Raw genomic sequence first — 72,089 nt, 5'->3', positions numbered from 1 at the left:
CTTTTTTTTTTACCCTTTATATACTTAAAATGCTTTCAGTATCTCCATTGATATTAGTCACCAGCTTCCTTTCATGATTCATCTTTTCCTTCCTAATCCCACAAAAAGAACGGAAAAGTAAGAAGAAATGGACAACCAAATATATAATACAATTGATGCAACAAAAACAGACAATCAAACCAAGATGCAGCAAAGAATACAAACAACTTGATAAGGCAATAAAAAGAAAATGCAGAGAAGCTAAAGACAGATGGCTAAATGAGAAATGCTCAGAGATAGAAATGCTATAAACCTATAACCCTAGAACAATGTTGATGCACAGTAAAATTAAAGAACAAATGGGGAAATTAACCTGCTCAGCAAGTGGATGCATCAAGACAAAAGACAGCAACTTAGTTATGAGCAAACAGGAAATCCCAAACAGATTAACAGAATATAAAAAAAGAACTTTTTGAAGACCAAAGAGGAGAAAAACTGAACATAAAGAAGAATTTTGAAGGACCTAGCATTCTAAAATCAGAAATTCGAGCAGCCATACATAAAACAAAACATAATAGTACAACTGGTCCAGACAACATCACTTTTGAAATGATACTGGCCTTAGAATATTTTGGAATAGAGAAAATAACAGAAATAGCAAATTAAATCTACAATCATGGGGAGATACCTGATGATTTAAGTAAATCAGTGCTCATCACATTTCCAAAGAAAGAGGGAGCAACAGAATGTGAGTTACATCGTACAATAAGCCTGATGTGCCACATAGCAAAAATTATTCTCAGAGTAATCATGATGAGAGCAAGACACTGTACAAAACCAGAAATCAGTAAAGAACAATGCGGCTTTGTGGAAGGCACTGGAACCAGAAATGCAATTTTCATGCTATGGATGATCTGTGAATGAGGCATCCAGGTACAAAACGACATCTACCTATGTTTCATCGACTATACAAAAGCTTTTGAAACTGGCAGAAACCAAGATCTTCTGGAAATGCTTCAAGATCTTGACATAGATGGGAAAGATATACGTTTCTTAAGAAACTTATACTGGGACCAGACAGCATCCATCAGAATAGAAGGAGAAGTGAGTGAGTATGTGAATTTCTTGAGAGGAATCAGGCAAGGTTGTGTCTTTTCACCCGACTTATTCAACCTGTACAGTGAAAATATCTTGAGAAGTATCAAAGACCTCAAATGACTCATAATTGGAGGCCATAATATAAATAACATCAGATATGCTGATGACATCATACTAATAACTGACTCAGAAATAAAACTTCAAGAAATACTCACTATAGTGGCAACAGAAAGTAATCGTAGAGGCCTCTCAATCAACACCAAGAAGACAGACATCACGGTCAGCTCCGAAAGACAAACATCCCACAATGTGTGATCAAGATCAGAAACACAAGCAAGTCAACAAAATCAGATATCTTGGCAGCCAAATAACAAGTGATGGCAGGTGCCACACATATCAAATACAGAATAGCAATGCCAAAATAAGCTTTCCAAAAGATGAAGACCATATTAGCAGATAGAAAGATAATCATGTACACTAAAAACAGAATACTGCAGTGCTACATTTATTCTATCCTGACTTATGGAAGTGAATGCTGGACCATTTCCCCAGCAATGGAAAAGAGACTAGAAGCAGCTGAATTATGTATCTACAGGAGAATGTTAAAAATATCATGGATCACACACACATCAAATGAAGAAGTTCTCAGAAGAGCCCAAGCAGTTAGATCACTCATACCAACAATAAGACAACTCAGATTCCTAGGACACATCATGCGAAAAGATGAATTAGAAAAACTCACGCTCTCTGGAAAGGTCGAGGAGAGCAAACCTAGAGGAAGACCTCGGCTTATGTACATCGAAAGCCTAGCCAGATGGCTACATATCGAGGAAATGGAAGTCATTCAAAGAACGAGGGATAGATCTATATGGAAAACCATGTTCACCACATCCGCATCGGATATGGTAGCTAGACAGACAGAATGGTTAGTGACTGGAGTACATCACAGAATCATTTTTGTTTTATACTCCTGCTCAGCTTCTCAGGTCTCCTTCTGCCAGTCTCTTAAATTTAAATTATCTCCCTAAAAGATAGAAGGCAGGTCAGCTTTTTTGAACTATGCACCTAAACTGTAAAATTCAATATCTAAAATTGTAAGGGATGCAGACCCAGCTGACACTCTTAAACACCAACTCAAAACCTGTTTATTTTACCTTCTTTTTAACTGACGTCTGTCTTTCATTTTCATGTTTATTTTTTAAATGTTTTAAATTTTATTTTCATATTTGTACTTTTGTCCCACTGTAAAGCATTTTGAACTACATAATCACTTTGAAAAGTGATCTATAAAGTTATATTATTATAATTGAGTGGTCCTACCCTGTCTCTAGCTGTCCTCCCACTAGTGATGAATACCCTGGGACGTCAAACCCCAAAACACAAGAGTTTGAGACTTCACTGCTCCATAATCCTGTGGCTCTGACATTAAACCCGGAGCAATTGGGGACAATATCACGGACACCAACCTCTGACTCAGCCCGGATTTCAGAAGGACGAGGTTCTCCACCAGATGTTTCTGCTCCTCCCCACGTCGTCAGAGACTCCAGACTGTAGAGGACATTTCCGTTGTGTCCCAGAGCTCTGACATGATTTGGGGACCGCGGTTGGAAGGAATATCGGATGGGGTGCCCAACCCAGCGACCCAGGTGTTAACGAATTCCAGAGCCATGTCGGCGGCTGTCGTCGACACTGGAGGGACAACCTTTGGCCGCCTGGTGGGTCGGTCCACCATGGTAAGGAGATGTGTGAAACCGCGGAGGTGGGGAGAGGACCAACCAGGTCCACGTTGACTTGGTCAAACCATCGCTCAGCGACCTCGAAAGGTCCCGGTGGTGCCCGAACGTGACACAACAGAGACAGGACTCCAGACTGGTACTAAGGCCATGCCACACAATTTGTAAAACAGCAATTTCTATGAAGCCCCCGACCTGCAGCAACACTCCCCGACCCACCAAACCAGCCCCAAGGCGCCGACTGACCGACAGCGCCCCGGAGCATGCGCACTGGCAATTTCCCGGCGGTGCCGGTTTCCTTCAGGAGCCATTTTGGCCCCATGTGGCGCTGAGCCGGGAGTATCTCTGCTGTGAGTCCGTGAACTGTGTCCGTGACTCCGCTCCCCGAGTCCGTGTGAACCGTGTCCGCGTCTCCGTTCCCGAGTCCGTGTGAACCGTGTCCGCGTCTCCGTTCCCGAGTCCGTGTGAACCGTGTCCGCGTCTCCGTTCCCGAGTCCGTGTGAACTGTGTCCGCGTCTCCGTTCCCGAGTCCGTGTGAACCGTGTCCGCGTCTCTGCTCCCCGAGTCCGTGTGAACTGTGTCCGCGTCTCCGTTCCCGAGTCTGTGTGAACTGTGTCCGCGTCTCCGTTCCCGAGTCTGTGTGAACCGTGTCCGCGTCTCCGTTCCCCGTATCCGTGTGAACCGTGTCCGTGACTCTGCTCCCCGAGTCCGTGTGAACCGTGTCCGCATCTCTACTCCCCGAGTCCGTGTGAACCGTGTCCGCGTCTCCGTTCCCGAGTCTGTGTGAACCGTGTTCGCGTCTCTGCTCCCCGAGTCCGTGTGAACCGTGTCCGCATCTCTACTCCCCGAGTCCGTGTGAACCGTGTCCGTGTCTCCGTTCCCGAGTCTGTGTGAACCGTGTCCGCGTCTCTGCTCCCCGAGTCCGTGTGAACCGTGTCCGCATCTCTACTCCCCGAGTCCGTGTGAACTGTGTCCGCGTCTCCGTTCCCGAGTCTGTGTGAACTGTGTCCGCGTCTCTGTTCCCGAGTCTGTGTGAACTGTGTCCGCGTCTCTGTTCCCGTGTCCGTGTGAACTGTGTCCGCGTCTCTGTTCCCGAGTCTGTGTGAACTGTGTCCGCGTCTCTGTTCCCGTGTCCGTGTGAACCGTGTCCGTGTCTCTGTTCCCGAGTCTGTGTGAACTGTGTCCGCGTCTCCGTTCCCGAGTCTGTGTGAACCCTGAACCGTATCCGCGTGAATCATACCCACACCCCAGACCCTTGCCTTTCAAGTTAAACACAACAAGCGCAAAACGGAAAAGGGAGTGACAATATGTCCGAGCGGGAGCCGAAAATCCCAGTCTATTGAGGGATCCTTCCAGAGTCTGAGGTGTCCGGGCATGGTGGAGGTACCTCTCTTCCAAAGGAGGTGTAAGGTGTTACTGCCCTCCACTAGCCTGCAGGACGCAGGTCACCCCTTGGGCAAGGAGGTGCACATACTTAGTGTCCCTCACCCCCCAACCCAACCAGGCTCACTGCTCACCGAAGCAGGTGGTGGATGGTCCTATGAGCAGATGGTACATATCACAAGTCCTGGTTATGCGACCACAAACACCAGACAGACAATCTCTGAAGTGTATTCATAATGGCTGGGGTCACCCATCTTGTAAAGACACTGCCCAGAATTCTGTAGAAGAATTTGCCAAGCGTAATCATCATGGTCAGGTAGATTATGATTTCCCACATCACACAACATAATGATGATGATGATAATCCAAAATTATGACGGGTATAGATGAGGTTAATGTAAGCTAGCTTTTTCCAGAAAGGTTGGGTGAGACAAGATCTTAGATTGGGTGTTGTGTAATTACCCAGGTTTTATTTGGGAGCTTAATGTAAAGGAACCCTTAGGAGACAGCGGTAGCTCACATGTATCAGTATTGCAATGGAATAAAAGGAATTACAGAGGCATGAGAGAGGAGCTTGCCCAGTTTGATTGGGCGACGATACAGGCGGGGATGACGGCAGAGCAGAGATGGCTGAAGTCTCTGGGAATATCCCACAGAGGGAAGAGTTCTCAAATAGCAGTGGTAGAGCAACAATGGCTGACAGGGGACGTTCAGGACTGCACAAAAACCAAACAAAGGGCATATAAGGTAGCAAAAATGAGCGGAAAGTTGGATGATTGGGAAACTTTTAAAATCCAACAAGAGGCAACTAAAAAGCTATAAGATGGGAAAAGATGAAATATAAAGGCAGACTAGCCAATAATATAAAGCAGGATACCAATTTTTTTCCAGTTATATAAAAAATAAAAAGGAGGAGAGAGTTGATATTGGACCACTGGAAAATCATGCTGGAGAGGTAGTATGGTTGACAAAGAAATGGCAGATGAACTTAATGGGTAATTAAGTGACTTCACTGTGGAAGACACTAGCAGTGTCCCAGAGATCCGTGAGTGTCACTGCTATTACAAAGGAAAAAAAAATTGAATTGAATTTACTTTATTTCTTACATCCTTCACATACATGAGGAGTAAAAATTTTTATGTTACGTCTTCATCTAAATGTGCAATGTGCAATCATAGTAATTTATAATAAATAGAACAGTCAGTGTAACATAGAATAAACTCAGATCAGTGTGAGTTCATCGGTCTGATGCCTGGTGGGAGAAGTTGTCCTGGATCCTGTTGGTCCCAGTTTATATGTTGTTGTACTGATTCCCAGATGGTAGCAGCTGGAATAGATTGTGGTTGGGATGGCTTCGGTCCCAGTAATCCTACAGGCCCATTTTACACACTTGTCCTTGTAAATGTCCTGAATCATGGGAAGTTCACAACTACAGATGCTCTGGGCTGTCCGCACTACTCTCTGCAGAGTCCTACGATTAAGGGAGGTACAGTTCCCATAGAAGGCAGTGATGCAGCCAGTCAGGATGCTCTCAGTTGTGCCCCTATAGAAAGTTTTTAGGATTTGGGGGCCATACCAAACTTCCTCAACCATCTGAGGTGAAAGAGGCGCTGTTGTGCCATTTTCACCACACAGCTGATGTGCTAAGAGGACTTAATATGGATAAGTCACCTTGACCAGATGGACTACATCCCAGAGCCCTGAGAGTGCTTGCTGAAGAGATAACAGATGCATCAGTCATGATCTTTCAAGAATCAGATGATCTGGCATGGTCCTGGAGGGCTAGGAGATTGCAAATGTCACTCCACTCTTTTACAAGGGAGGAAGGCAAAAGAAAGGAAATTATAGGTCCGTTAGCCTAACCTCAGTGGTTTGGAAAGTGTTGTTATTAAGGAGGAAGTTTCACATTGTTAATGATTTAAATAATGAAATTGATGGCTTTATGGCAAAGTTTGTGGATGATACAAAGATAGGTGGAGGGGTAGGTAGTGCTGAGGAAACAATGCAATTGCAACAGGCTTAGACAAACTGGAAGAAAAGTGGCAGATGAAGTACAGTGTTGGGAAATGTATGATAATACATTTTGGTAAAAGGAATAATTGTGTGGACTATTATCTAAATGGGGAGAATGTTCAAACATCAGAGGTGCAGAGGGAGTCCTTGTGCAAGTCTCCTCGAAGGTTAAATTACAGGTTAAGACTGTGGTAAAGAAGGCAAATGCAATGTTTGCATTTATTTTGAGGGGAATAGAAAAGAAAGCAAGGAGATAAAACACTAGTCTGGCCACAATTGGAGTATTCTCATCAGTTTTGGGCCACATGTCTCAGAAAAGGATATGTTGTCATTGGAGATAGTCCAGAGAGAGTACACAAAGATAACTCTGGGAATGAAGGTGTTAACAAGTGAAGAGCATTTGGCAGCTTTGGGCCTGAACTCACTGGAATTTAGAAGAATGTGATGGGATCTCATTGAAACCTATCAAATGTTGAAAGGACTAGATAGGGTGGACGTGGAGAGGATGTTTCCTATGGTGGGGGTATCTAGAATTAGAGCCCACAGCCTCAAAATTGAGGTGAAACCTTTTAGAACAGAGGTAAGGAGGAATTTTTTTAGCCCGCGAGTAGTAAATCTGTGGATACTCTGCCACAGTCTGCAATGCAGGCTGTCCATGGGTATATTTAAGGTGGCAGTTGATAGTTTCCTGATTGGTCAGGGCATCAAAGGATATGGCGAGAAGGCAGGTGTATGGAGTTGAGTGGGATCTGGGATCAGCCATGATGAATAGCAGATGAAAATTGATGGGCTGAATGGTCTAATTCTGCTCCTATATCTTAGTGTTTTATCAGGTTCATATGTTAAGACTGAAAGGTGAACTATTTAAGGGGAACTTTTCTACTCAGAGGGTAGTGTGAGTGAATGAGCTGTCAATGGGAGTGGTAGATGTGGGTTTGATGCAATATTCACTGGAAGTTTGGATAAGCACATGGTCAATGGAGTATGAAAGGCTAAGGTTCATGCAAGAGTGAGTAAAACTAGGCAGAATAACAATACAGCACAGACTAGATGGGTTGAAGGACCTGTTTCTGTGCTATAGTACTCTATCACTCTGAACTATCACCCAATTAAACTGATAAAGTCCTATGAATCAGCCAATGATCCATGAGTTTAAACAAAGGATAATGAAGACAGTGGGGCAACAGTTAGTGCTGTACCTCATTTGAGGGACCTGAGATTGATGCTGTCCGTGTGGAGTCTGCACATTCTTTCTGTGATCGTGTAGGTTTCCCTGGGTGTTTTGATTTCCTCCCATATTGTAGATGATTGACTCTGTAAATAGACCCTAGTGTAGGTAATTAGCAAAAGGTTCAAATGGGAGTTGATGGAGTATGTGAGAGGATTTAAGTTACAGGGAAAATGTGTCGTAGTATGGAAATGATGGAATTTCTTTATCATGAACCTGATGGACTGAATGGCCTCCTTCATAGTTGAAATGTTCGGCAGAAGAGGGAGCTTAAACCTTTATGGGATTCCTGGGTGACGGGGTTGGTGTTCACTCACTGATAATCTGCAACCCCCTCATAGGCACCAGTTTTATACCAATGATCCAGACCAGATGGGATTCCGGTAACCTGTGGCTAAGTAGGCAACACATTCAGCTCTTGGTCAGAGTGTTGTGGGTTCGAGTCCCACTCCAGAGATTTGAGCAGGAAGCCCAGGGCGAGTGGCTCTGTCCAACCTTTCAAGTGGCTGATTAACAAGAAAATGGGAGGAGTAGGTCACTCGGCCCTGAAACCTGACCCTGGTGTCAAATATGATTACAGATGATGTGTCTCGGATCTCTTCTTTGACAGTTTTGCAGAGTGCTAAATTCTCTCATTTTTCAAAAATTATTTACTGCGTTTTTGAATGCCCCAGTGATCCAGTCTCCACTCATCTCTTTATTAATCACAGTGGGAAATTTCATCATCATGAACATTCACAAACCCTGCTGATGAAGTACTTAGACAAGAAGATAGGAGTAGGATCCAACCACCAGGCCACACAAGCCTGCATCAATATTCAATATTGTCATAGCTGGTCTATGCTGGCCCTCATTCCCCTCAATTCCTCACACTTTCAAATATTTACCTATCTCCATTCTCTATTCTCTCAGTTTGTTAATCAACTTTTTCCTCCCAAATCTCACATATTCTACCATTTGTTCAAACAAATAGGAACCACCGACCCACTTGCATTGGCAATTTTAACAGCCAACATCATGTATTGTACAGGCAAAAAGAGTGATAAACACTTGAAGGACTGAGAATTGGCTTTTGTTTTCAATCCCTAATAGTCACGCTCATCCCTGCTTGGTTATAGGAGCACTACTACTACCCTTTATCAGGATTGGCATCAGTAGAGGATGACTTCACACTATGCTTGAAAATTCTGCAAGCATTTCCCTATTCACAGTCCCTCCGCCAGCAATTAACTAATGGAGTAACTAACTGCCTATAATCACCTCTGGCCTGAAAACAATTGGGTCTTCATGTAATATTGCTTGACCCATGAAGACAGCAGCTACTGAAACTATCCTGTTCCTCATCTTCTGCCCCACTGGTCTCCACATCCTTCACAATTCCCACCAGCTCCAGCAAAATCCCATCAGGCACATCCTCCCTTCCTCCTTTCAGCAGTTCAGAAATATTGGTCCCTTTCTGACTCCTTGGCCTACCTCTATCCACACTAAACATTTCAAGAATAAAATACTGCAGATTCTGGAAATCTTAACAAAATGCTTGAAATAGTCAATCTTCAAACTGAAACTTTCTCATCCTGGGGATGTTGCCTGACTTGCTGAGCATTTCAAGCATTTTCTGCTTTTATATCTCACCAACCACTTGCCATCTTGTGGCATTTTCTTCTGCACCCTCAGGGTATGCAGTGTATATTTTCCCCACTTCCATCCCCATCATTCAGAGGCACAAGCAGTCTTTCAGGTGAATCAGTGATTCACTTGCACCTCCCCCAATCGAGTGACTGCATTCAGTGCTCCACACTGGGAAAATTGTGTGATCCCTTTAGGATCCCTGGTGTTCAGTCCACAGAGAGCAGCCATTCTCTATTGCCTGCCACTTCAGTACTTCATCCACTTTGACCTCAATGTCTACAGCCTCCTGCCCTGTTACAATGAGTGCACAGTGTTAAACTTCCGGACTCAATATTGAATACCCCAACGTTTGGTAACTTGTTCCTGACTGAATCAGAACCGGCCATTTCTACCAGTCATCCATCTATGATTTGGCCCTGTTTTTCCTCTCTCCACTGGAACAGTCTAGTTGGGTGGTCATGATATGCCTTAGCCCTGTGATTCTCTGTTTTTATACTTTTCCAAATGGTTCACATCCTTTGTCACAAATTCCAACATTTTCCTTCTACTGTTGTCAACACCTCTATCATTTCCTGCTTTCTGTCTCCCTCCTTTCTTAGTGTGTTCACATTTGCCACCCTCCAATCCACAGGAGCCATCCAGAATTCATGGAAGTCTGGAAAACCAGAAACACAATCCACCTTTTTTATAGTTACCTTTTTCAAACTATTGAATTTAGGTCATCAAGTCTTAGGAATGATCACATTTCAATCCCATTAGTTCTGTCAGTACCAGTTCTTTACAGTGACTGCTATTTCTACATTTCCAGTCTGTTTTTATTTATTAATACTAATTCCATTCAGTTATTCGCTCCCTTAGCTCTTGTAATCTCTGTGAGGTTTGACAGAAATGCTTTAAGCTCATAAGCAATCTTGTCTATATTACAAAAATTCATCCTCCAAACTGGCCCATCTCCAGACTTTGCCGATCTAAAGCTAATACAATTTGCCTGTGTTTGGCCCATTAACCTTAAACTTCTAACATTCTGAACCAAAAAGGTGATCCAGGTTTCCTCAGAGATGGAGTACAAAACTCCCAAGGCTTCTGGCCTACAGCGTTCGTTATAATTGATACGTGTTACCAATACCCAAAGGGTTTGTTTATTTGTTTATTTATTTACTTACTTATTAAGATACAGCGTGGAATTGGCACTTCGAGACTCGCCACCCAGCAATCCCCTAATTTAATCCTAGTCTAAACATGGGACAATTTACAACGACCAATTAAGCTACCAACCAGCACATCTTTGGACTGTGGGAGGAAACCGGTGGCCCCAGAAGAAACTCACATAGTCATGGGTAGAACATACAAACTCCCTACAGGCAGTGGCAGGAATTGAACCTGGGTTGCCTGTACTGTAAAACGTTGTGCTAACCACTACACTACCATGCCGCCCCAAGCTATATGCTATATGTCATTTCATCTTCAGCCTTTGGTAGAATTGATGCATATTATTATCACTAATTTTATTTGCCCATTCTGTATCAAAAGACCCAATTTCACTGTAACACTTTAACAGGTACTGTGCCTCTAATTTCAGAATAACAGGCATTAGGTTAACTCCTGATAGGAGATGCTTATCCTATCACCAATGGCTAAATACTGTATATTGCATCTAGATTCTAAACATGTGAGATTCTGCAGATGCTGGAAGTCCTGATCAATACACATAAAATGATAGAGGAACTCAACAAGTCAGGCAGCATCTCTGGAGAGGAATGAACTATCGACATTTTGGGCTGAGAACTCCAATCGGGGATGGAAAGGAAGGAGGAAAAATCCAGAAGAAGAAGGCGGGGGAAGGGAAAGCATACAAGCTAACAGGTGATATGTGAAGGCAGGTGAAGGCAGGTGATGGGGAAGCAAGGTGGGTGGAGGAGGCAGGATGAAATGAGAAGATGAGAGGTGACAGGTGGAAATGGTAAAGGGCTGAAGAAGAAGGAATCTGACAGGAGAGGATAGTGGATCAGGGGAGAAAGGGAAGGAGGAGGGGCACCAGAGGGAGGCTGTTGGTGAAGAGAAGGGGCCGGAATGATGAATGGAAAGAAAAAGAAGGTGGCAGGAGGAAAAATTAACAGATATTATAGGAATCGATACTTATGCCCCCATGTTGGATGCTGCCTAGACGGAATATGATGACCTAAGAGTGACTTCATAATGGCAGTAGAGGAGGCCTTGAACTGACATTTCAGAATGATAATGGGGAGTGAAATTAAATGCTTGACCACCCAGAATTCCTACAAGTTGTGGACAGAACATATATATTCCTTGCAGGTAGAAGTATTAGGCATTTCAAAGAAAATGTTAAGATGTTTCCTCTAGTGACAGAATATCAAATGGAGTGACACTGACTTAAAACTGAGGTACACAGGAATTTCTTCTCAGAGAAGGTAGACACTCTCTGGAATACTCGACCCCAGAGGGTAATGGAGACTCTGCCTTTTAAAGAGGAAACAGATCATTTTCTGAATGATCAGGGAATTGAAGAATCTACAAAATGTCAGATTAAGCCAGAGGCCTATCAGCCATGGTCAGGTTAAATGACAGAAAATTTCACGGGCTGGATGGCCAACTACAGTTCCTATTTTTTTTCCCTGTCCTTGACAGCTCCTGTTTTCTCATGTCCTTATCAATGCTTTCTGCCATTTGCTGTTTCATATCTTCACCCACACTCTGAGCTCCCACCCACTCGATCGTCGACTGTGCATGTATCTCTGTGTATGGCTGCAATAAAAAACTTACTTGCAATAGCACCACAGGTACTTAATATAAGCAGTATTCACAAGGAGAAAATATATTAAACATATACATCATTTTTACAAGAAAGAACACAATTAGAACAAACAAACATGAAAATTATTTAAAAAAAATAAAGTCAGCCCCAAAACCTTTTTGTTAATATTGAGGGTTTGTTGTTTTGCTCGGGGGGTGGGGTGTAGGGTTTGCAAGGTCACAAAGTACGCTGTACATTCATTAACTGATAGAGTAAGGAGGGTAATTACAGGTTAAAGATTAAATTTCAAAGTAAATTTATTATAAACATTTGTGCCTTACGGTTCAATTCCTTGCAAGCATTCACAGTAGAATAAAGAAATACAACAGAATTAACCAACACTGACAAGCAACCAACATGCAAAAGGAGACAAGTGGTGCAAATTCATTCAATCAATTAATTGATGAATTGACCAACAGATAAATAAATGATTCAAGCAATCAATTAATCTGAGCTGAATCCTTCAGGAAACTGCTATGGATGGTCCCAAGCTTGGCCTGGGAATGGAGGGACTTGGCATGGGGCCAGCAGCCCCATCCCATTAAAAAACTCAGAGCTACAGAAACTGCAACAAAAGCTCCAAAGACCTCATCCCTGGGAGAGAAAAAATCTTTGCCATGAGGACAAATGATAGGCTACATCTGGGGATTACTTGAAAGACCGGCCTAGGACGGAGGACTTTGGTAAGCTGCTGTTGGTGGTCTACGCCCCAGTAGGGGTGATGGGCTTAAGCCAAGCAGCTAAGACTCTTTCAGGAGATCACAAAATTGCTAGCATGTTTAAAAGGTTCAAAAGTACACTTTTTTAAAGAGAGATCATAGGCGGCACATTTCAGCAATAGCAGTTCAGAAGTAGAAATAGTAGTTTTGTGAGTTGCCAGCAAAACATCACCGTAAGGATAAAGGATGGAGCATGTACCAAGGAGAAGGATGAGGAGGACAGCAAGATCAGTGTGGAGTGAGCTAATATACCAGGGCATTTTCAGATAAAGTAAAAAGTGGTACTGGGTCTCTTGAAGAACATTAAGGTTGATAAGTCCCCATGGTTTGATGTGATGTACCCATAACCTGGAGTCAGGCAACATCTCTGGAGGGAAATAGACAGTAGACATTTCAGGTTGAGACCCTTGATTAGGAGTGGAAAGAAAGTGGGCAGAGTGCAGCTTTAAAATGTGGAATGGGAGGGGTGGAACAAAATCTGGTAGGTGAGAGGTAGATCCAGGTATGGAGGGAGTGATCAGCAGGTAAAGGAGGATGAAAAGTGGGAATGATATAAGAAGCAGGGAGGTGATAGGTTGAACTGAGCAAAGGATGAAGAATCCGATTGGACAGGACAGAATCAATGGAAGGAGGTGAGGAGGGAAACGAGATGGAGGAATGTGTGGGTGATAGACAGATGGAGAGGGTGGGAAGGAAAATGAGAGAGTGTGATGGGGCTGGTGGGTGAGGTAGTGGGGCAGTGGGGTAGTGGCCACGTGCTAGAAAAATCAGTATTTATGCTATCAGGCTGGAGAGTCATAATAACATTCAGGCAGCAAAATCAATACAGTTGGATCTAAACAAAATCCAGATGTGGGCAGATAAATGGCAGATGAAAATTAGTGTAAATAGATGTAAAATATTACACATGGGGAGGGGAAATGTTTGATATAAATGTGCAATGGGTAGGTGTTGAGTTAGAAAGTGCACTGTATGAGAGTATTTGGGCATCCTGGTAGATTCATCACTGTGAACATCTAGACAATGCACAGAAGTGATTATGAAGACTTATAGAACGTTGGCCTATATAATGCGCTCAGTGGAGTTCAAGTCTACAGACGTTCTCCTTTAGCTGTATAATGTGCTTATGAGGCCACACCTTGGGAACAGTGTACAATTTTAGTCTCCATATACTGTGAGGAACGTGAAGGCACAGGAGAGAGTTTATAGATGGGCAACAAGACTCGTTCCAGGTCTGCAGGGTATGAGCTATGAAGAAAGATTGAAGGAACCAAATCTTTTTAGCCTAAGATGACATAGAATGAGAGGAGACATGATAGAAGTGTTCAAAATCATTAAGGATGTAAGTAAGGTGGATGCCAGCTGCTACTTTAAAATTAATACATCAGTGAGGACTAGGTGGAGACTGGTTACAGGAAGATTTCAGACTAACATCAGAAAGCATTTCTTTATACAGCGAGTTGTAGACACATGGAATTGTGTAGTTGACAGTAGTGCCTTAGAGACTTTCAAATCTAAACTCGATGGTTAAACACACAGTGTGAATAGGAATTTGTCAAGTGGGCCGAATGGCCTGTTCTTGTGGAAAAACTTTCCAATGCTCTAATAATAAGAGGTGTTGTACCTCTGATCTGTGTCTAGCCTTCACATGACAGTACAGGAGGAGGCTGCCTGGATAGTCTGTTGAGGAGATGATGGGCGGGTGCCATTTTGTCCCAGGGTGGGGCTGTGGTTTTAAGTGCCGGAGTGGGGATGTCCCACCTGGATGTCTGTGTAAACCATTCCTGTTTCCTGACTGAGTGTCTGTGTAAGATATCTCCTTACCTTTCGTGAGAAACACTCCCAGAGTGAAGAGAAGAGCGAGCAGCAACATGTCCAAGCACCGAGCAGGAGCCAAATTTCCAGTCAATTCAGAGAAGTTTCCAGAGTCTCACATTTCTTGACTTTGGACTCTGAGCACTGAGACTGAGGGATGTGTGGAGAGTAAAACTAACAGCAGTCACCAACCATGAACCTTGAACATTGAACCAGGGAGTGGTTCAGCTACCTATGAAAATGAAAGGAAGGTAGACTCTCAAACAAGAGAAAATTTGCAGTTCAGGCAAAACACACAAAATGCTGGGGGAACTCAGCAGGCCAGGCAGCATCTATGGAAAAGAATAAAGACAAGACTTCTGGTTGAGACCCTTCACCAGGACTGGAAAAACAAAGCTGAGGAGTAGATTAAAAAGGTGGGGGGAGGAGAGGGAGAAACACAAGATAATAGGTGAAACCAGGAGGGGGAGGGGTGAAGAGCTGGGAAGTTGATTGGTGAAAGAGATACAGGGCTGGAGAAGGGGGAAATCTAATAGGAGTGGACAGAAGACCATGGAAGAAATAAAGGGGAGAGGAGCACCAGAGGGAGGCGATGGGCAGGCATGGAGATAAGGTGAGAGAAGGAAAAGGGGATGGGGAATAGTGAAGGACGAGGAGGGCCATTATCAGAAGTTTGAGAAATTGATGTTCATGCCATCAAGTTGCAGGCTATCCAGACGGAATATAAGGTGTTGTTCCTCCAACCTGAGTGTGGCCTCATTGCGACAGTAGAGGAGGCCATGGATTGACATACCTGAATGTGAATGGGGAACTAAAATGGGTGGCCACTGGGAGATCCCACGTCTGCTGGCAGACGGAGCACAGCTGCTCAGTGAAGCTATCTCCCAATCTACGTCAGGTCTCGTCGATATACAGGAGACTCGGTCTGATCATGGAAATGAACAATGCATTGAGAAACAAGGGTAGGTTATGCCATCTGTATCTGCTGTGTCAGCCCACAAGGTCATAACTGATGTTCTGATCATCCTCACATGAAACTGGTAAATTAGTTTATTATTGTCACAAATAAAGTGAAGAACTTGTTACATATAATGTTCATACAATAAAAAAGTAATGGTTTCTAGAGTAATTGTGATCAACATGGGAAAAAAAGAGAATTCTTTATCATTGGGATGTAGAAACCTCCAAATTTCTAAAATTCCCATGTCAACTAAGAAGAAATTAATAAAAGTAGGAGAATTATTTGGAGGTACCTGACTGGGCGCAGACCTATCCAACATAGGATTCAAACAACAATTAAAATCTCTGTCCATTACTAACCTATATTCATTTAAATTGGGAAGTGATATACATTTGTAAATAGATGCCTAAAGAATTCAGGATACTCTGTATTAGGGGCATAAACATTAGCCAAAACTACTTTTTGGTTATAACGTAAACCAGTAATTAATAGAAATCTACCATATGGATCTGAAATTATGTCATAATCAACGAATGAGATCGAAGGGTCTATAAAAATGTGATTGACCTACAAACGTTTGTATTTATTAATTCATTAATCCAATTATCAATGTCTTCCATTTTGTGAGTTTTATCAAATGCTTTCTGCAAGTCCAGATACACAATCTGATCTTTCATGAACTATTACATTGGACTAAAGCATGTAGTTGTCCCAGAAAAAAACAGCCTACAATGTACTGACAGATACCAAGTTTAGCATTTTCATGTAAATAAATAATATCTTTGCATTTACCTTTAAATACAATCCAGCAAATGAAAGTAATGAAAATGCAGACAAGAGACACAACGTTACAAATATTCAGGGACCACCTCCAGCGTTTGTCTCCTAGATTCCATGTGGAGAAATGAACAACATTAAAGCTGTATGGAAACTGAAATAACAGATCGACACAAATGATTCAACACAGGACTAACAAACAAAGTGCTGCAGGTTATGGAAATGGACCTCAGTTGGTCAGGTTGGTATCGAGCCTCCTCAGTGTGATGCAACCCAACCATCTCACAGATGGGTCAGACGTCAGGGCACGGGGATGAAGAAGCTACGGTGAGCTCAATGACACGGGCAGGTGTGGAGACACTGGGAGAGATAAAACTAGCTTGTTGTTGCTTCCAGAAACACATTTGATAACCTGGGGTTTTCCCAATCTGCAGTCCAGTCTGATGTGCATGGCACTACACTGATGTTTCTTTATGTACACATCCAGCAAATGAAGTAAGAATCCATTGTCAATGATCAATTGTTATTGTCTTGACAAAAACCAATCCCAGCCTTGGGAGTGAAACTACATTGTTATTCTGTGTATATTATTCAGAAGCTGAAAATCACTACACTGGGACGCTCACCAGCATGAGCCAGCATTGTGATTCAAAGTGAAACTTATATATACGAGGAGCAGGCTAAAATGGTTTGGCATTTAAAAGTACACAAAGAGAGAGGGTTCACAGGATGTCCATTGGTAACTGGTGAACAAAATCCAAAAAATCAATCACTACCAGATCAAAGAGACATCTCTCTAGGAAAGGAATAAACAGTTAACATTTCTGGCTGAGACCCTTCATCAGGACTGGAAAAAGAGATGAAAAATCAACGTGAAACACCCTGGCTTCCTTGGTTGCATAAGTCAAGGGAAGACAAGCTTCTGCCCCACCAAACATGTGAGATTGAGGCACGTTTGATCCCACCTCAAACCTCGGTTTTTGTGGCCGTTGTGTCAGTTGCTACCCTGTTATAAATTAATGCCACAAAATAGCAGACAGTACACTGCATGCAATTAAAGGAATTATATTTATGAATCTTGACTGAATAATAACAAAAACAAAAGGGTGCACAGTCAAATGTGCACAAGTTGGAGCTCATCTTGAACTTCTCTGTTACTCACGCTGGGCCCTCAGTCAACGGGAAAGCACACACCACCTTTTGAACGTCGCTCACAATTCATCTTGAAAAAATGGGTCTCTCCTGGAACGTATGCTATGACTGGTTCTCCCCAGCATCTTCTCTCTTCATCTGCTCTTGAACAAAAAAAAGCCCCAATCCCAACCTTATTGTCCATCACCAAGAAAACCTCCTGCTAATTGGATGGCACACATTCCACATCATCCTTTATCTTCAACAAAAACCCAAACAGGATGAAAGCAGAACAGCTGCTCTTACAGAGCTGCTAAATGAAATGCCCACATAAATGAAGTACAGCATTAAAAGTAAAGATGTGAAAGAGGGCATTACAATTGGAAGAGGTGGGAGGACGGGGGGTAAGAAGGACCAGGTGAGAAGGGCACAGGGGGAAGTAAAGATCTGGGATGTTGACTGGTAAAAGAGATAGAAACATAGAAAACCTACAGCACAGTACAAGCCCTTCGGCCCACAAAGTTGTGCCAAACATGCCCCTACCTCAGAGATTATTAGGCTTACCCATAGCCCTCTAAATTACTAAGCTCCATGTACCTATCTAAAACCTTCTTAAAATACCCTACCGTATCTGCCTCCACCACCGTTGCCGGCAGTCCATTCCACGCACTCACCACTCTCTGAGTAAAAAACTAACCCCTGACATCTCCTCTGTACCTACTCCCCAGCACTTTAAACATGTGTCCTCTTGTGGCAAGCATTTCAGCTCTAGGAAAAAGCCTCTGACAATCGACACAGTCAATGTCTCTCATCATCTTATACACCTCTATCAGGTCTCCTCTCATCCTCCTTCGCTCCAAGGAGAAAAAGCCGAGTTCACTCAACCTATTCTCATAAGGCATGCTCCCCTATCCCGACAACATCCTTGTAAATCTCCTCTGCACCCTTTCTATTGCTTCCACATCCTTGCTGTACTGAGGTGACCAGAACTGAGCACAGTACTCCAAGTGGGGTCTGACCAGGGTCCTATATAGCTGCAACATTACCTCTTGGCTCCTAAATTCAATTCCATGATTGATGAAGGCCAACACACCATACACCTTCTTAACGACAGAGTCAACCTGTGCAGCTGCTCTGAGAATCCTGTGGACTCAGACCCAAAGATCACTCTGATCCTCCACACTGCCAAGTCTTAGCATTAATACTATATTCTGCCATCGTAGTTGACCTATCAAAATGAACCACTTCACACTTTTCCTGGTTGAACTCCATCTGCCACTTCTCAGCCCAGTTTTTTATCCTGTAAATGTCCCACTGTAACCTCTGAAAGCCCTCCACACTATCCACACCTCCAACCTTTGTGTAATCAGCAAACTTACTAACCCATCCCTCCACCTCCTCATCCAGGTCATTTATAAAAATTAGATAGAGTAAGGGTCAAAGAACAGATCCCTGAGGCACTCCACTGGTGATCAACCTCCATGCAGAATATAACCCGTCTACAACCACTCTTTGCTTTCTGTGCGCAAGCCAGTTCTGCATCCACAAATTAATGTCCCCTTGGATCCCATGCCTCCTTACTTTCTCAATAAGCCTTGCATGAGGTACCTTATCAAATGCCTTGCTGCAATCCATATACACTACATGTACTTCTCTTCCTTCATCAATGTGTTTAGTCACATCCTCAAAAAATTCAATTGGGCTCGTAAGGCACAACCTGCCCTTGACAAAGCCAGATAAAGGGCTGGGAGAGGGGTAAATTAGTAGGAGAGGGCAGAAGACCATGAAATAGAGGGAAGGAAGAGGTGTAGGGGCAGGTGCAGCACTTGTTCTGCTTGCAAGGATTATCACCAGGAGGGAGATTGGTGGGTAGGAACATGTGGACAAGGAAGTCACACAGGGTGCACTCCTTGCAGAAAGTGGAAAGTGGGGAAGGGGGGGAAAAGAAGATGTGCTTGGTGGTGGGATCCCATTGTAGATGGTGGATGTTATGGACAATTATGTGCTCGATGCAGAGGCTAATGGGGAGTAGGTGAGGACAACAGACCCTATCCCTGGTATTGTGGTGGGAGGATGGGGTGAGGGCAGACGTGTACAAAATGAAAGTGATGTGGGTGAGGGCAACATTGCTGGTGGAGGAAGGAAAGCCCCCTTTTATTTTAAAGAAGAAGGACAGCTCATTAGTTCTGAAACGAAAAGCCTCATCTTGAGAGCAGATGCTGTGGAGATGGAAGAATTGAGAGAAGTGGATGGCAATTTTTACATGTGTCATTACCTCCAGTTGAACTTTGTCTTTTTGTGTGTTTCCCCCTAGCTGCCAGTCTGTGGTTTTGTATTGCTATGTGCTCCTGTCCCCGCTACTGCTCAAATCTGGCCCCTGTATCACTGAGTACTCCGTCTCTCATCTGCTTCTCATTATTGGCTGTGTTGCTGCCAACTGCGTCAGTGAATTTTCCTGAGCCTTTCCAGCATTTGTCTCTGTACTCTGGCTGTCTGTCTGAATATCAACTCTGCCTGTTTCCCGATTTTGCATTTTGGATTTCTCTGGATGTTTTGATCTCTACCTGAACTTTGACGCCGACTTTGTTTGCACCTCGGGATTTGTTACTCAATTAATATCACTGTGTGTACAGTACTGGGTCTGAGATTGGATCCCTCCTCCAGGGCCCTGACAGTACAATCTGGCCAGAATAGATCCAGCAGACCCTGGTCGTCTGAGAGCTGTCCTGGAACAACAGGGAGTGATGCTGGTGAGATTCCAGAACCAGCTGGAGTCTGCGTTCAGGTCCGCAGATCGCTTTCTGCCGATGTAACCAATCTTGGGGCCCTTACTCGGTCACTCCAGCTGTCCCAGAGTGCCCATCAGCATTCCGCGACTGCATCTTCCACCCCACCATCCACGTCCTCGTGTGCTCCTCCTGTCCAAGAGCCCCGTCTGCCTCCTCCAGAAAAGTACTCAGGTGAGCCAGGTAACTGCCGCATTTTTCTTTCCCAGTGCACCTTCATTTTTGCATTGCAACCAACAACATTTCCATCTGATTGAGCCAAGGTAGCTGGGGCTGGTTTTTTCTTTGTTGAAAAGCACGGTTCCTTATGTCTATGCATTGATTACCGGGGACTAAATGAGTCCCTGTTAAGAACCATTAACCTCTTCCACTCATGACCTCGGCATTTGAACTACTACAAGGAGCCTCAGTTTTCACCAAGCTTGATCTCCATAACGCCTACCACCTTGTCTGCATCCGCAAAGAGGACGAGTAGAAGACGGGCTTCAACACCACCTCAGGCCATTGCGAGTATCTGGTCATGCCATTCGGTCTCACCAATGCCCCTACCGTCTTCCAAGCCCTGGTAAATGATGTTCTCAGGGACATGCTGAACCTATTTGTTTTTGTCTATCTCGATGACAGTTTGTTTTTTTCCCCCCTTGCTGAACACATAGGTGTTCCAACCTTCCAACAGAAGGTCAAGGTGATGGTCGAATCGCCCCAACCTTCTTGGGCTCTGTTAACTTCTACCGCTGCTTCATCAGAAATCACAGCACACTGGTTGCACCACTCACTGCCCTTGCCTCATCTGCTGTCAGATTCTCCTGGTTCCCTGCTGCTGAAAAAGCATTCTCTGCCCCCAAGGAAAGTTTCACCTTTGCACCCATCCTGACGCAACCCAACACCGACCGGCAATTCATTGTGGAGGTGGATGCGTCTGACATTGGCGTAGGAGCTGTTCTCTCTCAGCACTCGGCCAAGAGCGTAGAGATAAGAGGTAAAACGCCAGTTTGAGGGATAAAAGAAGAGGGGAGGGTGATGGAATTTGTTTTACCGGAAGGATAAATTGATATTCATGCCATCAGGTTGGAGGCTACCCAGACAGGATATGAGGTGTTGCTCCTCCGGTCTGAAGTGGCCTCGTCGTGGCAGAAGAGGGCCAGCATGTCGGAAGAGAACGTGACATTTGAATTGATAAGGAAACAATACAAAAGTGGACTTTCGATTGCGCTGTCAGCAGTAGCTCCGGCGAATACCAATGGCAGGGAGAAGAAAGGAGCAATAATCTGGCCAACGGTGATCCCCTATTTTCGGGGCTATAAGTTGGAAAAGTGTTCTCAGTGAGCTTGGGTACAGAGGGATCAGTAGAATTCGTGTTCTAAGCTGTTGGCCTGGGGTCAACACAATTACGTTGTTTGTACAAAGACAATAAAGTGCGAGCTTCCATCACTGACGAGATGTGTTGTGAGTTTCCTCACCTAGTTCCGTTGACGAACGGTAAACATATTTTGACATCTCGGGATGACCTCGGAAAATAATAGAGGTCTGGCACCCTAGTTCCGACCTGAAACACCCACGAGGTTAGGATATTAAAACGGGAAAAGGGGAGAACAAGAAGAACTCAGGGGGGTTCGGATGATTGGAGAGGTAATTTTCTCATATGTTTATCGAGATAATTACTCGACTGTGAGACGTGGATAGTAAGAGGGTCAGGGACGCTGGAAAACAGCTGCCGTTTCCTCCCCACATCTCAGAGACTACATTGCGGCCCGACATTGTGGAAAGCAGTTAGTAAAAAGAAATCAATTACTAGCTGCTTAAAAAAACTGTTCTAATGCGATGTATATGGTAAGGTCTAATTGGAGTAAAGAGAAAAACAAACTTGCGGAAGAATTAAGTAAACCGGCAGAGTAAGTGTAGGGAAGAGTTGGAAAGAGAAAGGAAAGAAAATTAAATTCTGGGGGAACAAGGTCAGGCGAATTTGATCGACATGACTGAGTTTCAGACTCAGTGTGAATGCGTAAAGAGCGACGGAAAACGGGAAGAGACATTTAAAAAGGCTAGTACAGAATTGGAGAAATGGACAAGCCGGTGTCAGGATTTACGGATGGCTATGAATGTCATGCAGAAATCGGCAGCTGAGAACAAAGGCAGCGCCGACCTCATCAAGTGTTTAGAACAGTTCGAAAAGCTGCAAAATCAACTCTCAGCTCAGACGAGTGATACGTGCATTTGGCGCGAGGGCTGACGGTGACGGTGATGTCGATTGGGGTAATTTGGCATCCGAGGCGGCACTCTACAATAGAGAGGATGACTGGGGAAGTGGCCCGCATCCCTGTGGATTTTTCTAGGAGAGCATGGAAACTACAACACTCACTACCCCAGTGGCACCTGTGGTAATGGAGAGTGCAGGAAAAACACAGCCGGGGGACCGGTTGTGACACGGCAGTCTACCCTTCTTGATCTGACCCAATTGAGTGTTATAGCGGTGAATATGCCGAAGTGTGGGCTGGGAGACCTTCAGCAGCACAGGATAACTCGTGGTTTAGATGAAGCAGAGGAACGGAAGTTAACCCTGTTTAACTTCAGTGAGCTTCATCTACTGGCAGTGTTTTGGCCAGTTCAACATTTTGCTTATATTGTGGAGCTTATCCGTTAACCATTTTAACAGAACACACTGCAATTCAGTTTTTACTTGATGGAGCAGTCAAAGTGGGCTAGTCCGAGTGACATGGTTATTACGAGGCCGTAATGCCGTAGTTAAAAGAGTTAACAGTACGACCACGTAACAGTGCCTCTTGACCATAGTACAAGGACAGAATGGACCATCATTCCCCATCTTAAAATCAGGAGAGGAAATTAAAGCAATCTGTCCAGAAAGTCCCTCTTTAAGGGTCATTGTTGATAGATCATCAACAGTTCAGGATGGAGAGAGACTTTCAGGATGTAGGAAATACGTAGAAGACGAGGAAGGAGTAGAAATCGAAAGGGTTACAATCAAGTTGCCCACAACAATGTGTGCACAAGCGGCAGTGTCATGGTCCGGATCGGTTCCCCTTTAAATTTAGTTAGGTTGCGATCCGGACCATTGACTCCTTGTTCCCTTTTAATTTCGTTTCACGCGTCTCCTGAGCTTGGCAATCAAGGTAATCTACCCTCGACCCGAACCGGCAGTTTATAAACCCTGGCTTTAGCCGTTCAGTGTGAGAGTGTTAAAGAAGTTTCTGCTACTACGACGGCAAGCCGAGAGTGATCCAGCCCACATCGGAGTACAAGCAATTTGCCTTCCGTCGCCAGAGTGGGTCCGGGCAAGGACAATCTACCAGGGGTGAGTGGAAGGAGTCCTGACTCGATGTTCCTACCCGTTGACTCTGTCGGGCAGATCCGGCTGGACTGTTGCTGCCCGGCGGGGGTTACCCCCTTTCTACCCATTGCTCCCCAAGGGCCGTGGTGGTCCTAGTCCCTAGGGTCCGAGTCCAGGGTCCGCGGCCGTCCATGCTCCCCCGGTCCAGGGTCCGCGGCCGTCCATGCTCCCCCGGTCCAGGGTCCGCGGCCGTCCATGCTCCCCCGGTCCAGGGTCCGCGGCCGTCCATGCTCCCCCGGTCCAGGGTCCGCGGCCGTCCATGCTCCCCCGGTCCAGGGTCCGCGGCCGTCCATGCTCCCCCGGTCCAGGGTCCGCGGCCGTCCATGCTCCCCCGGTCCAGGGTCCGCGGCCGTCCATGCTCCCCCGGTCCAGGGTCCGCGGCCGTCCATGCTCCCCCGGTCCAGGGTCCGCGGCCGTCCATGCTCCCCCGGTCCAGGGTCCGCGGCCGTCCATGCTCCCCCGGTCCAGGGTCCGCGGCCGTCCATGCTCCCCCGGTCCAGGGTCCGCGGCCGTCCATGCTCCCCCGGTCCAGGGTCCGCGGCCGTCCATGCTCCCCCGGTCCAGGGTCCGCGGCCGTCCATGCTCCCCCGGTCCAGGGTCCGCGGCCGTCCATGCTCCCCCGGTCCAGGGTCCGCGGCCGTCCATGCTCCCCCGGTCCAGGGTCCGCGGCCGTCCATGCTCCCCCGGTCCAGGGTCCGCGGCCGTCCATGCTCCCCCGGTCCAGGGTCCGCGGCCGTCCATGCTCCCCCGGTCCAGGGTCCGCGGCCGTCCATGCTCCCCCGGTCCAGGGTCCGCGGCCGTCCATGCTCCCCCGGTCCAGGGTCCGCGGCCGTCCATGCTCCCCCGGTCCAGGGTCCGCGGCCGTCCATGCTCCCCCGGTCCAGGGTCCGCGGCCGTCCATGCTCCCCCGGTCCAGGGTCCGCGGCCGTCCATGCTCCCCCGGTCCAGGGTCCGCGGCCGTCCATGCTCCCCCGGTCCAGGGTCCGCGGCCGTCCATGCTCCCCCGGTCCAGGGTCCGCGGCCGTCCATGCTCCCCCGGTCCAGGGTCCGCGGCCGTCCATGCTCCCCCGGTCCAGGGTCCGCGGCCGTCCATGCTCCCCCGGTCCAGGGTCCGCGGCCGTCCATGCTCCCCCGGTCCAGGGTCCGCGGCCGTCCATGCTCCCCCGGTCCAGGGTCCGCGGCCGTCCATGCTCCCCCGGTCCAGGGTCCGCGGCCGTCCATGCTCCCCCGGTCCAGGGTCCGCGGCCGTCCATGCTCCCCCGGTCCAGGGTCCGCGGCCGTCCATGCTCCCCCGGTCCAGGGTCCGCGGCCGTCCATGCTCCCCCGGTCCAGGGTCCGCGGCCGTCCATGCTCCCCCGGTCCAGGGTCCGCGGCCGTCCATGCTCCCCCGGTCCAGGGTCCGCGGCCGTCCATGCTCCCCCGGTCCAGGGTCCGCGGCCGTCCATGCTCCCCCGGTCCAGGGTCCGCGGCCGTCCATGCTCCCCCGGTCCAGGGTCCGCGGCCGTCCATGCTCCCCCGGTCCAGGGTCCGCGGCCGTCCATGCTCCCCCGGTCCAGGGTCCGCGGCCGTCCATGCTCCCCCGGTCCAGGGTCCGCGGCCGTCCATGCTCCCCCATTTCCTGATCTTCTGTGTAGTGAGTAATAAACGCTATTTTATTGTATCTAAGAAAGACGTGTTTGTGTCCTGTGTGTGGGTCCTCTCCCAGCACCCTTGTCCCCACCTTGTGACAGGTAGAGCTGGCTGCTGTAGCTTTTGTTGTCCGCCATCCAGACAGATATCCTTCAGGAGCAATCACACACTCGGATAGTATGTATATTTATAATAGTTTGACTGAATATTCTCTCTTATGGGAAGAGAGGTTATGTCTCAGCAGATGGTGAACGTTCATCAGCACCCTTGCTGAAGTATAGTTTTGAGAAGGAAACAGGAAACGCGGAGTAAAGGAGGTAAGGGCTCATGTAAAAACATCCCCGGAAGGGTACAGGAAGGCTGAGTTAGCCAAATGAGGAACAAGATGTGGGGTGAAATGGAATCTGGATCTAGAAGGAATGATGACACAGAAATAACAAACAGAATTCCTAGTTAAGGTACAGCAACAGGAGTTAGCAAAGGTGCAGGGAGGGGAAAATTCTGAAGAGGATGGGAAATACCCAGGAATACAAGTAAAGAATGGGATTGCACTTGATATTGGTAGATTCGTGGTGCCAGAAAGTGAAAGAATCTAGATGATGTATTTGTTCCATGACATTTCCGGGGATCAGATCGAACTGTGGGACATTTGGAGAATTTGTGGTGGTGGCAGAAGATGTGAGGAGATGGAGAACATTATAGTCAGAATTGTTTGAATTTTGCCCAGTATAACCCAGATAAATTGGCTAGAAAAGCAGTTTCAAGATGCACAGCCTGTAGAAGGACATGGGTTAATGTGCAGAATGATTTTTAAAAAATTTTTTTAATTAGTTTTTCAAAACATTTTACAAAATTAAAAACCCCAAATCCCAATGAGGAGCATTAATACAGTGCAAGATTAAGCATACAATAACAATATGCTACAAAGGAAGAGAATTTAACAAAAAAGCACCTAAATTAAAGACAAGTGAGCTTAGTGTCCTCCCCAAACCCCACAACACAAGAAAAAAACAACTCCAGACCAACCACCACACAGTATAAAGAGTATAAGTCCGGACAGTTAAACACCCAGACTGTGAATACACTTAGCAACAGAGGATAATAATGCCTACTACCAGGAAAAAAAAAAGGGAGCTGAAAGCAAGGGACCGAAAAGAAGAAAAAAACGGGAAAAAAAAACCCTCGTCAAGAGGAAGGTTATGAAAGTACTCGATAAAAGGTCCCCAGACCTTATGGAACTTTAGATCTGAAGTAAGAACTGAATAATGAATTTTTTCGAGGTCCAAGCAGGCCATAATGTCGTTAAGCCATTGCGCATGAGTGGGCGGGGCAACATCTCTCCATCTAAGGAGGATCAAGTGTCTCACCAGGAGAGAGGCAAAGGGGCATTTGGTCGGACCCAGACATAAATCTGTCTTGCCTCAAAAACAGAACAGAGCAATTAAGGGGTTGGGTTCTAGGTGCTGATTCAGAATACCCGTTAGTGTAGTGAAGACATCTTTCCAGAATTTCTCCAAGCTAGGACAGAACCAGTACATATGGATGAGAGAGGCCACGCCCCTCTTGCATTTATCACAGAGCGGACTAATGCCAGGGTAGAATCGAGATAGTTTAGATTTAGACATATGGGCTCTATGAACAATCTTAAACTGTAAGAGGCAATGGCGAGCACAAAGGGAGGTTGAGTTAACCGATTTGAGAACTGAGTCCCAGCTCTCCTCGGATAAGGAGATATTTAAATCCTGCTCCCAGGCCATTTTAATTTTATCCACAGGGGCCCGTCGTAAGGCTGCTAGTTTAACAGAATGATTTTGTGGGACCTTTACGTCTGTCCCCGGAGGACCTAAATATATCTGAGTGATAGTAGATACATTCACCAAGTGGGCAGAGGCTTTTCCAACTAGAAATAACACAATGAAGGTTACAGCACACACAAAATGCTGGTGGAACACAGTAGGCCAGGCAGCATCTATAGGGATTCACCCGCCACCCCACTTGGGATAGGGTTCCCCTTGTCCTTGCCTACCACCCCACCAACCTCCAGGTCCAATGTATAATTCTCTGTAACTTCCATCACCTCCAATGGGATCCCACTACCAAGCACATTTTTCCCTCTCCCCCCTTCTGCTTTTCACAGGGATCCCTTGTCCACTCGTTCACACCCCCCCCCCCCCATCCCTTCCCACAGATCTCCCTCCTGGAACTTATCCTTGTAAATGGAACAAGTGCTACACCTGCCCTTACACTTCCTCCCTCACCACCATTCGGGGCCTTCCAGGCGAGGCAACACTTCACTTGTGAGTCGGCTGGCGTGGTATACTGCGTCCGGTGCTCCCGGTGTAGCCTTTCATATATTGGTGAGACCCGACGCAGACTGGGAGACCGTTTCGCTGAACACCTACGCTCGGTCCGCCAGAAAAAGCAGAATCTCCTAGTGGCCACACATTTTAATTCCACCTCCTATTCCCATTCTGATATGTCTATCCATGGCCGCCTCTATTGTTAAAATGAATCCAAACTCAGGTTGGAGGAACATCACCTTGTATACCGGCTGGGTAGCCACCAACCTGATGGCATGAACATTGACTTCTCTAACTTCTGTTAATACCCCTCCTCCCCTTCTTACCCCATCCCTGACATATTTAGTTGTTTGCCTGTTCTCCATCTCCCTCTGGCGTTTCCCCCCTCCACCGTTTTTCTTCTGAGAACTCCCGTCCCATGATCCTTTCCCTTCTCCAGCTCTGTATCACTTTCACCAATCACCTTTCCAGCTCTTAGCTTCATCCCACCCGCTCTGATCTTCTCCTATCATTTTGCATTTCCCCCTCTCCCCACTAATTTCAAATCTCTTACTACCTTTCCTTTCGGTTAGTCCTGAGGAAGTGTCTCGGCCTGAAATGTCGACAGTGCTTCTCCCTATATATGCTGCCTGGCCTGTTGTGTTCCACCAGAATTTTGTGTGTGGTTTGAATTTCCAGCATTTGCAGATTTCCTCGTGTTTGCTCAATGGAGATTACAGCTAGGATTTTGTTCAAGAGAGTCTTATTGGGGATTGCCAAGGAGTTTAGAATCAGATCAACAGACTCGCTTGTAAAACTGATGCAAAATCTGATACTGGGGTAATGCAAAGGTTTCTTATCCCTTATTGACCTGAATTTTGTTGAACAGATGAACAGAACTTTAAAGATAATGTTAGCTAAAATGGCAAAGCAACACAGGACCACGTGTCAGTCTACCCTAAGTCCTTGGTAATCTGTACTCCCAAAGCTTCTACTGGTTTTACACCTTTGAAGTTGAAGACTGGGAGAGAAATGAGAGGGTTAGAATTCCTGGTTGGGCTAGATTTATCAGAACCCGAGTGTGATAGTATTGTAGAGGACAAATGGATGCAGCAATTCATCGACACTATAAAGGAAGCCCATTATGTTGCAACCCATAACATGGGATGGAAGAAACAGCACAGTAAAGCTTATTTTGATGTGTGAACAAAACTGAGGGAGTTGGAGATCATACAGAAGGTTATGATCTCAGTACATCAACCAGGCCCTTTTACAACTCTGAGTTTTATGGGACCATACAATGTCATTGACAGAGCCAGTCCATCAGTTTATTGAATCCAGACTGCTCCAAATAAGTTGGGTTGGTGTCGTATTAACCAGTGTAAATTGCTTGAAGATGGTCAATGTCCTCTAGTAGCTGAGGCCATAAGGCACATTGTCAATGGGATACTCTGGGCAGAGATGATGATACTCGTAGATTTATTTTTCAGGCAATCGAGACGATGATGAGGATGGAGGAGTTGCAGCCTCTGAGTTTGGTGACCACTTCTAGTTCGTACCCAGAGGTTAAGGTAGTCCACTTCATACTCGGTATAGAGAAGAGAGGGTTAAGGCAAAGCAATCTTTAGTCCCCTTAACCAAGGCAAAGACAATGGAGGAGAGAAGCAGATGGAGGACTGTGTTCATCATCAGATATACTGGAAATACAATGGGATAAAAACCTTGAATTTGAAGGAGATGTCAGATAATTAGATAACTACAGAAACTGCTCTTGATGTTTTTATTTACAAGTGTTGAGGAGTGACTGGTGTTGAAATACTACTAATGAGTGGCCTCAATGATCAAAGGCCGTATTGAAGATTGCATGTACTAGGAACAAATTTGTGACAGACTGGGATGAGATTATGTGAAGTAAATGAGAATGTCTGTTGACATTTGTGGTTGAATAATGGTAATATGGGGAAAAGACAAGAGTACGAGGATGATAGTGGGACACCATGTGTTATTGTGAATGTAATGGTATTGCTGATGTGGACACAAATCAGAAATAAGATTATGGATTATCATGTGCCCCAGGTAACTCAATCCCAGTGGATCTGGAGCTCTGAGATTTTCCATATAGGCCTCACTTCATGACGTACAAAAAAGCTGGATGAACTCAGCAGGTTGGGCAGCATCAGTTGAAAGGAGCAATCAATGTTTCGGGCCAAGACCCTTTGTCCGGACCAAAGGAGGGGGCAGGGGCCCTATAAAGAAGGTGGGGGGAGGGTGGAATGTACCAGGTGAAAAACCAATCAGAGGAAAGATCAAGGGGTGGGGGAGGGGAAGCAAGGAGGTTATAGGCAGAAGAGGTGAAGAAGGAATCTATGGAGAAAGCATTATGGGTAGTAGAAGACAGAATCATAAGAGGTGATAGGCAGCTAGATGAGACAGTGAAAGTTGGATGGGGGAAGGGAGAGGGAAGGAATTACCAGAAGTTGGAGAATTTGATGTTGAGATTACCCAGACGGTATATGAGGTGTTGCTCCTCCAACCGGAGTTTGGCCTCACCATGGCAGTAGATGAGGCCATGTATGGACATATCCAAAGAGGAATATGAAGGAGAGTTGAAGTGAATGGCAACTGGGAGATCCTGTCTTGTGGCGGACGGAGCAGAGGTGCTTGATGAAGCGGTCCCCCAATCTGCGTTGGGTCTCGCCAATGTAGAGGAGGCCAAACTGGGAGCACCGGATGCAATAGATTACCCCAATGGACTCAAGTGAAGTGTTGCCTCACCTGGACAGACTGTTTGGGGCCCTGAATGGTGGTAAGAGAGGAGGTGTAGGGACAGGTGTAGCACTTGTGCTTGCAGGGATAAGTGCCAGGTTGGAGATCTGTGGGGAGGGATGTGTGGACCAGGCAGTTGCGGAGGGAATCCTCCCTGTGAAAAGCAGAGAGGGAAAGATGTCCTTAGTGGTGGAGTCCTGTTGAAGGTGGTGGAAGTAGTGGAGGATAATATGTTGGATCTGGAGGCTGGTGGGGTGATAGGTGAGGACAAGGGGAACATGGTCCCTGTTGTGGTGACGGGAGGATGGGGTGAGGGCTGATGTGCGGGAAATGGAGGAGATGCAGGTGAGGGCATCATAGATGACGGCAGAAGGGAAAACATTTATCTTAAAGAGGACATTTGGGATGTCCTGGAACAGAAAGCCTCATCCTTGGAGCAGATGCAGCCGAGACAGAGGAACTAGGAATAGGGAATAGAATTTTTCCATTTGGCAGGGTGGGAAGAGGTATAATCAAGGTAGTTATGGGAGTCAGTGGGTTAGACAGAGCTCACTTCATTCTGTGAATGACAACAACTGATAGCAGAACACAATGCCAACTGTTGCTGTCTGTGATGAGGATAGGACCTATAAAGAGTAAATTTGGTGCTTATCATCAAAAAGGAGAATATTGGGTTTATCTGGAGGATTTCATCAAGAATGTGTTAACAGATTGTGGGTTAGTTTCTTATGATTATTTATTTAACCTGTCAATAACCAAATATTTCATTATACCACAGAGTGGGATTGAGTCATTTTGCATAATGAGGCTATTATTAATCAATGCAATGAGTTGTCCAAGACTATTGAAGATCATGTAGGTTTAGCTAATGACATTCAGCAAAATCTATCCATTTTGTGAGTGAAGTTTGGAACTGGAGTTTAAACATTAATGTACATGCTTGGATGCGTATTTCTTCACAAGTTGTTATTGCTGTGCTTGGGTTCTAATGGTTATCCAATTTATTTTTCCCCATAGTTTTTTTAATGGCAATTTTAATAACCTAAGTGTTTGCATGCCACGTGCCATTCTAATCTCTTTTTGGTGATTTTGTTTGTCTTCATCCCATGATATTGTGTTTAAGTATCATCAATTGCTGTTAAATACCTTTATATATGGTATAAAAGTGGGTAACTTTTTATTGTTTCCTCATGTTTTTTATTGATTTTTTAAATGTATTTCTACAAACCACTATAAGCAAAAATCTGAACAGCAAAATGAAGATTAATGCAGTGCAAAATAAACATATCAATTATATAGTTCAAAACAGTAAGGAAATAGCACCCAGAATAAAATCATAAAGTTAGTATCCTCCCATCCCTCCCACGGGAAAACAAAACTCCAGGCCAACCATTACAAGATGTAGAAACAAAATTAATTGGAGCATTCAAACTCCCAAAACTGTAAATATAAATAAAAACTAAGTATCATAATGCCTAGTACCAAAACTAAAATGAAATTTCAAACAAAGAAAATCATAGAACTTACAGAAAGAAAAAAAGCTGAAAGTATGGGATTAAAAAAAATTTAATCTAAAGGAGTTGTGAAAGTATTCAAGAGAAGGTCCACACACCTTTTGAAACTTTATGACCGAGTTGAGAAGTGAGTAGTGATTTTTTTTTTTTCAAGGTCTAAACAGGACATAATATCATTAAGCCATTGAGCATGTGTGGGTGGGGCAACATCCCTCCATCTAAGAAGAATTAAACATCTACCCAAAAGGGAGGCAAAAGATAATGTTCGATGTTTAGTCAGACTCAAATGTATATCTGCCTCGCCTAAGGTATCAAAAAGAGCAATCAGAGGATTAGGTTCTAAATGGCAATTAAGAATATGGGATAAAGTTTTAAAAAAAACTTCTCTGCCAAATTTCTCTGGATAGGACAGGCCCAGAACATATGGATAAGAGAAGCCTCACCACTTTACACTTGTCAGAAACAGAACTAATGTCATGTTTTTAAATATTTTTTAAACTTCAAGTTTTCAAATCTTTATCTGTATTATTTGATGTCATGAATGCTGGTGTTCCTTTTGTCCTATATTCACTCAGACATATAAACATTAGTGTGATCCCCAGAGTTTTCTGTGAAACAAAAGGGAGATGTTGGTCATGGTGGATTTGAAATATGGAAGAAAGCGTCAAACTCGAATGTGTCAAGGACAGATGCAGCAGACAGATCAAATGTCTTTGTTCCTGCCATGTGCTTGGAGATGTGCATGTTCAGGGTGCAGCCGAGCGTGGCCCTGTGGATACTTTTTCTCGCTGGTGTTGCGAACTGAAATGTTGCAGGGAGCCAGAACATCAAGACAGCAAGTATAGCTGTCGGAGACCACCTTACTCAGGTGATCATGCTCTCTTGATGGTGTGTGAGAATTTGGTGCCAATTCTCAGGTCAAAATAAGACCAGCACTGCAGACAGAGTAACATTGAAATAGTGATTCTTTGTCTCCCATGTCACTGTGGCAGGAGTGATATCTCTCTCTACTTGTTAGTGAGAGGGAGCTAGCCTGAGGAATGTCAAACCTTTAGGATGAATAGTAATTTCTGATGGACTGTAGACCATGGTCTCTCTCTGGGGCTTTCCTGTTGCTTGCATGCTGGGTGGTGGGAATGCTGATGCTTTTCTAGAATAAGTGAGGGGAGGGGGAGGGCTGAAGCTGCTGCTTGTACATGGGAGGGGTGGGGGCTTTGGGGTTCTTATGTCATTCATTCTTTGGGATTTTTCTTTTGTTTCAAGGATGTCTGGAGAGTGAGAATTTCAGGTTGTACACATATTACAGTTTCTGGTCTTAAATGGAACCTTTCAACCATTGAATAGTCAGAGTGGAATTAAAAATGGAGTGAGGGTAATGAATATTCAGAATTAGGGAGACTAGGCACACTCAAACATTTGTATTTTCAAGTATAAAAATTAGAAAAGCAAAACTATTGCTACCTTTTTCATAAGAAAGAAGGATGGAATACAAAATTAGGGTGATCTTGCTACAAATGTGCTTTGTTTGAATCGGTGTGACACATTGCATTTATTTTAGCCAAAAGATAAACAGTGAAACAGGAAATAAACACAATGACAAAATATCTTATTGATTTATAAATAGCATGCAATATTCACAGTGAGTAGTAGACAATAATGAATGATTGTATTATTACACATCCCATGTCAGATTCATTCAGATATCCACTCATGGGCTATTGGACAGTTATTTTACAACTTGCACTCGTTTGTCAATCACACTTTATTCATTTGTGCACAAGGAGAAGAGCTCAGTCAGGGTCATTAAACTCTTCTGAAGTTTCAGCTCAAAATTATCGATTTTGTTAGAGATGTTGATGCAACCTTGTGCATTTCTGAATCTAATGACTTGCATATTTAAGCTCTAATCATAATATCTGGTAATCAATATTTAATGATCATTTCTAATTTTTTCTTTATCTCAGCATATTCTGAACTCCCTTGAGGAATGTGCATCTTAAATTTCTTGTGATGCATGATGACTTTACCTCCATATACAACACAGCAGGGCAGTCCGTTGATGAATTCTGAGATCCATTGGAGCAAAACTCTGGTGAAATATTGAACTCCTTACAAGGTTCTGTATTTATATAGAACCTCTAAGATAGTGGAATGTCACAAAGCATTTCACAGGAAGGTAATTAAACAAAATTTAGCTCTTTGTAACAATGAGATATTAGGACTGATCACTGAAAAGTTACTTAAAATGGGCTTCAGAAAGTTTCTTGTGGAAGAAATTGACAAATTTTGAAGGAACTTCAAAATTTTGGCCTTAGCCAGAACAAGTCATGGCTACAGATGCTGGATGAATTGAAAGAGTGGTTTCTGTAGGAGACCAGAAGTGGAAAGTCCATGGCTGAAGAAGGTTACAGAGCTGGGCTTTGATGGATCTGCAAACTCTTTATTGGCAGAAGTAATTATTTCAGATCTGGTAAAGTAGCTCTCCGTCTAATCAACTTTAAGGTCCTCCTCACTAACACCTGGGGATTGGTATTTGAATTGGAAGAGCTGTTCCACTGACTGGTCAAGGAGCAGCCTGACTGAATCATGTCTCACAGACTAGGTCCATATATGGTAACCCACCAGACGATGGCAGTACAGGCAATAGAGTAGCATTTGGAGTCCTAAAATTCAAATGTAGACCCTGGTGTTTTCAATGCTCCAGGGTGAAGAGTGGAGAAAGAAAACTCCTGCAAAACTTAAACCTTCAGAGGGACTCAGCAGGTCAGGCAGCAGGATACCACCTCCTGATTAACACCCACCATCCTTCCTCAGCTGACATTTCAGTGAAAAACACCAGAAAAAGCACTCAATAAAGCAAGAACACAGGCCTTACTCTTATTAGGGGATTTCAATGTCCATCACTGACCAGATTAATAGCCCAGCACTGACCAGGCTGTTTGAGTCCTGAAGAACAGAGCTGGCAGACTGGGTCTGTGGGAGGCACAGCATCCAAACCAATCCAAGGGGTAAATCTCCTTGACCTTGTCCTCTCCAAATTACCTGCAGCAGATGCATCTGTCCTCGACCTCATTGATACAAGTGACCGTGACTCCGATCCTATGGGGGGAATATCCCAGCTTCCCTACAGACACGATGAGTGTCACCATACATGAGGGGCCTTGACCCTCAGCAGCCGCTGTACACACCACAATGTATAACCTAATGACCTGGTATACCCTTACCATTGCTGTCAAGCCAGGGATCAATGCTGGTTCAATAAGGAGTTCAGAGGGTCTGTCAAGAGTAACAATTGTCACACCCATAGATGGAGAATCAACAGCTGAATGAAGCTGCAATAGAGAGCAATGGGCCTGCTGGGCTGAAACAATATTCAATGGTCAGAGTTAATAATTCCCATAATCAATCTGCTCAATGTTTTTCTGTCCTTCCAGATCTAGTAATGGACAGTGGTGAAAATTAAACTGATTCTGAGAAGAAGAGACTCTTCCCCATCCCCATACTCAATATCGGTGGGACTAAATCTAGGAACTCCCTCCCCAGCAGCACTGTGGCATCTCCTTCGCCAGAAGGACCATAGTGGTTCAAGAAGGCAGCTCACCCCACCTTCACATGGGAAATTAGGGATGAGCAGGAAATGCTAGCCTTGCTATCAATGACCAGACCCAAAAATGAAATTTAAAAGATGCATATTTAGAACTGATATGCAAACATTCAGTCATATACTGGCATTGTTTTCAGTACTGTGGGGCTGAAGCGTTAAGTTGGTCAAATATGCATTTGTTACTATTATCGAGTCTTTCAACCTGTGCTAGCATTCTTTTGCTGGAAGACTTGTAAATGGCTCACAGACATGCAAGTGAAGGCAATGAAGGGCTCAACATGGAAGATCTCACCCACCAAATGTGGCGGTAGCCCATTCTCACCTCTTGACTTTGACGTGTATTTTCTTCAAGACTGTTGACATTGTGGTTTGTGACTCCAGCAGCTCCATCAATATGTTGAACCATTATAAGAGCAAAGCCCTAACCTGAAAACATAGCTCCAAAGGAAGTAGGAGGAGGTTGAAGAAGATGGAGACAACCACAAAGGTGCAGACGATGAAACCCAATCTTGCACAGCATTGTGGGGTGTCCATTTCTGTATGAAATGACTCAAAACTAAGAAGTTACCCTGAGGGAAAATCATCAGGCTTCACAGTCCAATCAAACCCATATTTGTATATTACCACTTTCACTTCATAGATTAGATCTTTAACTAATTAGAATCAGTATCAGGTTTAATATCAAATGGTTCCATTTATTATCAGAGAATATATACGGTATACAAGCGGAAATACTTGTCTTCACAGACATCCATGAGAAACAGAAGAACCCTAAAAGAATGAACGACAGAAAATCATTGGAACCCCAAGCCCCCTCTCCTCCCTCCCCCAAACAAAGCAACAAAGCACCAACCTCCCCTCCCCCACCCATCTCAGCAAAATGCATCAGTGCCCACCGAACAACAGCAAAGCACCAACCTCCCCTCCCCCACCCGTCTCAGCAAAATGCGTCAGTGCCCACCGCCCACCGAACAGCAGCAAAGCACCAACCTCCCCTCCCCCACCCGTCTCAGCAAAATGCGTCAGTGCCCACCCCCCACCGAACAACAGCAAAGCACCAACCTCCCCTCCCCCACCCGTCTCAGCAAAATGAGTCAGTGCCCACCCCCCACCGAACAACAGCAAAGCACCGACCTCCCCTCCCCCACCCGTCTCAGCAAAATGCGTCAGTGCCCACCCCCCACCGAACAACAGCAAAGCACCAACCTCCCCTCCCCCACCCGTCTCAGCAAAATGCGTCAGTGCCCACCGAACAGCAGCAAAGCACCAACCTCCCCTCCCCCACCCGTCTCAGCAAAATGCGTCAGTGCCCACCGCCCACCGAACAGCAGCAAAGCATCAACCTCCCCTCCCCCACCCGTCTCAGCAAAATGCGTCAGTGCCCACCACCCACCGAACAGCAGCAAAGCACCAACCTCCCCTCCCCCACCCGTCTCAGCAAAATGCGTCAGTGCCCACCGCCCACCGAACAACAGCAAAGCACCAACCTCCCCTCCCCCACCCGTCTCAGCAAAATGCGTCAGTGCCCACCGAACAACAGCAAAGCACCAACCTCCCCTCCCCCACCCGTCTCAGCAAAATGCGTCAGTGCCCACCACCCACCGAACAGCAGCAAAGCACCAACCTCCCCTCCCCCACCCGTCTCAGCAAAATGCGTCAGTGCCCACCGCCCACCGAACAACAGCAAAGCACCAACCTCCCCTCCCCCACCCGTCTCAGCAAAATGAGTCAGTGCCCATCACCCACCGAACAACAGCAAAGCACCAACCTCCCCTCCCCCACCCGTCTCAGCAAAATGCGTCAGTGCCCACCGCCCACCGAACAACAGCAAAGCATCAACCTCCCCTCCCCCACCCGTCTCAGCAAAATGCGTCAGTGCCCACCGCCCACCGAACAGCAGCAAAGCACCAACCTCCCCTCGCCCACCCGTCTCAGCAACATGCGTCAGTGCCCACCGCCCACCGAACAGCAGCAAAGCACCCAAAGAGAGACCACGATCTGCAGTCAACAAAAACTATTCTTAATCCAACAGTGTGAGATGACACAGGCTCTCTCTCTCTCTCACTAAGAAAAGACAGAGACAGGCAGGTTTAATACCACTGGCATACTGTGTCATGAAATTGATTGTTTTGTTGCAACAGTACATTGCAATACATAATAATAAATAAACTATAAATTGCAATTATATAGGTAGTACAAAGAGGGAGCCAAAAATATTGAGGTCGTGTACGTGGGTTCATTGCCAATTCAGAAATCTGATAGTGGAAGAGAAGAAGTTATTTGAAACATTGAGTGTGTGTCTTCAGTCTACAAAACCTCCTCTTGATGCAGAAATAAGAAGAGGGCATGTCTTGGGTGTTGGGAGTCCTGAATGATGCCTTTCTGAGGCATCACATTTGGAAGGAGTCCTTGATGCTGTGGAGGTCTAGTGCCCATGATAGAGGCGGCTGAGTTTACAACTTTCTACAACTTCTCATGTTTGGCATAAAGGTTGTTCTCAAGGAACCGTCTGAGAGTCTCTGGACATGCTGGACAGGAATAGATAAGACTGTTGTCCAAATGCTTAAAAAGAAACCGATTCAACATGTCTCTGAGACATTGTTGACCAGGGTCTGAAAAACAGCAGGGGCATTGGCTTGACCAAATGGCATCACAAGGTACTCAACAGTGGCCAGTGCAAGTGCTGAATCATACTCATCCCCATCTCAGATGTGAACCTGTTTGTAAAAACTGCGCAGATCTATCTTGGAGAATATGGTTGCTCCCTGGGTAATTTCTAAGGTAAGGACATGTTCAGCATGTGGGCCAAAGGGCCTGTATTGTGCTGTAGGTTTTCTATGTTTCTAAATTAAATAAGCAGTGGAAAAAGAGAGCCAAAAATAGTGCGGTAGTGCACATGGGTTCATTGTCCATTCAGAAATCTGATGAAGTAAAGGAAGAAACTGTTTCTGAAACACTGAGTGTGTGTCTTCAGTCTCTTGTACCTCCTCCTGATGTAGCAATGAGAAGAGGGCATATCCTGGGTTGTGGTGGTCCTGAACGATGCCTTTTTGAGGCATTGCATTTTGAAAGTCTCCTTAATGCTGGAGAGCTCTAGTGCCCATGATGGAGATGACTGAGTTTACAACTTTCTACAACTTCTCGTGTTTGGCATAAAGGTTGTTCTCAAGGAGCTGTCTTAGACACTCTGGACGTGCTGGATGTCAATAGAAAAGACTGTTGTCCAAATATACAAAAAGAAACTGATTCAACATGTCCCGGACCAGGGTCCGTAAAACAGCAGGAGCATTGGCTTGACCAAATGTCATCACAAGGTACTCACAGTGGCCAGTGGAAGTGCTGAATGCTTTCTTCCACTCATCCCCATCTTAGATGTGAACCAGTTTGTAAACACTGCACAGATCTGTCTTGGAGAATATGGTTGCTCCCTAGAAATGTTCAAGTGCAGAGACAAGCGTCAGAAGAGGGTAGCAGTTCTTCACCATGATGATGTTGAGGGACAAATAGTCAATGCAAGGATGAAGCTTGCCAGCCTTCTTCACAAGAAAGAAATGTGCCTCTGCTGGTGAGGTTGACAGATGTATAAATCCTAAGGCCGTTGCCCCCTTGATGCTTTCCGCCATGACCATCATTTCAGGATGAATGAGGGAAAAGAGCTGGCCCTGGGGAAGACTAGTACTGGGTAATAAGTCAATATTAGTTGTATGGCTAGTGGGGAGGCGGGGAGATAGCCTTCTTCTTACTGAAGACCTCAAGAAGGTCAGCATATTGAGCTGGAACACCAGACAGCTCCACACCAGCAGTTGGCAGAGCAGAATGCTGACAGGGTTTGAGAAATTACCTAGGGTTACCCATAGCACTCTTCTTTTTCTAAGCTTCATGTACCTATCCAGGAGTCTCTTAAAAGACCCTATTATATCCACCTCCACCACCGCTGCTGGTAGCCCATTCCATGCACTCACCACTCTCTGCATAAAAATGCTTACGCCTGACATCTCCTCTCTACCTACTTCCAAGCACCTTAAAACTTTGCACTCTCATGCTAGCCATTTCAGCCCTGGGAAAAAGCCTGATTATCCACACAATCAATGCCTCTCATCAGCTTATACACCTCTATCAGGTCACCTCTCATCCTACTAAAATGAACTACCTCACACTTATCTGGGTTGAACTCCATCTCTCACTTCTCAGCCCAGTTTTGCATCCCATCAATATCCCGCTGTAATCTCTGACAGCCCTCCACACTATCCACAACAGCCCCAACCTTTGCGTCATCAGCAAATTTACTAACCTATCCCTCCACTTCCTCATCCAGGTCATTTATAAAAATCACAAAGAGTAGGGGTCCCAGAACAGATCCCTGAGGTACACCAACATGCAGACATGACCCATCTACAAACACTCCTTGCCTTCTGTGGGCAAGCCAGTTCTGGATCCAGAAAGCAATATCCCCTTGGATCCCATGCCTCCTTACTTTCTCAATAAGCCTTGCATGGGGTACCTTATCAAATGCCTTGCTGAAATCCATATACACTATATCTATGGCTCTAACTTAAGCAATGTGTTTAGTTACATCCTCAATTCAATCAGTCTCTTGTGATACTGTCTACCTTTGACAAAGCCATGCTGACTATTCCTAATCATATTATTCCTCTCCAAATGTTCATAAATCCTGCCTCTCAGAATCTTCTCCATCAACTCACCAACCACTGTGGTATGATTCACAGGTCTATAATTTCTGGGCTATCTCTACTCCCTTTCTTGAATAAGGGAACAACATCTGCAACCCTCCAATCCTCCAGAACCTCTCCCATCCGCATTGATGATGCAAAGATCATATGACCATAAGACATAGAAGCAGAATTGAGCCATTCAGTCCATTGAGTCTGCTCTGCCATTCTATCCCATCTGATTGATTATCCCTCTCAACCCCACTCTCCTGCCTTCTCCCTGTAACCTTTGACACCCATACTAATCCAACAAGAGGTTCTTTCTGCTTCCTCCCCCATCCTGTGAACTGCTTGGTCCTTGCCCTTTTAATCAAGGCCCCGTGCAGACAGCAGCCTTCATGTTGACTCTGGCAGGAACCTCTTGTCGGGGTCCGGTCCGGTCCGGAGCCCGCATTCTGGGTCTTGATCCGGTCTGCGGACTCTGGACTCTGAGTCTTGCAGCTGTCCCTCCTGTCACCCTTGAGCCAGTTAGATCCTCCTGGCTTAAGGAGACATGCCCGTGGCCAATTCAGCTGCAGGTGTTTATAAGGGGCCTTGGGACTGAGGTCAGGCATGTGGGCATTTTGTTCCGTATCCTGCTCTGTCTCCTGCTCTCTGTGGGGTCCGTATCCTATTTACCCTGCCCGGGTTCTGACCTGCTCCGCATCCTGTTTACCCTGTCCTGCCCAGGTTCTGGCCTGCTCCACACCCTGTTTACCCTGACTGGGTTCTGACCTGCTCCGCATCCTGTTTACCCTGTCCTGCCCAGGTTCTGGCCTGCTCCACACCCTGTTTACCCTGACTGGGTTCTGACCTGCTCCGCACCCTGTTTACCCTGCCCGGGTTCTGATCTGCTCCGCACCCTGTTTACCCTGACTGGGTTCTGACCTGCTCCGCACCCTGTTTACCCTGACTGGGTTCCGACCTGCTCCGCACCCTGTTTACCCTGCCCGGGTTCTGATCTGCTCCGCACCCTGTTTACCCTGACTGGGTTCCGACCTGCTCCGTATTTGTTCTGTCCAGGTTGGTCCTGTTCCCCTGCTTTTTCTCGCATGCGCTGGTCCCGCTGCTCCGCCCGTTTTGCCTTGCTCGCACTGTCGCGCTGTCTGTCTGCCTCTCCCGAGTTACCTGGGATCATGGCTGTCCTGCTGGTCATCCTGCACCTAGTCCCCGTTCTACCCCTTTGCCTCCGTCGGGCAGGTCTGGCTGGACTCCTGCTGCCCGGCGGAGTGTTCTGCCCTTTCCTATCTGTTGTCCCCATCGGGCAGGTCTGGCTGGACTGCCGCTGCCCGGCGGGGCATTCTGCTCCTCCGCCCCCCCCCCCCCCCCGCTTCCAATGGGCTGTGCCCCGCACTATCCTATGAGTCCGCATCTTGCCCAGGCCTCCGTGTTTCCACCTGGGAGGCGGCCCTACCCCAGATATATACGGCCCGCCAAGAGGGGGCTCTCCTCCAGCCAAGCTATGTACCTCAAGATCCCGCCTCCTGCCTGTACTCTGGGATTGTGCCCCGCACCCGCCTAGCAGTCAGCGTCTTGCTCAGGCCTCTGTGTTTCCACCTTGGAGGTGGCCTTACCCGGGATATATACGGCCCGGGGGTGGGGGGGGGTGTGGCTCTCCTCCAGCCATGCGATGTACCTTAAGTCCCCGCCTTCTGCCAGACCTCTGGGATCCTGCTCTGCCTGACTGAACTCTGGGATCCTGCTCTGCCTGACTGAACCCTGGGATCCTGCTCTGCCTGACTGAACTCTGGGATCCTCCTCTGCCTGACTGAACTTTGGGATCCTGCTCTGCCTGCCCAACTAAGACTCTCTGTCTGCCTGAACCCCAGCATTACCCCTTCCATGCCATGGCATCCCCCTCCTGTCCTACCCCTAGTACTTCAGTGCCTGTGTTCTGCACTTGGGTCCATTCCTGTCCCCACTCCTGACACCTCTACAGACAAACTCCACAGGGAATTTGCCATACTCCGTCCCTGTGCACCTGATCTAAGGACTGGTATTTCAGGGCCTTCCTCCCATGAGCTTCCTTGCATCCTTCCTCCCATGGTACTGTGAGCTCCACCAGGATAACTTGTCGTCAGTATGATGTCTGGTCAAAGTGTGGTTTGCACCAGCTCTGTGAAATACAGCTTCCTCCCCACATTGACCCTCATCTCCCATGCTTTGGCAGTTTGCAACAGATTGGATATAGCCCTCTCCTTGATGAAAATGACTGCCCTGTTTGCTTCTCCGCCAGCTAGTCTCTTTTTACACCTGCCCTGATTCAATATGTCAGCAAAGGACCACATGACCTTATTGTGGTGCCACCTATACTAATTTACCAACAAGTCTGTTGTGGATAAGAAATATTTCCTTAGAGAACAAATAAATGAGCTGTGGGCTGTCTCCTGGGCCCCAGAGTACCAGGATGGCTACACAGACAAACAACTATCAATATGCCACCTGGACATTTTGCAGTAACTCTTTTCCACTGTTATTTAGGGTGGGTTTAAGGTGAAAACTCAACACTTACTTTTTGCACTGAAGCATACACAACTGTATCTTTGGATGTGTGCATTTCCATTTGTGCATTGGTCTGTTGTGTCCAACTGACTTCAGTGTCGAGCACACCATCTCCAACCTGTGGTTCCCATTATCAAAGGGAAACATATTTATGAAGGGGTGAAGTTTCATTCAATAAACCCTCTGTTCTACAAGGAAAAATCAGGTTCTGCTTATTTTTAGAATCATACACTCTCCTGAAAAGCTATTTTCAAATCTCACAATAGCAAAATCCAACTTGCAGTAGGTTACTCCAATCTGAAATGACATTATCTTTGTTCTAATAATTGCAAAACAATAACATGAGATTACTGATCAATGATTGGGTGAAATTTGCATAGTCCAATTTGTTTTTGCATGTCTCTAACTAATGATGCAATTTTAGCAATTGCCACATGAAGTACATCCTCTGCTGAGCCTTTTTGTGAATGAAGGAGATATCGTTCTCCCATGAGGTCCTGCAAAGTAATGATGCCCAGGAACCTGAATGCTGTTCTCTTCAGGCAGAGGGCAATATTTTTATGATGTTAAGTGATGAAAGAATTTTTTGAGTTTCTCCGAGACCTTCCCTAAACCCTGGACAGCACAAGTCCAGTCTAACCTGTTGTTAGAGCAAACTGACAATTCTGGACCATCCTGGTGAATCTTCATTGATCTCCCACTATGACAAGTAAATCTATTCTTAGATAAATTGACCAGAACTGTACACAATAGTCCATCTGTCCCCTTAAAAAGGCTCTTATTGCAGTAGGATTTCCATAATTCAGTAATTAAATTTGCTCTTAATAAGACTACATACCATTTGCCTCCCTAGTATTATACAGCACCAGTCTGTTGAATCTGACCAACTTGTGTACAAGAAGACTTAATTCCTTTTGAACATCATTGCTGTCTTACCACTAAAAACCTTTGCATTTCTATATTGTGCACTAAAATGGCTGACAACATTTTTCTTCATTACATTCCATCCATCACTCACTCACTCACTCACTCAGCTTGTCTACATCCATTTGAATCTTCTTTACATCCTCATCTTGATTTGTGATCATACCTAATTTGGCATCAGTAAAAGTGGAAATAAAACAGTTGGTCATCTCAAACGATCATGGATACAGATTCTCAAAACAGCCCCAGGCACCTGCTGAACTAACAGCCTGTGCTGCTGTCTGTCTGACAGAGACCTGGTCTCTGGGTGTCTCCTCTGTGGGGTAACCACCACCAGAAATGTGCAATCCACAGTCAGTCTTTGGTGAGGACTTGGCAGATATGAAGTCCTGCACTGTGATATGAGGAATCTAAAGGCAAGACTCTCATCTAAATGGAGAAAGATTGCAGTTGAGTGAGGTACAGCGGGATCCAGGTGATGTGTTTAGATCACAAGAAGTTAGCCTGCAGGGTTAAGCAAAAGGCAGATGAAATTTATTGCAAGAGGATGGAAGTTTAGAAATTGGAAAGACTTACTACAATGGTACAGGATACTGGTGAGGTCACACCAAGAGGTCTTGGTTCCTTTATTTAAGCAAGGATGAGCTGCCATTGTAGACAGTCCAAAGGGCTCCATAGAGCACAGAACAGTGTAGCACAGGAACAGGCCCTTCATCTCATGATGTTGTGCTGAAGTAATTAAACTCCCAACTAAACTGATCCCTCTGCCTACACTTGGATAACTCCTGGGATGATGAGGTTGTCCTTTTACAAGTCGCTATAGATGTACATTGTCTGGCCTTTAGAAGAATGAGTGGTGAACTTGTGGAATTGTATAAGATCCTGAGAGGGTGTGACGGAGATGCAGAAATGTTTCCACTCACGTAGTTTGTAAGATCAGGGAACTGAGACCTGGGGAATCGACACAGATGAGCAGAAGCAGATAGATTGAGAGAAGTAGAAAGAAACAGAGAGAGAGAAATGCACAGAGAGGAACAGCAGAACAGAGAAAAGGGTTTGGAGGGAATAGCACAGGAAGATTATGGGGGAGAAAGAAATGAGAAAGAGGAAGGCAGAAAAAAAGAAAGGGGTGGGAGACGAGAAGAGTGCGAATCTTTCATTGATTCTGTTGTGGTTATTATTCTCCAGATTTATTGGGTATGCCCACAAGAAAATGAACCCCAGGGTTGTACATGGTGACACATGTGTAGTTTAATAATACATTTACTTTGAACTTTAACTTTATAACAGAACTGGCCAATTTAAGAAACATTTAAGAGAAGTTTGAATAGGTACATTGATAGTAGTGATATCGTTGGTTATGGTCCTGGTGCAGGTCAATGGGAGTATGCAGTTTAAATTGTTTCAACATGGACTAGATGGGCCGAAGAACCTGTTTCTGTGTTGACTCTGTGACTCTAAACAGAGGGAATGTATTACCTGAAACTGTTGAAACTAAGTCCTGACAGTTTCAACATGCCCAGTAAAAGAAATCAGAGGTCAGGCAGTACATTGTATTCACAGGCACAACGTGGGTAAGGGATTTCACTCAGGCAGAATTTCTTAATTTTTTGATGAAGAGTGTCAACAGGATATTTTCACTCTCTCCGTGTGATGGATATTCACGTTCCAGTTGCTGAGAGGCTTATCCCGAACCTCAGCTTTCTGGTACAGCAGCATGACCTTTCCAAAAGTCAGAGTTGTGTGTGACAAAGTTAAACTTCTAACCAGTATTGTTTGCTCAGCATCTCATTGTAAACAAGAAACAATCTTCAGTTCTTAATGTAAATTTCACGCAAATTTCAGTCTGAAGTTAAAAGGGCAGTTTTAAATGTGTGTTAACTATTTTTCTAAGGTATTTCATTAAAATGAAATAAACTGCTTAAACTACTTCATTAGCTGAAAGTATTTCATCAGTGGGGGGGGGGGGTAGGAACCCACTATTCAAACAGTAGGTGTTGGCAGTTAGACCTCGCCACAGAAACTCGACAGGAAAGTAGGCAGGACTTTGAAGAGTGGGTTGATATAGTATAAACCTCCCAGTGGTGAGGTCCATATAAATACCTGTACCTGTATTAACATTTCCTTTTGAGGTTAAGGGTTTGTGGACCATGAACTCAATACCATCATGTGTAACAACTACAAATAATTCATGAGATCACACCTAATTTTGCATTAACTATTTTCCATTAACAAGCCCACAGTTTACTACAACATCATGTACATTTTCCATTCTTCAAAGAGTAATTCTGAGATAGTTGGTCAAAACATTCACAGTAAATGCTAAATATATTTGTTCTATATGTAAGAATCCTCATTTTAAATTTACACCTTGAAAGACAACCTTATTTTCATTTAAACTATGCACACTTTGTAACGTTTGTGTTTCCTGTGAAGCCGGATTTGCTTCTGACCTGGTTGTACCTTCTGCAGTAACTGGGCAGGCAAACTTTCACCTGTAACATCTGTGATCACACAGAGCACCGTAGCTTACCGCACCCTCACGTCAGGGGAATTACACAGGTAACAGCCACTACCCAGTCTCGTCTGTCATCTCAGCCCTGACAACACGGATCTCTCATTGCCAATGTCCCTTTGGAATAAAACCTATCATGGTGATGGTAAAGGAACTACCAGTCCTGTCTGCTTTTGTGTAAGAAATTGGATAGGAATTGGTTTACTATTGTCATATGTACTGAGGTGCAATGAGAAACTCCTCTTGCATACTGTTCATACAGATCAATTCAACACACAGTGAATCGAAGTGGTACAAGGTAAAACAGCAACAGAAATGCAGAATAAATACAGAATAATGTATCCACTATAACGTAGTCACACAATGAATCACCAGCAACAATGCATCCTCTTTTCACACACGGCATCTGTAAAGGGAATTATTTTAAAACGTGTTGCGTGTTCTTTCCTGGTTCAGCACAAGGTATTTGATAGTGTATTCACAATCAAAGGGACGACACACGTGCACAAGAAAACACTTTATTAGAACTAGCGGAAATGCAATACAAAAGGAAAAACAAATCTCTACAACAGTAGCAGTACAGAAATCAAAATAATACTTATCATCGTGTAAATGAGCTGATCTGTGGAATGCCAACAGACTTTCACAGACTTTCTCTCTCTCTCTCTCTCGCTCACTCTCTCTCTCTCTCGCTCTCACTCCCTCTCTCTCTCTCTCTCTCTCTCGCTCACTCTCTCTCTCGCTCTCACTCCCTCTCTCTCTCTCTCTCTCTCTCTCTCTCTCTCTCTCTGTCTCTCGCTCGCTCTCTCTCACTCTCTCTCTCTGTCTCTCTCTCTCGCTCACTCTCTCTCTCGCTCTCACTCCCCCTCTCTCCCTCTGTCTCTCTCTCTCTGTCTGTCTCTCGCTCTCTCTCTCACTCTCTCTCGCTCTCTCTCTCCCTCTCTCTCACTCTCACTCTCTCTCACTCTCTCTCTCTCTCTCACTCTCTCTCACTCTCTCTCTCTCTCTCTCACTCTCTCTCTCTCACTCACTCTCTCTCTCTCTCTCGTCTCGGAGGTGTGGTCGCACTGAAGGATGTCTTCTTTTCAGATAGCTGTTTTTTGTGTGTTATTTTTGCAGTTGAATTGGTGGCCTCTGCTCAGGGGAAAGTCCTTGCCTCCATCAGCTTAATTCCAGGGCTGTAATTTCTCCTGGGCGAAAACAAAGTATCTATTATTATCAGTCTTACAGACATTAAAATCATTATTATTTGGCCAGTTTCTCCCTGTTCAAACACAACAGATGATCTTCCCCTTGTACTGATGCCCAGTATGTGTTACCGTCTCCGTTTGCTGCAATCTCCCCCTCACAAACCAGAGAATTTGAAGGTGCACCCATACTTTCCCTCCCGCTGTGGAAGCCCTTTCTTCAGTGCCTGCTTCATCCCCTGATTCTGGGGTACACTTGATCACCCTGGTTAGCGATAATCCTTTGAGTAAAGGTCCGTTGTTTAGATTGTACAAGGCTTGGGATACATAGTACAGTCAGCCGCCCCTGTACGGTGTGAGTTGGGGGTCACTAAAAGAATCAGTTCTTTCAAAGGTCCATTCATTCTCTCAATCAGCCTTGATGTTTGGGATTAATTGGATCTGTGGTATACGTGATGAATTCCTCTACTGGCAGCCCAGTCTTTCACGGCCTGCCCTGAGAAGTGAGACCCATTAACTGACATGGGGGTCCCGTAACAACCAATTAATTTCTGCAATCCATTCAGTGTGTGATTTTAGTCAGCATTTGTGCAAGGAATCTCCACGAACAGACCTGAATAGGTTACAACCATGGTAAGCAAATTGTTGCTGCTGTGCCAGGAGTCCGATGTAATCAATCTGTTATACCTGCGCTGGACCATCCCCGTTAATGTGAGCAGTCCACTTCTCTCCTTTTAACCTGCTGACAAATATCACACACAGTGTTAACTTCTTTCGTTATGTCTACAGGTAGTCGTATACCTCGTTGTTGAGCACCTTCACTCGTGGCATGTACTCCCAAATGACCAGCCACAACGCCGAATTCAGAGTCGATGACCCCCTCCCCCCACCGCCCCGAGCCCTTGTTTGCCCGTTCTGCAATGTACCACTTCATTTCACAATAGAGGCTGCCCCCCCCGCCCACCCGGGGTAGTGAAGGTCTCCGAGAGCACCCACGTCAAAATCGGGAGGTCGGGTGTCAGAATGACTTCGCTTCCCTCGGGAGGCCTCCGTCTCCACCAACGCCCTGGCCAGTGGTTGTTTTTCAAAGGGTCTGTATCGGCTAGCTGCACCAGGTAGGGTGCGGGGCCGGAACCCTAGGGGAATGTTCACCCCATTCTGTCCTCGTCATTTACTCCATAAATTCTGATGTAGGGACACCTGTAACTCCACGGTGATCCGGGTAAACGAGGAGACAGAGGCAGGGCCTGAAACACAGTTTCCCGAGCAGCCTCGATGGACTGTTGCTCTGGACCCCACTCAAAGTGTTGCTTTCTTCCTGGTTAGATAAGGGTCACAACAGGACAGTTGGATGTGTTATGCGCTGCCCCCAGGACCACCCCCCACCCCACCTGTATCCTTGTAGTCTTATGAAAGTGTCCCTTTTCATGTCCTTCAAAACCCCTTACATTGGTACTTTTCCATCCCCTGGTGGTAACAGTACCCACCCCCTTATCCCTTACAGCCTTGATCCCAGACAAACATGTTATTACCACTGTTCTCTGTTGTGACTGTAGACTTGTACTCCCTTAACTTTCCCAAAGCATTGCTGTGGACTGATTCTGTTGTACTTTCTCAAAACAAACCCACTCCAAGCGAACACCATTCTGTCTTACAGGCTTCTGTTTTATTTTAGCAGGAGACAAGGAGGAATCAGATTGAACTTTTTCCTTTCAGTCCCACAGAACAATTCTTTCCAGTCAGTTTGAGGACCATCTACATGCCTGGTGAAACATTCACCTCCTTCATCACCAGTCACTAGCCCAGGTTGAAAATGGCCGGGGAAAAATGTTGTGTTGTGAGAAAACTAACATGATATCAGCAATCAGGGAAGACATGTATGTGAGACATGTACATGTATGACATACTTCTACAAGTATGTGAAGAGCAAGAAGATAAGACGTGAGAGAACAGGTCCAATCAAATGTGACTGTGGAGAAGAGTGTATGGAACCAGAGGAGATAGTAGAGGTACTTAATTAATGAACTTGGAGAGTCATAATATGATTAGGAACAGTAAGAATGGCTTTGTCAAAAGCAAGTCATACATTACGAGCCAGATTGAATTTTTGAGGATGTGACTAAGCATATTGATGAATGTGGAGCAGGAGGTGTAGTGTATATGGATTTCAGCAAGGCATTTGACAAGGTACCCCATGCAAGACTTATTGAGAAAGTAAGGAGGAATGGGATCCAGGGGGACATTGCTTTGTGGATCTAGAACTGGCTTCCCACAGAAGGCAAAGAGTGATTGTAGACATTTTATATTCTGCATGGAGGTTGATGACCAGTGGTGTGCCTCAGGTCACAGGCTGGAACTCCTTCTCTTCATGATTTTTATAAGTGACCTGGATGAAGAAGTGGAGGGATGGGTTGGTAAATTTTCTGATGACACAAAGGTTGGAGGTGTTGTGGATACGGTGGAGGGCTGTCAAGAGGTTACAGCAGGACATTGATAGGATGTAAAATTGGGCAGAGAAGTGGCAGATGGAGTTCAATGCAGATAAGTGTGAAGTGGTTCATTTTGATAGGTCAAATATGATGGCAGAATATAGTATTAATGGTAAGACTCTTGGCAGTGTGGAGGATCAGAGGGATCTTGGGGTCAGAGTCCAAAGGACACTCAAAGCTGCTGCGCAGGTTGACTCTGTGGTTAAGAAGGCATGTAGTGCATTGGCCTTCATCAACTGTGGGACTGAATTTGAGAGCTGAGAGGTAATGTTACAGCTATATAGGACCCTGGTCAGACCCCACTTGGAGTACTGTGCTCAGTTCTGGTCACCTCAGTACAGGAAGGATGTGGAAACTATAGAAAGGCTGCAGAGGAGATTTACAATTTCTGGTAATTCCCTCCGCCTCCCTTTCCCCATCCCAGTTTCACTCTGCCTCCTCCTCCAGCTGCCTATCACCTCTCTCATGATTCTTCCTTCTTCTACTACACAGTGCTTTTCCCTTACATTCCTTCTTCACCTTTTCCTGCCTATCCATTTCCTGCTTCCCCTCCCCCACCCCTTGATCTTTCCTCTGATTGGTTTTTCACCTGGCACCTACCAGCCTTCTCCTTCCCACCTTCCTCCCAGCTTCTGTATAGAGCCTCTGGCCCCTCCCTCTTTAGTCCTGATGAAGGGTCTCGGCCTGAAACGTGTACTGCTCGTTTCTACAGATGCTCTCTGACCTGCTGAGTTCCTCCAGCATGTAGTATGTGTTGCTTTGACCCCAGAATCTGCAGTGTATTTTGTGTTGAGATCTACAAGGATATTGCCTAGATTGGTGAGCATGCCTTATGAGAATAGATTAAGTGAAATTGGCCTTTTCTCCTTAGAGTGATGGAGGATGAGAGGTGATCTGATAGAGGTGTATAAGATGATGAGAGGCATTGACCATGTGGATAGTCAGAGGCTTTTCCCCAGGGCTGAAATGGCTAATACGAGAGGGCACAGTTTTAAGTTGCTTGGAAGTAGGTACAGAGGAGATGTCAGGGGTAAGTCTTTTACACAGAGAGTGGTGAGTGCTTGGAATGGGCTACCGGTAACAGTGGTGGAAATTTCTAAAGTAAGTACATGTTTGGCACAACTTTGTGGGCTGAAGGGCCTGTATTGTGCTGTAGGCTTTCTATGTTGCTATGTTTCTACATTTTGCAGCAGGAGTCTCAAGAGGTTTCAGCTAACTTAGTAAGTGTTACATCAAGGGGACCCGCAACAAGCCATGTGCAAATTCAGAGAAACTGATTGAGAAAGTAAACACATAATTGAATGAGTGATTCCAGAAGGAAAAGTTCAGCCTTGGCAAATATTGATGCTTGTGCCAGGTCAAGAAGGTGTTGTACTACTTGTGAAAAGTGAACTAATACCAGGAGCAGGATTGACATCCTAACAGAGAAGTTAAATGCTGCACTAAGTGGGATTCTAATACCATGGGGTAAAGCTTGGGTAGAAACCACATCAAGTTAATATGATCTAGGAAAGTAAAGCTAAGGATAAATTGCACTTACCTGACAGTTACGTCCCTCTTTGCTTTGCTCCTGAGATCCTTTACAAACTGGGGGTGAGGGGGTGGGGAGGGGAATAAAGAAAACATTGTTAATCTTCCTGCAATAATAAACAAATCTGTCATGACATACACACATTTCTGAATGATGCTACATAAAAAGAAATCTGGAACAGTGAAGATTTACTGCTACTACACTTCAGTGTCCTGTGAGCTGACTTTGACTGTGTTGGTTAATAAGGGCTGGGTTCAGTGGGCCCCATGGATGAGAGCTGGTTATCCTCCCGTTCAGTGAGTCATCTCCTGGTTGGCAAGTCCTGGGAGGAATATATGTGCAAGCAGGAGGGACAATGGCCAGTGATCCCTCCATGGTGAGTGAGTCCAACAGTCCGAGATCCATGCAAGTCCACAGTTTGAGGCCTGGAGTTCAAGGTCCCATGCTCAGCCAGTCCTGGTGTTGATACCAAAATCAGCAAGGCTGGAGGTCAAGACCTGATGGTTGAAGCTCCTGCGCCAATGCGTCCATAAGTCAAAGGCCCGATATCTTATAGTCTGTGTGTCTGCGACAGCAGACCAGGTCAGGGGGTGGGAAACCCAGACACAACCTGTCTGGTGTGTGTGAGTGGGTGGGAAAGGGGAAATGGGCTTGTTTTGTTGTTGTAGTTTTGTTTTGATGTTGTTGTTGTTGCTTGTGTTGTTCTGCTGGACATCATGGACCTGCTGTGTTGGCTCTGGAATGTGTGACGATGCTTGGAGCTGTCCCAGCACATCCTGAGGTTGTGTTGGTTGTGAACGCAGCCAACACATTTCACTGTGTGTATTGGTGTACATGTGAGAAATAAACACATCTGAATCTGAATATTACCGGTCAATTGCTTCGAGCCTTTCTCCACGTGATGACAGAATTACAGCCTTGTGAGGAGAGGTTGTTTCCTTTGTTCCATCACAAGCAAACAACAAATATTTATTCTTCAATAAACATCCTATTTACTGAAACAACTAGAAACATAGATTTAACCAGAAGTGTACCAACTTCTCCCTGAATTGGTACTGAATATATGAATTCTGCATAGTTATGAATGGAAAATAAAACAGACACAATTGTATTCTCATCATAATATTCAGGTTAAGAGAGAGAGAGATGAAGTGAGACTGCAGATGATACAATGTGAAGATACTAGAGGAACTTAGCAGGCCAGGGAACATCTGCAGCAGGAAATAGACAGTCCAGATTATGGGTCAGAGCCCTAATTTAGATAAAGTACTTGGAATAATGTGACCTGTTAAAGATTGGCTCCTGTGAGACATAAAAGCAGAAGTTCAGAGATGTAGAAACCAACACTGAAGGAAAATGAAAAAAAAATGAAAGTAATTAACAAAGGTTGGGCAAATGTGATGAGCACAGAACAGTATAACACAGTACACACCCTTTGACCCAGAATGTTGTGCTGACCTTTTAACCTACTCCAAGACTAATCTAACTCTTCCCTCCTGCATAGCCCTACATTGTTCTATCATCCATGTGCCTGTCTAACAGTTTTTTTTAAACACCCCTAATGTACCTGCCTCTATCACCACCCCTACCAGAGTGTTCCACACACTCACCACTCTCTGTGTAAAAAACTCACCTCTGGCATTTCCCCTATAATTTATTCCAATCACTTTAAAGTTATACTCCTGCTTATTAACCATTTCTGCCATAGGCAAATGTCTCTGGCTATCCACTTGATCTATGCCTCTTACCATCTTATACATCTCCATCAAGTCACTGCTCATCCTCCTCTCCAGAGAGAAAACTTGAGCTTGTTCAATCTATCCTCATAAGACATGCATTCAAATCCAGACGGCAGTCTGGTAAATCTCCTCTGCGTTCTACTTAAAGCTTCCACATCCTTCCTATAATAAGGTGACCAGAACTGAACACAATAACTCAAGTGTGGTCTCACCAGGATTTTGTAGAGCTGCAAAATTATTTCATACTCTTGAACTCAATCCCCAGCTAATGAAGGTCCACACACCAAACACCTTCTTAACAACCTTATCAATGTGCTCAGCAACTTTCAAGTATCAATGGACGTGGACCTCAAGATCCTTCTATCACTCCACATTGCTGAGAATTTTGACTTCAGACTTGACTTTCCAAAGTGTATCACTTCACACGTGGTTAAATACTGTGGCAGTTAACAGAAATGGCTGCTTCTATTTCTTTTAAGCATTGTATTGTGCGTAAGTGGCAGGTGTGGGGTGAGTGAGATGAGAATGTTGCCCAATGCCAGGGGAAATATCTTTAAAATTCAAACTTGAGTATTTTAATATGAAGCCAGAAAACACACCCTCACATGTTAGAGAGGGAAATACTGAACTCTCCCCACATGCTACAATTGAAAAGTCACCAACACAAAGGCATTTAGATGAAGTTCAAATATAGATTAGTCATAATTTAATTGGAAGGGGATAGTGGAACTCCCACCTCCCCAATCCCTTTGCTGGAGCCCAGACCCACACAATGTTCTCACTCTGTACTTATACAGTGATGCCCAGCTTCAGGGTGAATGACATTGGGTGATGAATAATGGAGACTGTTGATTAAACATGGCCATTATTATAAAAATGTACAGTGATCAAGAAAGTTTAAATATTATTTTCAAAGAAGTAGTAACATTTGTGATGCAAAAAATATTAAGATGAACACCCAGGTCTAATTATACTCATGAAAATCAATCCAAAGACAGACACATCACGTTTTGGGTTACCTGAGACTACATCCTGCTTACCTCTTCGCATTTTCACAATGAGGCACAAGATGATGACAGTAGCAGTGAACACAACAATTCGAATAATAACTTCTTCCTTTATCACTGGAGTCCTGTCTGTAGCTGGTGTTTCTGTTGAGCACCTGTTCACTACATCGTACAACAAACAACAAATAACACAGAGTGGATCAAGCATAAGCACGCTTATTTTACTTGCTGCAAGAGAAAACAATTACCACACAGAAGTTGGTTACAGCTTCGAAACAGCAGACAGCAAGGTCACTCTTTTATGCACAAGTGTTTTCTGCCCACACTCGTTTAAGGCAGAGTGCTCTAATCTGCAGACTCTAAACTGCTCTAGTCATTTTAGCTTTGCTATCAGCCAGTGGAGCTCAAGGAAAATCACATTTATTTATTCAGAGTAAGTGACTGTCATGGGAAACATGGCCATTTATTGTCTATTCCACCCTGAACCAAGGCGACAACTGAGAATAAACCAGTTAGTGAAGCAGAGTTACACTGAGGTCCCACTGAGTGAGAAAGGTGGGATAGTTCCCTGAAAAGCATCAGATTTTCCTTCTGACAATCCACTCATTTCACAATCACCATTACTAGAATTAATTGCAGATGTTTGATTTTTAATTTCCAGCTTTCATATGGAATCCAGACTGATATGTAACGTGCTGGCCCAAAACTTTGTTCGCCCAGTCATTTAATCATTACACTGCCACTGATTTTGTGAAGTGTGAAATCACCTTGGAACTCATGCATTCCTTGTACAGTAATGGAGATCGGGTGGTTTTCTACACAACACAACGAGAACACAGCAATGGACGGAGCTTTGAACAGGGAAGAACGCTTAGAAAGAAAATGCAATATGAATATACGGTCTCCATTTACCTTTTGCTGTTCACTAGCAATATATTGACAATGCTCAGAAATTCATTAAAATTATCTTAAAATGACAGACACAAAGCTGAGGTTTACAAATGAAATCTACAGCACAATAATAAGGAAATTGTTGTTGAAACTTTATCCACATCCACGCTTGCTGGGTCCAACTGGATTTTTGTATCTGGTTCTGGACTCCTCACTCTAGGATAGATCTCCTGGCTTTGGACAGGATGGTGAGGGATTTACTGGAATGGTGCCAGGAATTGAAGACAGCAGAAATGTGGAATATGTTTGTATCCTCGGCAGAGAAGGAAGCTGGGAGAGTGAAGTGTGTTCATATTGTCTCCGATGGAGAGATTGCTCCTAATCCCCGGGGACAATGTGGGGTGTAAGTCAATAGAACAGTTGGGAAGTAAAACTCACAGCCCATTCTCATATTCTGGGATTCACTGGATGAAAATCCGGTGGAAACAGTTTCAGGAATCACTTCCAATGTGGTTTAATATACACTCAGCATTTACAGAACTCTGAAGTAATAACAAGGCTGTGAGACTAATTTAATAAGCAGCCCTTACTGTAGTGAAACATAGAAACATAGAAAACCTACGGCACAATACAGGCCCTTTGGCCCACAAAGCTATGCTGAACAGGTCCTTACCTTAGAAATCACCTAGGGTTACCCATAGTCGTTTCCACCTGCACCACTATGATGGCCCAATGGCCTCTTGTACATAATCGAGCTGTGATTCTAAAGCACTAGAACTGGGATATTGACCAGGTGGAATGGTCCGGGCAGTCATTGTTCTGAGAAGAGTTATTGTTGAGTCCAAGGTTCACCCTGAACGTTACCACCTTGTTCAATTCTTATAGGGAGCAATGTATCTCATAAAATATTTATTTTAAATTAACTGTTGAGTTCACTGTCTCTTCTCTTCCAGCAATGTGGTATTGAAGGCGTTCCCCTTCACTTTCCGATGGGCTTTACTGTGTCCACCCTCAGTGATTCGTCTTTCCTTTCTTGTCTTTGACCAAAACCATGTGTCTTCACCCAGTAACATGTCTTTCCTTTTCAAATGCATTGAGCTGCAACTGATCCCACGTGAATTCCAACTGAATATCCACCCTTTTCTTTTCAGAACCACCCTGGATCACCGGGCGACCTATGGACTCACTTTCAAGGACTCTACAACTCATTGTCTCCATTTGTTTGTTTCTATATTTATCTATTTATTTATATGTTTATATATTTTTGTTATTTGCACAGTTTTCTTTTACAATTGGTCAGTTGTCAGTGTTTGTGTGCAGTTTATCATTCATTCTATTGTATTTCTTTGTTCTGATACGTGTATGGAAGCGAATCTCCGGGTAATATCTGGTAACATACACGTCCTTTGATAATAAATTTACTTTGAACTTTCTCCTGCAGTATTCCTCGCTGAGATCCATGCTAACTCCGCTCAGACATGAATAACCCTCAACTCTCTCTACAACAACCTGTCTCAGCGCTGTCCTGATCCACAATTCCACTTTATCCTCTGTAACATTCAGTGCTGACACAGACAACGTGTCCCCTCCTTTCTAAAGCGAACGACTGTAAACCTCAACAAAGCCGCTCCTGGGTTTCCTTTGCCTCTTCACTTTCCACACTGACAAGTCCCAACTCCCCCCAAACCCCCTCCCTCCGCCGCATTCTCACCATCTATAGTCTGGATTCGATACTGATCTTCCCCTCTCCTTTCCCGAGCGATCGATCCTCAGCTTCTGACCTCACCCACATCTTTTTCCATCATTTTAATTTAATAATTCCAGCCCAATAAGCCGCTGAACTCCTCGTCTGTAGCCAGTGCCTCCGTGTCCATTTCTTTCTCAGAGAGCGGACTGTTGGAACTCTAGAACGGCCTTTGTCCCATCCAACCCGCCCTCGCCTCCTCTGCGGCGTAATATTGACTTCTGGCGAAGGGTCTTTGACCAGAAACGTCGTCTGTTTCTCTTTCCACTGATGCTGCCTAACCTGCCAAGTGTTTCCAACATTTTGTTTTTAAAACTCAATCTTACCCTGAGTTTTAAAAACCTGTGGGTGGCAGGGTGGAGATACGTCTCTACCAGAGGAGGTGTAGGGCGCTCCTTACCCCCGCTCGCCTGCAGGTCACCCTTGGGCAAAGTGTAGCACCTGCTTCACCCCGGATCAGGGACATGTGGAGCCACGGGAGCAGGTGGTGGGTGGCCGTACGAGCAGACGGTGCATATCACAAGCCCTGGTTACGCGACCACTGACGCCAGGCAGACAATCTCTGAAGAGTACTGATAATGGCTGGGGTCACCCTCTTGTAAAGACACTGCCCAGAAGATGGCAATGGCAAACCACTTCTGTTGAAAATATTGCCATGAACAAACATGGTCAAGGCCGCGAGAGAGCACGGCACATAACGAACGAACGATCTTACCCTGGGAAGTTGTTCCATCCGATCGAACTGTTAACACCAAGCTTCCCTTCTCCGTCCCCGTAGAGTCGCTGATGGATAATTCATAAATCCCACTGTCGTTGATCTGCAGGTCTCTCAGTAACAGTGAAGCGTTCTCCGGGAAAAGCAGCGCCCGGTGTTTATATGGTTCGGAGACAGTGATGAACGATCTACCGTCATTGAGGTGACATTCTTGCCCCGGGAAGCAGGTATATTCCACACATACACTAGCGTTCCCGCCTCTGGTCCATGTGATCCGCAGATACCCGTGTGGGTCCGGGACTGTGTAAGAGACCGGTAGGAGCACGGACTGGCCGGCGGTTCCATTCACTCTGTCCTGATGCACCCTCGGTGTTAGAGCGGCTGAAGGTGGAGATGGGAATTGTTATAATATAAAGTGGCGACATTTAAACAATAAACGCAATCATTGTTTGGGCTGCAGAGTGTAACTAACTTGAGTGTAACTAATTCTGTCCATTTTTCACACATCTCACCACCGCCCTGTAATGATCTTGGACCCGCTGTGCTTAATGTGGGATCTTTCTGTTCTCCGGCTCATTGAGTCTGAGCCATTCCCCAACAACAGTCCCAGTCCGGGACATCCAGCGTTAAGATCCACCCGTCCCCGGGGAAGGACCAGCGGCGCGATAATTCTGTACCTTTCCGTCACCGTTATACACTGACTGATGGACAACGCCGGGACTGGGAGGTTGTGGGACAGGTGCTGGTCCATCCCGGGGAGAACCGGCTCCATTCCTGCCCCAGGATTACGCGGACAATTCTGAATCAGCCAACAGCGATTCCAATTCGAATCTGACAGAACAGAAGGCCGATTGGCCCATGGAGCCTATTTGGAAAACTTTCCTGTGATGTTATTTTAAGATTTTTTTTAATTGAATTTTCAAATACGTTACAGAAAGAAAAAAAAATTATCAACTCTTCCCCCCCCCCCGCTTAATCCCTCCCCCCTAACATATCCCTATAGAAAAAAAGAAGAAAAAAAAGAAAGAAAGAATGCCTGGATATCGGAAGATCCCCACATGCTCCATGGAGTTCATAATAGCTTTAATATTTATATTTCTTTCCCCAGATAACCAATAATTTTATCTTCGGAGCACCTATATATTTAATCCTACTTTTTGTAAATAAGGGCGCCAAATTTTCAGAAATATTTCATATTTATCTCTTAAATTATAAGTTATTTTTTCAAGTGGAATGCAGCTAAAAATTTCATTCTTCCAACGATCTATACTTAAGTATGAATCCGATTTCCAAGTAACTGCAATAGCCTTTTTGGCTACTGCCAATGCAATTTTTATGAATTCTTTCTGTTATTTATTCAGTTTGGATTTCGATTTTATCCCTTCAATATCGCCTAGTAAAAATAATATTGGATTGTGTGGAAGTTGTATTCCAATAATTTGTTCCAGTAAAACTCTTAAATTTGTCCAAAAAGGTTGAATTTTAGAACAAGACCAAGTACAGTGTAAAAAAGTACCAATTTCTTGATTACATCGAAAACATTGATCAGATAAATTTGAGTTTAATCTATTTATTTTTTGTGGTGTAATATATATTTGATGTAAAAAGTTATATTGTACTAATCTTAGTCGAACATTTATTGTATTTGTCATACTGTCAAGACAATCTTGACCAACTTGTTTTATCAATTTTAATATTCAAATCAGTTTCCCATTTTTGTCTTGACTTATAAATTCCTTGTTTAATTACCTGTTTTTGAATCAAATTATACATACCAGAATTTTTCTTTTTATTTTTCCTTTATGAATTAAAGTTTCTATTTCATTAGGTTTCGGCAATAACATTGTTTGACCCAGTTTATCTCTTAAATAAGCCCTTAATTGGAAATAACAGAAAAGAGTGTTCTTTGATATTTTATATTTATTCTTTAATTGGTCAAATGACATTAATATACCTCCTTCAAAACAGTCTCCTATATATCTAATCCCTTTGTGAAACCAGTTATATAAAAGTTGATTATCCTTTGTAAAAGGGATAAGTTTATTTTGAATTAAAGGTCTCTTTGCTAATAAAGATTTCTTTATCTCATCATCAACATTTATCTTATTCCATAAATCAATCAAATGTTTTAGTATAGGAGATTCTTTCTTTTCCCGTATCCATTTAGATTCCCATTTATATATAAAATCTTCTGGTATATTTTCTCCTATTTTATCCAATACTATTCTAATCCATGCTGGTTTATCTTCATCAAAAAAAGATGCAATAAATCTAAGTTGATTTGCTTTGCAATAATTCTTAAAATTTGGTAATTGTAACCCTCCTAGGTCAAATTTCCATGTCAATTTTTCCAACGATATTCTTGACATTTTACCTTTCCAAAGGAATTTCCTCACACATTTATTTAACTCTTGAAAAATCTTCTGCGGTAATTGTATTGGTAATGTTTGGAATAAATATTGTAATCTAGGGAATATATTCATTTTTACAGCATTGACTCTACCTATTAATGTTACTGGTAACATCATCCATTTATCAAGATCCTCTTGAATTTTTTTCAATAATGGCAAATAATTGAATTTATATAAATTCTTTATATCATTATCAACTCTTATACCTAAATACCTTATACCATTTATCGGCCATCTAAATTGAGTTATTAATTGACATTGACTATAATCTCCTTTAATAAGGGGTAGAATTTCACTTTTATCCCAATTTATTTTGTACCCTGATATTTTCCCATATTCTTCCAATCTAGAAGATAATTTACACAACAAATGTAATGGGTTAGTTTGATAAATCAGAACATCATCAGCAAATAAGTTAATCTTATATTCCTCCTGATTAACTCTGAAACCCATAATATCCGAGTCAGTTCTAATTAATTCAGCTAATGGTGCTATCGCCAACACAAAGAAAGCAGGTGATAATGGACAACCTTGTCTAGTTGACCTTGTTAATTGAAATGATGTTGAAATTTGGCCATTTGTCACCACTTTAGCTTTGGGGTTAGTATTCAAGGTGTTAATCCATTTTATAAAAGATACTCCTAATATTTTTCCAATACCTTAAATAAAAAATCCCATTCCAATCTATCAAATGCTTTTTCTGCATCCAAAGCAACTGCTACACTCATTTCTTCCCTCTTTGACCAAATGAATTATGCTAAGTAACCGGGTTACGTTATCTGCCGATTGTCTATTTTTAATAAATCCTGTTTGGTCCATTTGTATTAATTTTGGTAAGTATTTAGATAATCCTAATAGATAAAATCATTGCTATTATTTTATAATCCATGTTCAACAAAGAAATAGGTCTATATTATATTAGTTTTAAAAGACCTCTGTCTTTTTTTTGGCAATACTATTAAAATAGCTGTCGAAAAAGATTCTGGAAGGTTATGTGTTCTTTCTGCTTTGTGTATCAGCTCCATAAAAGGAGGAATTAATAAATCTTTAAACTTTTTGTAAAATTTAGGCAGAAAACCATCTTCTCCTGGAGATTTATTACTCTGAAGTGATCCTAGAGCTTCTTCGACCTCTTTTAATGTAAAAGGCACATCTAATCCCTTCTGTTCTTCTGAATTCAATTTTGGGAGAGTTATTTGTGATAAAAACCTTTCTATCTCATCAATATCATTTTGAGATTCTGATTGATACAATTCAGAATAAAACATTTTTAATGTTTCATTGATTTCTAATAGTTGGTAAGTAATTTTATTTACACTTGTTCTAATTGCATTTATCGTTTTGGAAGCCTGGTCTGTTTTTAACTGCCAAGCAAGAATCTTGTGTGATCTTTCACCTAGTTCATAATATCTCTGTTTAGTTCTCATAATTACTTTTTCTGTTCGGTATGTCTGAAGTGTATTATATTGTAGTTTCTTATTAACAAGTTGTCTTTGTTATTCTTCTGTCATATAGCTTTGAGATTTTTTTCTAATTTAGTAATCTCTTTTTCCAATTGATCTATTTCTACCATATATTCCTTCTTAATTTTAGAAGTATAACTTATTATCTGGCCTCTCAAATATGCCTTCATTGCTTTCCATAATATAAATTTATCATCAACTGAATGTGAGTTTGTATCCAAAAAAAACTGAATTTGTTATTTCATAAAATCGCAAAAATCTTGATGTATTAATAATATTAAATTAAATCTCCATCTGTAAATCGATTCCTCCTTATCCATCATTATCATTGTCATTGTCAAGGGGGAATGGTCTGACAATATTCTTGCTTTATATTCCATATTTTTCACTGTCTTGAATATTCGCTGATAGTAAGAAAAAATCTATCCTTGAATAAGTTTTATGTCTATTTAAATAAAATGAATAATCTCTTTCTCTTGGGTTAATTCTTTTCCATATATCAATCAAATTTAAATCTTTCATCAATGATAAAGTTAATTTTGCTGCTTTTGGTTTTGTAACAACCTTTGTTGACCTATCTAAAACTGGGTCTAGACAAAAGTTAAAGTCTCCACCTATTAATATTTTATCATGTGCGTCAGCCAAATTCAAAATATCCTCCTATATAAATTTTACATCACTTTCATTTGGTGCATAAATATTCATAAGAGTCCATAGTTCTGAAAAGATTTGACAATGTATAATTACATATCTTCCGCAGAATCAATTAATACATTTTGTATTTTAATTGGTAAAGTTTTGTTGACCAAAATTGCAACTCTCCTTGCTTTTGAATTAAATGAAGCTGCTATAACATTTCTGACCCAATCTCTCTTTAATTTCTGATGTTCCATCTCTGTTAAATGTGTTTCTTGTATAAAAGCTGTATCTATTTTCATTTTCTTAATGTATGTTAAAATTCTTTTTCTTTTCACTGGTCCATTAAGCCCATTAACAATAAAACTTTAAAAATTCAGTAAATCAGTCATTATTTTTAACGGGGTTACTTAAGTCTATAATAATACATAATATTTCAACTCTCATAGTACCCCGGGGAATTATTTTAAAATTCTCCATGTTGCTATGTGTCTCCCCCCCACCCACCCCCCCATCATCCAGGCAAAGAAAGAAAGATAAAAGAAAAATAGATTATAAAGGAAAAAAAAACACCCCGCTAATGTTGTGAATGAAAAAAAACACAACATTACCCCCCTCCGTTGTGCCGGTCATGGCAAACGCGATGATTACACACGTGAATCCCGTAGCGATCGATACTGTACCTACCCGTCACCGTTAAACACTGACTGGTGGACAGCGCCGGGGTCGGGAGGTTGTGGAACAGGTGCGGGTCCATCCCGGGGAGAATCGTCTGCATTCCTGCCCCAGGATTACCCGGACAGTTCTGATTCAGCCAACAACGATTCTGATTCGAATCAGACAGCGTAGGAGGCCGATCGGCCCATGGAGCCTATATGAAAAACTTTCCTGTCGTTATGTTATTGACACAAACCCAATTTCCAAACAAAACCCAAGATTTGAACACGCGGGAGTTATAGATTTGGTTCACTGAACGGTCGGATTATCCCAGATAAATCCTCCGACACGCCTACATCCCAAATAAACGCTACAAGGCAGAATCGCGATGGTTAACCGTGGGGATTCTCACCGGTAACAGCAGAGAGGTAAGCGGAAATAGCGAGACCGCACACTCCAGGAGCCTCTGTAAACCGCATGGTGCTGCGGGCTGTGTTAAACTGTTGAGGGACGTTGAGTTCACGGGGCGAATGTTCGGCCACTGTCAGTGAGTTTCACAACTCCGCAGTGATACTCACCCAGTCTCGGGTCCCGGGAGCGGGTGGGGTTCCGGCCTCAACAACCCAACATTAACCCTTTGATGGTTATTGTTTTAACCTGTGGGGTGTGTCGGGACAAAACCGGCATCAGGGGGATGTCCACTTTCCGCAATCTGCAGACCCGCACCGCAGTCTCGGTGGAATAGTGGAAATTCCCCGCGTCTGTGAGCTCCCACATCTCGGAGCGGACATTGTCAACGGGGATTTGTCAACACTAACTTCCTTAGGACGGCCGACACAATGGTTCCCGATTGAAGACCGGCGGTGGGTCGACTTCACAGACCCACAACTAAAGAAATTCCGCCCCATCTGTTCTCAAAGGGGGTCCTTGTATTCTGAGGCTGTGTAAATTCCCCCACTACAGGAAACATTCTCTCCACATCCCACACTATCTACGCCTTTCAACATTACACAATGAGATCTCTCATCGTTCTTCCAAACTCCAGTGAGGACAGGCCCAGAACCATCAAAACGTCTGCCCGAAACGTCAGCTCCTTATTCCTCTCCATAAATGCTGCCTGGCCTGCTGAGTTCCTCCAGCATTTTGTCTGGATTTCCAGCATCTGCACAATCTCTTGTGTTTACCCTTGGCCCCGTCTACTATGATCCGGCATCGTTGGAAAAGGCTGAGACTCTGCAGTGTCCCTTGTTCCCGTCATTCACTGAATAGGTGCCGAGAGAACAGCTGACGGGGTCAGTGTGGGACAGACGTGCTCAGGTTTGTTGAAACTAAAACCATTTGTTACAATTCAGGCAATAGCTTTCCCCGGAGTGAAATGTACGGGGCTTCGCAACTCCGCCTGTCGCAGGAAAGCAGCTTCCATTAACCAGCAACGCACACAAGATGCTGCAGGAACTCAACAGCTCAGACAGCATCCATAGAGATGATTAAACTGTCCACGTTTCGGGCCAAGATTGTTCTTCAGGACTGAGAAGGAAGGGGGAGATGCCGGAAGTAAAAGGTGGGAGGAGGGGAAGGAGTCTGGCTGGAAGGTGATAGGTGAAGCCAGGTGGGTAGGAAAGGTCAAGGGCCGGATAAGAAGGAATCTGATAGCAGAGGAGAGTGGGCCAAAGGCGAAAGGGAAGGAGGAGGGTGATGAGGTTAAAGGTCAGATAGGGGAATGTAGGAAGGGGGGGCGGGATTAGTTTACCGGAAGAAGAAATCATGCCATCAGGTTGGAGGGAAAGGCCACGTGCGCTTCTCGCTGTGGCCATCAGGAGGGAGGTAAAGCAGCCTCAGGTCCCATATTAACAGGATGAGGAACAGTTATTACCACTTATCCATCAAACTCCTGAAGCAATGGGGATAATTTCACTCACCCCACTCCCCCAACACTATTCCCACAACCTACAGACTCACTTCCAAGGACTTTTAAACTAATGTTCCAGATACTTATTGTTTATTGATTTATTATTATTCTTTAGCTTTTGCTATTTTTTGTATTTGCACAATTAGTTGTCTTTTGCACACTGGTTGTTTGTCCGTCTTTGCTGTGCGTGATTTTTCATTGATTCTGTTGTGTTTTGTTCTATTCACTGTCAGTGTTTGCAATGAAATGAATCTCAGGATTGTTTATGGTGACGTATATGTACTTTGATAACTCATTTACTTTGAACTTTGAACATGATGTTCTCCTGAGGGATTGTCTCCAAGATATTAAGATTAATTCCCATCATGGAGAATGCCTGTGTGTGACTTTGTTTAAAATGGGGAGGCCGATCCACGGGCAGCTACCACACGATGCTTCACAGATCAGAGTCAGGGTCCAGTGACTGAGACCCTTCACCGCTGGGACCTTCCACCGCTTTCACTGTCGTTGTGTCATCATCTTCCATCAGCTCCACCTTTGTGGTCTTGCTTGGATCGTTCTTTGTCTAGAACCTTCTTGACATCACCGCTATGGGTGATCACACTAGGAGCTAAATTACCGACGTTTCTGGCCGACATCTTTCATCAGGACCTCTGTCCGCTACTTGTCGCTTTACTTCTCTCGGTAGATACTGCCTGACCTGCTGAGCTCGTCTCACATGTTGTGTGTGTTTCGTAACACTTTGAACTCATTGAGTTCGGAAGATTCGGTGACGTGGCCTACAGGACTGGGCGTCACCATCAAGCCCAGCAGTTCATGCCTTTGAGAAGGCGGGAGTGAACCACCTGCTTGAACGGTGGCAGTTCTTCTGGTGAAGGGGACCTCACGGTGCTTTTGGGGTGGTAATTCCAGGGTTCAGACCCAGTGATTACGAGGGAGCTGCACTAGGTTTCAGGACGAAGGGCGGGAGCGACATGGAAGGGAACCTGCGGGTATCGGTGTTCCTAATCACCTTTGTCAGGAGATGCAGCGCAGTGGAAAATAACCGATATTTTATTTAAAAACTGCAAAATAACAAGCTGGAGGGTGCACAAAACAAAAGAAAACAGTTCGAAACACTGTGCACTGTTCGCACTGATGTGTGTGTGCACTCACATCTTCTACTACCCGCGCACAAAGGAATTTAAACTGCTCACGGAAGGTTGTCACTCTGTATCTCATTGGCATGTTAAATATATTTCACAATCACATTTCCGTTTCCGGTTTCTGATGTGGACGTTGTTGACAACGTGGACTTGTCTGCAGATTTTGGAACTGTTTTTTATACGGTTTTTATTGAAGAAATTATTGATTCACTCTGTCGAATTCCAAAGAAACAAAAGGAGCAAAGCGCAAAAGAACTACTAGTTCATTTAAAGCGGAATGGCTTAATGAAACAGTAGAAACTGCTACTCTGAAAGCTCATGAGGTCAGGAACATGCAGCTACAAGAAATATTTATGTACAATACAGAAAATGGTGTTACCTGCGTGCATTGTCACGATGAAAAAGTTGCTGGAGAATTTCCAAGTGGGGGAAAGTGGAGAGATATTTGTAAACTTGACTTTTTAAAGCGCAATTTAGCAAGCAAATCACATAGGAGGATTTGCAAAAGCTCTGGCGAGAAAATCCTTCAGAACCCACTATAGGCTTGATAGATACTGTATGTTTTCTGAGAGTTAAAATGGATGAGAGCGAAAATGATCCAACCCAGAGGAGATCAAAGTTCTTGACTGTTATTTAAACCACAAGCTGGAGAAAATCTGCAGATGCTGGAAATACAGAAAGAGGAGCTTAGGAGTCAATGCGTCTAACGGCAGTTCCTTTCGGAATCAATTGTATTTCTATCTTTAATATCGCTATTTTTCCCTTTCTGCGTTCTTTTGAAGACCCTGACCTGGATTTACATGCTGACTTCGGTTCTTTGCGGGAATGAGAACCGCCCTCGGGGTCTCACAACTGGCCGTTATTCGATATACGAAGGGCGCGGCCTAGAAGATTAGCTCTCCTTCAGAGTTTCGGGATTTTGTGGCCGTGGCCCTTGATGTGGGCGAACTTGAGATCGGCGTGTCGTGGGAGATGGGAGACCCGAGTTCTTTGGGCACAGAGCTCAGAAAAAGTGATGCAATGGACTTCTAACATCATAAATCAGCAAGTTGTTTGTTATGTCTCCCCTCTCGCTGAGAAACGGAGACACCCCTTTTCCCCTTATTGGGGAAGGAGAGAGCCTGTGGTATGTCGAATTACCCGGTGAACGAGTAGTCTTTGGCATTCTGCAAGTCTGTATTTTATTGATGCTTTGCTGCACGCTTGAGTCCTCGGTGGGGGTGCCGATGCTCTTTTTGCCGGTGGGGAGGGGTCGTTGCTTTGCTGCTGCTTGTTCATGGGAGGGGGGAGCTGGGGAGGCTTTGGAGTTCTAACATTTAACTGCCATTCATTCTTTGGGGCATTCATCTGTTTCCATGGATGGTTGCAAAGAAAAAGAATTTCAGGATGTATATGGTATACGTTTCTTTGACATTAAATGCATCTTTGAAATCCGACAGGACTCTCCGAAGGGATTCAGCCCGAAACGTCAACTCTCCTCTTTTCCATAGAAGCTGCCTGGCCTGCTGAGTCCCTGTGTGTGTTGACAGTTATTTTATTTCATTTCTTTTAAAATTGAACAACAAACTGGACTTGATCATTTATTATCCTTAGAATAGCTTCCGGTTTACTTCCACTTAAAATTTCAGTGCGTACACGTTGTCACTGGGCAAAAAATCACACAGCTCAGGATTTTTGAGCACGGATCATTACAAGTCAGAGGGAACATTGACCACAGGCAACGAGGTAACTGAAGGAGAGGGGTAACTAGTAGAGACCGGCTGATTGTATGAGTGAACAAGCATTGTGACCTTCAGCATTATTGACAGTGTGTGTTTTCTGTTCACCTCACCCCCTCCCTGGTCCCCCCATATGGTCCATGCTGATGTGGTGCCCCCGGCAAGCTCGTCCTGTTTGCCAGCTTCTGGCCTGTAACCTTCCAAATCTTCCCAATCCGTGTAATGGTCCAATTGTTTTTTAAAAGCTGTTATTGTACCTGCCTCAACCACTTCCTCTGGCAGCTCATTCCACTGGCTGATCACCCATTATGTGAAACGTTGTCCCTCAAGTTCCTATTAAATCTTTATCCGCTCACCTTGAACCTCTGTACTCTAGTTCATGATAACCCACCCCTGGAAGAAAGTCTAAGGACATTCACCTTATCTCTGCCCCTCATGGTTTTCTATGCATCTCTAGTTCACCTCTTAGTCTCAAGGAATAAAGTCCCATCCTGTAACTCAGTCCCACAAGTCCTGGTAATATCCTTCTAGATATTTTTGGTGCTCCATCCAGTTTAATCACAATTTTCCTTTAGTACAGCAGCCAAAATAGAACACAAAACTCCAAATCAATCTTGTGCAACCCATTGGGCAGGTTTGGCTCAGCAATGTCCGGGATTCTCCCCGTTTTGTGACCAGGCTCAGTCTACAATGTGTAAGACTGGGTCATCTCGTAGGACTTTACCCTGTCAATTCAAACAGTCCCCCTACATTCCCATGGTGCAAATATCACAGGGTTTGGGCTTGGGTTTGTTTTCAAGGTCAGTAGAGTGTACACGGCTCCAGAAACCCTACAACAATTTCCTCAGAGCCTCACTCATTTCCCAGTGAGGCAGAGAGCACAGTGATCACAGAATGCAGTGCACTGAACTGGAGGAGTTCATGTTAATCACTGCATCACCTGGAAGGCTCAGGATCTGTTTCAGTCTCCGACTCTGTGGCTCGATAACTGAGCAGAATGGGTGATGATCAGTGCAACAGGCGTCAGTAACTGTCATGGTGCAGGTGAGGCAATGTTTCACTCTGTAGACTCAGCCACTCTCTTGTCAATCACACCTTGCTGGAAAGCTGGTCTGATCTCATGCTGGTGCTGACGTTGTCCCAAAGGTCTGGTTCCCCTCTGATCTCAACTTGCAGGAAGATTCTCCCCCACCCCCTCCCAACCTCAGATCAATATTAGATTTCACTTTAATAAACTCGGTGATTATTGGGGACAATGAATTTCTAACCTCTTTCCATGCAGGTTTTCAGTAAACACATATGCTTCAGAAAGCACTGGGTTGATGTGCCACAGACTGTATCTTTCATTTCCATTTATGTATCCCAAAGCCCTGTGATGACGTGCAGTAGAACAGCAACAACTCAAAGCAGAGAACGAGCAGTAAGGAAAACAGGGAACCACTAATGATAGATAGATAGATAGATAGATAGATAGATAGATAGATACTTTATTCATCCCCATGGGGAAATTCAACATTTTTTCCAATGTCCCATACACTTGTTGTAGCAAAACTAATTACATACAATACTTAACTCAGTAAAAATATGATATGCATCTAAATCACTCTCTCAAAAAGCATTAATAATAGCTTTTAAAAAGTTCTTAAGTAGTTTACTTAAATACATTAAATACAATCAACCCCGGCACTTTAACATATCTTACTCCTGGCGGTTGAATTGTAAAGCCTAATGGCATTGGGGAGTATTGACCTCTTCATCCTGTCTGAGGAGCATTGCATCGATAGCAACCTGTCGCTGAAACTGCTTCTCTGTCTCTGGATGGTGCTATGTAGAGGATGTTCAGGGTTTTCCATAATTGACCGTAGCCTACTCAGCGCCCTTCGCTCAGCTACCGATGTTATACTCTCCAGTACTTTGCCCACGACAGAGCCCGCCTTCCTTACCAGCTTATTAAGACGTGAGGCGTCCCTCTTCTTAATGCTGCCTCCCCAACACGCCACCACAAAGAAGAGGGCGCTCTCCACAACTGACCTATAGAACATCTTCAGGATCTCACTACAGACATTGAATGACGCCAACCTTCTAAGGAAGTACAGTCAACTCTGTGCCTTCCTGCACAAGGCATCTGTGTTGGCAGTCCAGTCTAGCTTCTTGTCTAACTGTACTCCCAGATACTGTGACCAAATATACTCAACAGCCGAATGAGAACAATAAAGAGTGACCATTGTATTAAACCACCCTCTCCAATTGTCACCAGTCATCTCATCTTTAGATCTTAGCCTCCCTCACTCCGGGTTACAATTTTTAGCTCAAAGTCAAAAATGAATCCCTTTCCCCTCTTGGACAGATTAAATCAGATTTTGACTCAATCTTGAAAGGAATATGTGGATATGGAATCTGACCAGAGTTAACTGGCTGAACACTTTACATAGGTGAAGCCAAGGAAGGGGATTGACAATATTAATTGGGGTAGCACAGAAAGAGCCCTTCAGCCCAACTGATCCATTTTGATCAAAAACCCCTTCTGAGCTGATCCATAACCTCCTAACCCCTTCCTATCCATGGAGCTGTTCAACTGGCTTTTAAAATTTCTTATTGTATCCACTTCAACGACTTCCTCTGCAATCTCATTCCACAGAGATCCCACCCATCCTTTGTGTGAAAAGGTTGCCTCTCAAGTTGCTATTAAATCTCCTCCCTCTCCCCATAAACCTCTACCCTCTGATTCTTGATTCCCCAACACTAGGAAAAAGACTGTGTACATCCATCCTATCAATGCCTTCAATTTTATACACATCTGAAAGATCACTTCTCAGTCTCACACAGGATAAGTAATATTTCGAGTTTAAGGACAGCTTGCAAGCAAGATTAACCACTTGTGTAGAACCAGATGTGCCAGGACTTATAATGAAAATTTAAAAGCTCTGTGTGGTAGAGTATAGAAATCATTAAGTGCAACCATTTGTAATATTTTATATCTTACCGTTGGTATTTTCATGTCACATCATGTCATGTTATTTATAGTGTTTATGTTTATATTAATTATTTACTAGTTGGTGTTTAAAAAAAAACAAAAATAGTTCTCTGATTACTGTTCTAGGCTCAGGATGAACTGAGACAATGACTCCTGAGAAAAGAACTCGGATGACCAGCAGATCAGTGCTGAGTGTATCAATATGCTATGGCACTTAGAGGTCACGGTTGTGGAGGTGTTGGGTCTCCTAATGAGTATTAAGGTGGATAAGTCCCCAGTCCCTGATGGTGTGTACCACAGGTTATTGAAGGAGGCAGGAGATGAAATTGCTGGGGCCTTGTCCAGTATCTTCATGTCCACTCGAGTCACGGGTGAGGTCCTGGAGGACTGGCACGTGGCTGATGTTGTACTTCTGTTGAAGAAGGGAAAAAGGGAAGATCTTGGGAACTATAGACCGGAGAGTCTCATGTCAGTTGTAGGAAAATTGCTGGTGTAAATTCAGAGGGATAGGATTTATGAGCATTTGGAATCCAAAGGCCAAATTAGGACGGGTGTGTGAGGGGTAGGTCGTGTCTTACTAACTTGACTGAGTTTTTGACAAGATGACAAAAGAGATTGATGAAGGTAGGGCGGTGAATGTTGCCTATGTTGATTTTCGTAAGGCTTTTGACAAATTCCCTCATGGGAGGCTAATCCAGAAGATTAAATTGCATGGGATGCACAGGAAATTGGCTGTTGGGATTCAGAACTGGCTTGCACTGAGAAGACAGATGTTAGTGGTTGAAGGGACTTGTTTGAGCTGGAGGTCTGTAATTAGTGCAGCTCCATGCTTGTAGTGTATATAAATGAACGGGATGAAAATGTAGATGGGTGGGTTAATAAGTTTGCAGATGGTACCAAGATTAGTGGAGTTGTGGATAGTGTATGTAACCCCCTGGGTCGCCTCAGGCTCGCTCAGCTCAGGACCACCCGAAGTGGTCAACCAAGCACATCTATCCTCATCTCCTCTCCTCGTGGTACCTCCTGGCCTCGGACCCCCGCTTGGGGTCCGTTCCGTCGCCCAGCTTACAGCATCGCGTCCTCTCTCTCTCAACCACTCGCGCCGAGCCCCCCCCCAAAATGCCCGCCAACAATAGCTTACAGACTCGGAAGAGAGAACAACACTAATCCCAATTGGTTAACAAAGGAATACAATTCTCGTTATCAGTAAATTTTAACCCAAACAAGCTTCCAGCACTCTCTCGCAACAAAGAAGCATTCCTTCTTTTAACAAAACAAAGAAGCCATTTTGATTAACATACACAGTAACAAAGAAAAAGAAGAAACCCCCTTTACATGTAGAAAACTGGCAAAGAATGCAGGACGATATAGATCAGTTGCAGATATGGGCAGAGAATTGGCAGATGGAGATTAACCCAGATAAATGAGAGCTGTTGCACTGTGGTAGGGAAAATGCAAGGAGAGAGTACACTGTTAAGGGCAAGATTACTAAGTATTGCTGAGCAGAGAGATCTTGGGATCCAATTTCATAGCTCTATGGAAGTGGCCACACAGGTCAATAAGGAGGTTGAGAAGGTTTTTGGAATGCTTGCTTTTATTAGTTGAGACACTGAGTTCAAAAGTCAGGAGGTTTTGTTGCAACTTTATAAAACTTTAGGCCACATCTGGAGTATTGCCTGCAGCTCTGGTTGCCCCGTTATATTAAGGATGTTGAGGCTGTGGAGAGGGTCCAGAGGAGGTTCAGAAGGCTGCTACTTGGTTTAGAGGCATGTATAATCATGAGAGGCTGGATAAACTTGGGTTGTTTTCTCTGGAGTGGCAGAGGCTCACTGGGGATCTGATAGAGGTTTATAAGAGTATGAGAGGCACAGATAGAGCAGACAGGGAATATCTGTTCCCCAGGGTAGAAATGTCTAATACCTGAGGGCATGAATTGGAGGTGAGAGGGGTAGGTTCAAGGGGGATGTGAGGGGTGAGGTTTTTTACTGAGTGGAGGATGCCTGGAATGCACTGTCTGGTAC

General features: G+C 44.5%; 1 protein-coding gene across 1 annotated transcript; it reads right to left on the bottom strand.

The window, feature by feature from the left end:
• Positions 1–46,892: 46,892 nt before the first annotated feature.
• LOC140721570 (uncharacterized) lies at positions 46,893–64,869 on the bottom strand. Its single transcript, XM_073036405.1, has 6 exons — positions 64,767–64,869; positions 57,156–57,536; positions 53,839–53,967; positions 51,069–51,115; positions 47,727–47,778; positions 46,893–47,042 (listed from the first exon to the last, which is right to left on the bottom strand). The coding sequence occupies exons 1-5, from the start codon at positions 64,867–64,869 to the stop codon at positions 47,746–47,748; spliced, it is 693 nt and encodes a 230-aa protein (XP_072892506.1). The 3' UTR covers positions 46,893–47,042; positions 47,727–47,745.
• Positions 64,870–72,089: the final 7,220 nt, after the last annotated feature.

This window comes from Hemitrygon akajei, chromosome 2 (assembly GCF_048418815.1).
Source record: "Hemitrygon akajei chromosome 2, sHemAka1.3, whole genome shotgun sequence".
In the NCBI taxonomy this organism is placed as follows: Eukaryota; Metazoa; Chordata; class Chondrichthyes; order Myliobatiformes; family Dasyatidae; genus Hemitrygon; species Hemitrygon akajei.
This window is presented reverse-complemented; position numbering and strand designations above follow the sequence as displayed.

Excerpts from the sequence above, each read along its gene's own strand:
- LOC140721570 (XM_073036405.1), bottom strand. The coding sequence starts at position 64,869 with ATGTCGGCCAGAAACGTCGGTAATTTAGCTCCTAGTGTGATCACCCAT. Across the intron at positions 53,968-57,155 it reads GGATGGAACAACTTCCCAGG|TGAACAGGTGCTCAACAGAA; the intron begins GTAAGATCGTTC and ends TGTACGATGTAG. Across the intron at positions 47,779-51,068 it reads AAGAGGGACGTAACTGTCAG|GTTAAAAGGAGAGAAGTGGA; the intron begins GTAAGTGCAATT and ends ATTTGTCAGCAG.